General features: G+C 41.2%; 4 protein-coding genes across 8 annotated transcripts in view; 2 read left to right on the top strand and 2 right to left on the bottom strand.

Annotated features, from left to right (window-relative positions):
• rxrgb (retinoid X receptor, gamma b) overlaps nt 1-1481 on the top strand; it is a 49975-nt gene extending 48494 nt beyond the window's left edge. For both annotated transcript variants that reach the window (XM_080431652.1, XM_080431651.1), the window contains exon 10: nt 1174-1481. In XM_080431652.1, coding sequence (XP_080287778.1) covers nt 1174-1321 — 148 coding nt within the window. In that variant the 3' untranslated portion in view covers nt 1322-1481. The remainder of the gene's footprint in view (nt 1-1173) is intronic.
• A 3521-nt stretch (nt 1482-5002) lies between these two features.
• On the top strand, nt 5003-19697 carry lmx1a (LIM homeobox transcription factor 1, alpha; the record flags this gene model as incomplete). The annotated part of the gene is made up of 7 exons (XM_080431961.1): nt 5003-5181; nt 13082-13302; nt 13800-13978; nt 15799-15876; nt 17576-17663; nt 18112-18315; nt 19555-19697. The coding sequence occupies 7 exons, from the start codon at nt 5003-5005 to the stop codon at nt 19695-19697; spliced, it is 1092 nt and encodes a 363-aa protein (XP_080288087.1).
• A 26646-nt stretch (nt 19698-46343) lies between these two features.
• On the bottom strand, nt 46344-63817 carry selp (selectin P). 4 transcript variants are annotated; one of them, XM_080431944.1, is made up of 23 exons: nt 63775-63817; nt 63615-63693; nt 62188-62408; nt 61748-61922; nt 61199-61309; nt 60703-60888; nt 60429-60617; nt 56472-56663; nt 56099-56284; nt 55244-55429; nt 54747-54935; nt 53163-53348; nt 52784-52969; nt 52295-52483; nt 51118-51303; nt 50771-50956; nt 50290-50478; nt 49639-49824; nt 49274-49459; nt 48789-48977; nt 48299-48490; nt 47655-47783; nt 46344-47564 (listed from the first exon to the last, which is right to left on the bottom strand). In XM_080431944.1, exons 1-23 carry the CDS (start codon nt 63775-63777, stop codon nt 47503-47505), a joined length of 3783 nt encoding a protein of 1260 aa, XP_080288070.1. In that variant the 5' UTR covers nt 63778-63817; the 3' UTR covers nt 46344-47502. The 4 variants fall into 4 exon arrangements, with proteins under 4 accessions (XP_080288070.1, XP_080288071.1, XP_080288072.1 ...); XM_080431945.1 differs by lacking the exon at nt 55244-55429; XM_080431946.1 differs by lacking the exons at nt 52784-52969; nt 53163-53348; nt 54747-54935.
• Nucleotides 63818-64123: 306 nt separating this feature from the next.
• Nucleotides 64124-71649, bottom strand: LOC308087791 (L-selectin). The gene is made up of 11 exons (XM_080431957.1): nt 71643-71649; nt 71420-71513; nt 70432-70827; nt 69592-69696; nt 68836-69021; nt 68468-68575; nt 67768-67953; nt 66515-66697; nt 65259-65348; nt 65131-65155; nt 64124-64832 (listed from the first exon to the last, which is right to left on the bottom strand). Exons 1-11 carry the CDS (start codon nt 71643-71645, stop codon nt 64787-64789), a joined length of 1422 nt encoding a protein of 473 aa, XP_080288083.1. The 5' UTR covers nt 71646-71649; the 3' UTR covers nt 64124-64786.
• Between the last annotated feature and the right edge of the window lie 440 nt (nt 71650-72089).

The following is a 72089-nucleotide window of genomic DNA, read 5'->3' as shown; positions in this document are numbered from 1 at the left end:
ATAGCAAAGATTTGAGTAAAATTTTTTTTGCTTTAAAACATATATATATATTCAAAGATTTGCACAAATTCACAATTTTTCAAAAATAGCAGATCTACAAGCTCATAGCGCGGCACTCGGTGCCAAGCTATGAGCTTGTAGATCGCTTATATACCACTTGTAGATTGCTTGTTGAAACTTCAGAGAAAAAAATAACCCTTGGCAAGAAAAAAAATAACTATTGCGGGAATGATCACAAAAGAGAGTAAGCGCCTTCCAGAATGGACTGGCATGTAATACTGTAAGTGCAGAGTGGACAATATCCAAATGCATTGAGCCATTGGTTTTCTGCTTTCAACAAGACTTTTAAGATTAACAGGTTTCCATTTTCTTACGAGCACATGAGTTTAGTTTCCAGGGTGCCCTCAGTGAGTTTTCGATCCCATCTCCTGGAGAGTTTAGATCTTATAGCCCGAGGGGACGAGTGAGAGCCAGTGGATGGATATGCCGTGGTTTTATTGGTTGTTGGCTAATTGTTAGGGTGACACAACCAATTAAGGGACAGGCTCTCTCCCTCCCCATCCCTCCCTGGTACAGAGGATGAAACCGCACACGTAGGGGACACACAGAAGGTGGGCCCCCACTTAGCCCACCAGTTAGGGTCTGAAATAAAATAAAGTACACACGATTTGAACATGCACGGTGCATCATTATGAGACCTAAATTTATCCTTCAGCTTATTGTTTATGCCATAATGAGTGGCTATCCACAGGTTTTGTAGCAATTGGTAGCAAGTGTTGAAATGTTAGGCCTTAAATGTCAAATGTTCAAGCATATTCAAATCATGGGGGGATCTCATGCGATTTTATGTCAATGTAGCACTTTGAGATTTGCTTTGAATGTAAAATGCTTTACTAATAACATGTATATTATTATTATTATTATTATTATTATTATTATTATTATTATTATTATTATTATCATTATTATCATTCTTTACCTTATTTCAGACCAATATCCAAAGCTTAGATTTATTTATTTTTTTTACATTTTGGAAAAGAATAGCCAATTTAACATTGAGGTGCCCTGACTTCTCAGGTGCCCACTCTTCAGGTTACCTTTTGTATTTTATAAGAAGATCCATTTGGATGTATTTTTTGCCCATTCCAATTTTTGCTCATTTTGCCCATGCAGGTTTGCCAAGCTACTGCTGCGTCTGCCCGCCCTGCGCTCCATTGGTCTGAAGTGTCTAGAGCACCTGTTCTTCTTCAAACTGATCGGCGACACGCCCATCGACACCTTCCTCATGGAGATGCTTGAGGCGCCGCATCAGATCACATGACAAAAGTCCCCTCTTCGCTCATGTACATAACAAACTCCCGCAATCTCATTGATATGAAGATGAAAAAGACATAAAAGAGACTTGATTCAAGTTGTAAGACGGCATATTTTGTACCAAGCACAAAATGAATTATAAATGTCTAAAGAATTACAAATTGTATTTTGGGTGGGTGGGTGGGAGGGAGGGGTTCGGGGTGGTGGACCGGGAGAGGCCACTCTTGGGGAGCGGACGGAGGGGATTCCTGGAGGAGAGAGTACACTGTCAACTGTCAAAAAATAAATTCTAATAGAATTGTTAACAGATTTTTTTTTCCTTTTGTAAATAGATAATTTCAGGTATCGGTTTTAAGAGCAACCCAATGCAATATGAAAAGAGAAGAAAAATCATATTTTATTCAAAGAGGATTTGTATAAAAACAAAAACCATCCCTACATTTCTAAAAAATACACTTTAGAATTCTTACAGAATAAAATTATTTAAAATGACTGAAATGTCTTGCTTGTGTAATTTTGTGTCTTTTCTATCTAGTAACTACAATCACATTAAGCCTATCTATTATACCATAACAGGACAGTAAGACTATATGCCGCCATTGATGCATGCACTTTATGTTTTTCATATTTTACAAGGCTCCTCTTTTCTTTTTTTAACTGATTCTGGCTTGAGCGAAATTTTACAGAAATAGCACTTATGCGCCAAAATATTAATTGATGATGGCAACTCCTTCCATCACTTCCACTGACTGTATTGGTGCTTCTTTTCATCAGCCACTAGATGGCGTAAGTAGACTATACACTTGGAAAGATACAGAAGCAGTGCGTTTCACTCGCTGCATGTAGGCGACTGTAGCCCAGTGGTTCTCAACCTTTTCAGGCGGCGACCCCCCAGAATGATCATATTTGAACTGTCTGGGGACCCCCAAAATAATCATATTTGAACTGGGGACCCCCCACCCTGACAAACACTTGGAATTGTAGGCCTTAAGTTACATTTAGTTTGACTCGGTTCCACAGATAAACATTGTGAAAATAGCAGATCTGCAAGCTTGTTGTGCATGAGCTTCATGTAGATGGGCTATTTTCACAATGTTTGCCTCTTTCTTATATTAATTGACAATTTGAGACCAATGTTTGACCAGTTTTTATAGTATGGTTGGTTGATTACTAAGTATTGCATCATTACTAATGATGCAACAATGGTCTTTTTCTTTTTTTTCCTTTTTTTTAAGGTATATTAAAATGGTCTAAAAAGTCCTTAAATGATCACTTCACTGTCATCTGGGGACCCCCCCCCCCCATCATGTGGGGACCCTGAGCCACAGGTTAAGAACCACTGCTGTAACCTACAACTGGCAGTTTTTGTTTGGGAGCTTAGTTCAGATCCTATCTGTGTTTATTGGGTTTCTCCATTGACGCTGGGTTTATTCAAGTGACCCTTCCCCATTCACTAATGCCTGAAGTCTCAGGGGAGGTCTAAATTATTTCATTTGTTGTTTTCTTTTTCTTCTTTTTGTATTGTAGATTACATTACAAATATAAAGAACTGGAAAAAAAAGCACAATAAATATTTTTTGAAATTTACAGACAAACCTTTGATCATTTTCAGTTTTTTTCTGTACAATTTTCTATTTAGCAATAAACTCATCCTATATTGGATACATGTGTATTTTAGTTTGTAGGGTGCATTTACTACGGTATATAAAACAAATAGTGCCATTTAGGACGCATTATTCACAATACTCAGAGACACGCAAATTACATTATAGGATAAATTATTATAGTTAGCTAAATTGGCCTTACATTGTAAACTAAAATATAACATTTTTCATGAACAATTTCCAACTTTTGATTTAAAATAGATTAAAAGCCTAATTAGGCTCTCGACTTCTTCTAGGCCACATTTTGAGATATCCCATTGACTATATTTGTGTAATATATTTTTTTTCCAATAGCCCAATTGGAGTACGTAATGCAAAGTGTTTTTAAATCATTCTTGTCGTGTGTTTCTTTTGGTGACATTCACATGGCTGTTTCATTCGGTGGAGGGCGGGGCGGGGGGACTGGAGGAGACGATGACAGGGAGCGCTCATGCACGTGCAAGGTGCAGGCTCTCTCTCCTTCTGAGACACACACACACACACACACACACACACACACACACACACACACACACGCACGCACGCACGCACGCACGCACGCACACTTTACTTATTCTAATGAGATAATTGATGGATAAATATTGGATCCGGGGAGTGGATGAGAGGAAATGCTCTGCTAGGAAGGAGCGGAGCACCAACTTCATGCAGTCAGTCAGTCAGTCAGGCTGATCAGTGAGACTGAACTAACTTCCACAGCGATGTGCTTCTGTCCACAACGGTCATGTCTGAGGAGATAAGAGTTCATTAAGAAACGCATTACCACGATTAGGACGGGGTTTTTTTTTATTGTTGTTTTTAATTTTAAGGTAAGTTACAGGCATGTTAACCGATTTACACATACTTTTCGTTGCATGACAATTTAGAAACAACATGACAGAAGTATATGTGCAGCCTTGCATATGCTGTGCACTTTTCAGTACATATTTTTTTTTACTGTGTCTTCCTATAATAATTCCTTTCTTTGCCAGTGGTTTGCCATGGTGGAAGGACAAGCATCCTCACATTTTGGTAAGATTGGATGCCTCTGATAATCATATAGCTTAATTACTGCATTGATGTATCAGTATGTAGGCTACATTTTCTTAAATGTTTTTCCCTACGCTATCTAGGCTATTTAGTTATTTTTATTTTTTAATTTGATTTATATGTTAATTTAATATTAGGTGCATTGAATTATAAACAAACATTTTCATTTTTTTTGATTGGTTGATTGATTGATTGATTGATTGAATACTGTATTAACAGTTTGCAAAATAGTACTGTGTTACAATTATACAATGATGCTAAAAGGATAACAAAAAAAGTCTTGTTTCCATTGTGCTCCTGTATTCAATTCATCATTTCAAGTTTGGGAAGTGTCCAATAATCTACAAGCATTTATTGATTGATTGATTGAATACTTCTGTGTCTGGCCAAGACAAGCACAGAGAAGTACAGTTCAATACGAGGTCTGTTAAGAGGATTTTAAAGCCAAGAAAGCCTATGGCTTGTTTCCATTGGGGTCCTTTGTAGGCCTACTCAATTCATCGAAACATTTAATGACAAACGAAAATAAAAATATGTAGCCTACAGTAAACAGTTCGGGGTGTAGGCTTTGACTTTGTACAGGGGCCGGTTCCGAATTGCAGCCAGCTGTAAGTGCTCTTTTAGAGCGGTTTTGAAGGGGAGTAGGGATTCACATGTTTTTATAACGAGGGGTCTTCAACAGGGGGTCCGACTCCGGGACCCTAGGGGATCCTCAGAGTTAGGGTCCGCCACACACATTAGGCCTACATGTTTTCTAAGTAGCCTAACTAACTTATACACAATGACAGTGCTGTCAAACTAGTCTATGAAGCTATCTTTGAAATGTATTCAAAAGTTTAATCTGCAACACAATTTTATACAATATGTAGTGGGGGTCCCTGCTTCATCTCTGGTTCAGCTAAGGGGTCCTTGACCTTGAAGGGGTCCTTGATCTGAAAAACAGGTGAAAAAAATGAATTGTTCAACGTTTTCCTCCTATAAACCCCTCTATAACAGACATGGACCACAGGGCGGTGTGCGCCGGCTGCCATCGTCTCATACGGGATAAGTTCCTGCTCAGACTGAACGGCGGCCTGTGGCACGAGGCGTGCGTGAGATGTGCGGTGTGCGGAGAGCCGCTCAGAGACAGCTGCTTTATGAGGGACCGCAAACTCTACTGCAAACACCACTACTCACAGTAAGTGCTAATTGACGTCGTTGATTGCTGCTGAATGATTTAACCACTATTAGGCCCGACATCATAGCCGATCTGCAAGCTCAGGCTCATGTGTTTTCTTAAATTGTTTGAAATATGAAAAAAGGGAATTTTTACTTTATTTATTCTTGCTTTAATGACATGCCCAAAATAGGAACGCCGGGTTGTAAGTGGTTAATTATTGGGTTTGCATAGCCTACTATAGATGTTCCAGTTCCATGTATACATTCCAGTTCCATGTATACATTCCAGTGCATGCTGGATTAAAAAAAAAACATCATAGTGGAAATTGTAGCTCGCCTTACATTTTGCAATTCAATGGTCATATCAGTATTTCCAATTTAGATTTTTTTTGTGATTATGATCATCCATTTGCGATTTGCCACATAACGGAATGTAGCATGAAAGTGAAGAGGGAGATTTTATTAGCAATGACAACATTATTTTTGCTCTCCTGAATCATTTTGATTCAAGATTAAGTCATTGCCAAATGTATTTCAGTGAAATTTTAAAATTCCTTAAACCTTATTATTTTACGGTTAAGTTATTTATCCTGCTAGCCAATACTGTAATGATCTAAAATAGGATGATGACGATGGTGATGATAATTTAACACATTTTGCTTAAAATGTGCTGTATCCAGTTTGTACATTGGTTTGCAATTCAATTCAAATTAATCAGATATATTACAGGCAGTTGCATGTACTATATGATACAGTATGCAATTTGATAGTATTACAATGTGAGATGTAGGGATAGTGAACATATTGTAGAGACAATCTTCACAAATTAAAGATAGACCACTAACGCCTCCTTAGAGCTTAGTTAATAACATTGGTTTGCCTACGATTGGGTTGACTTGTAGCCTAATTGTCATTTTAGTTTTCACTGCTAGTTTTTATTCTACCCAGCAAAAATGTGCATTCCCATGTCTGGTCTGAACTGTTCTCCTATAACTAGACAGGTAGATCAAAAACCCGCTGTACTCTAGATTCACAGGACTGAACATAAGAAATACTGGTAGTCACCAACTCTCATAACCTCTCATAAGATGTTGCAAAGGTCAGGCTGTGTGGCTCTATTGTAGTTTTTGGTTTAATGTTAAGTCTATTTGCACCAAGGAAATCATGTCCATGTTTGTCCTTGAAAATATAAAAGTGTAGATGACAGACAGACAGACAGACAGACAGACAGACAGACAGACAGACAGACAGACAGACAGACAGACAGACAGACAGACAACGGGGGACAAGCAAAAAGGTAGTGAAATCTTTATACATTTTATTCAACAGTAATTGGATCTAGTATTCTGAATGTGTAATACCCTGTGATTTAAGATAAGGTCTTTGGTTATTTGTGTATTTGTAGCAGTGTATTGTTTGCACGTATGTGTGTGTGTGTGTGTGTGTGTGTGTGTGTGTGTGTGTGTGTGTGTGTGTGTGTGTGTGTGTGTGACTGTGTGTGTGTGTGTGTGTGTGTGTGTGTGTGTGTGTGTGTGTGTGTGTGTGTGTGTGTGTGTGTGTGTGTGTGTGTGTGTGTGTGACTGTGTGTGTGTGTGTGTGTGTGTGTGTGTGTGTGTGTGTGTGTGTGTGAGCGTTGACTTCCATGGAACTTGGCACAGGGCACTGGGAGAACAAGGTGACTGCAGGAGGAAGTGGTGTTGTGGTCCCTGGAATGCAGGAACGCCATGTGCATGCGCACACACACACAAACATGGTCACACCTCCACATACACAATCTTGGGTAGAGTTCAACTGACACATTGTCAAAATGTGTTAAAATTTAGAGGCCCATTCGTGTGGCAACTGCAAGCTGGGGACAGCATATGGTCTCTTCAAAGAGGCAGTGCTACCCCATAGTCCCACCCATAAGCCCCCCCCCCCCCCACGCACACACACACACACTGACACACTCACCTAAATAAGAGCCAAGGCAAAAATGTGCACACCCTAAAAGGCGGCAGCTCACATTATTTCTGAACAATTTAGTGATGGTCATTCTGCCAAGCAGACAGCGAGATGGGAAACATGACACTCCTCCGGGCGGGAAGTGGTGTAGTGCAGGACACAGGCACCTTTACGGGTGCAAAAGTCATTACAAAACCACAAAGCCAGCTTGTTGTGATGAACATTCTGTCTAATAAACGTATCGGTTATCACTTACACGTATGAGTCACTGAGCAAATGGCAAAATGAGATATCTGACATAATCAGCATGGCTCTAGTCTAGAGAGTGGAAAGCCTGATTAATGCCTAATTTATCCTCCTCCTTACGATGGCACGCAACACCCTTGTACGATGGAGCATAAATGAAGCATAACTCTTGTGGCCATTGAACATGATGGCCCACGCACCGACAGAAATTCAGAGCAGTGCAGTAATTAGAAGAATATGGGGGAGTGAGCCATATGTTATTGGGTCAGGGGGATCCCTACCGGAGAGACGATGAGGTGAGTGTGAACTTTTGGGAGAGGCGGTGCACGCCATGATCCTGGCGTTTTGTGCCATGGCATCTGGATATAAGGGCTCGTAGGAGCCCCCGCGTCGAACACTGGGACAACACCCAGCCGACCGTGAGATATCTGACCTGACCAATTAGCAGGAGGCCTGGTGCCAATGCACCACCTCTAAGGTCTCATGTCTCAACCCCACCACCACCACCACCATACCCCATCCTGCTGCCCTGGCCAGGGTTCTGGCACCTTACACCTATACGCTGCTATTGTTCCAGACAGGGTTTTCAAATGAGGTCAGGGTTTCTCTCTCTCTCTCTCTCTCTTTCTCTCTCACTGTCTGTCTGTGTGTCTCTCTCTCTCTCTCTCTCTCCCGCCCTCTCTCTCTCTGACCAAATGTCTTCTCCTTCTGTCTATAACGTCCTTTCTGGCACTTTTGCAAAGCCAGCTACCGGTGTTGATTATTTCATACTGTGGCAGCATTTGTCACCTACCACATATTGTTACTTTGTGTTTGGATCTCACCTATTTTTTCCTCATTGCTCACCTTAGTCAGAATTAGCCAGACGGAGGTCTTGGCCAGCATGCATGGAAAGTGTAATGTAATACTGCCAGAACTGCAATCACTCGAATCAAGTCATATATTCACATATGAAGAGAAATTTTAGATTAATTTCAGAGATGTCGTTATATGTTCCCTATTCAGTAAGAGCATCACTCTTAAAACATTGTATTACCTTTAAAAAAATATGTCTTGTTTTATAGCAAAATCTGCTTAAATGCAGGCTCACTCCCCATTTAAATTAAATTAGGCATTTAACAGATACTCCTATTCCAGATCCCGAGTGACTTAAAAGTGTGAGATCAGATTAAATGGCATGAACCCAAGTCACCAAACGACAGGGTAAATGCACTGTACTGTACGTAGAGTGCAAAAAGAAAATGTAGTGCTTCAAAGAAACTAGAATACCAGGTAAACATCAAACTTGTCTAAATCTAACATGCTTAAACATGTGTGGTCAAGCAAACAGTATGTCTATCTAAATAACATAACATGTGAATAAGTAAGGAACGTAAATCTACATACAGTATAACTAATATACTGTATATCAAAATAGGCGACAAGAACTGATACAAGGAAAGAGGAGTGCTAGGGGTGAGGTGGATTCCGAAGAGGTGAGTTTTCAGACGGAAGTGGAAAATGGGGAGTGAGTCTGCAATCGTGACTGAGGTGGTGGTGGGGGGGGGCAGAATCGAGAAGAGTAGGATGCTTGGAGCATTGGCCAGACGTGATCGACCTAGCCTCATTTGGAACCTCTCCCTCCGCTATATAGCTCCGAGATGAGGTCCCACACAGCTCGGTGCCTGTGGGGGGTGACATCGGCGAATATCTTTCACTATGCATGATTCTTACCCTTTTCCGCACATCGTATCCAAAAAGCAAAGGTATTCTGCCCTGCTCTCAGATGTTTTAACTTTTAGCAGAAAAGATAATCTAAGCGACGGGTTGAAACAAGCGTTTAAATCACTTTAAAATGTCAGCCTGTGGCCAGTCAACCCCTGTCCGCAGGCGCAGTACTGCTCCCGTAAGATTGCATTGGGAAAACATGCCACAGGCTGACTAAATAAGCGATTTAAACGCTTTTTTTCAACCCGTCAGTTAGATTTTATTTTCCGCTAAAAGTTAAAACATCTGAGAGCAGGGCAGAATACCTTTACTTTTTGGATACGATGTGCGGAAAAGGGTAAAAGGGCCCCACAGGCACCGAGCTGTGTGGGACCTCATCTCGGAGCTCTGTAGCGGAGGGAGAGGTTCTGATTGGAGCTAACATCGACCTAGTGTGGACTTCTATTAAGCTGAGGCCAGTACAGCGCATTAGCACACATTCTTTCTGTTTGAAAATCTGGTGTTTTTTGTTGAGTGACACAGCCGTGCGACATTGTATAAATGATAAGCCTGCTGCCTGATCCAGTGCTACTTCCTGATCCAGCTACACTGACAGACTGATGTTTCAATTGTCAGATGGATCAGAGGATACAGATTGGTTGAGCGGTTCAGTGAGCGCGGGTATAGACTGGTGACCTGATTGGTCATCACGTCAGCATTGTGATCAGAGTTCTACTTGACCCCGAGATCCTTATCCGATACATAGCTTAGCTTCTATCAGTGTGTGTATGAGTGTGTATGTGTGCGTGTTCACTAGAGGTTCCAGGTTAACCTGATCCAGAAACAGGATCTGTGTGTCTGCATCGTGTCCACCAGACCAGTGGTGTGTTTGTCTGACGGCTAAAGGTCAGCTTTACAAGTCAGGTCAAGAACAATGGGAAAGAAAGGCTGTGCTGGCGTGTGTGTGTGTGTGTGTGTGTGTGTGTGTGTGTGTGTGTGCGTGTGCGTGTGTGCGTGTGCGTGTGCGTGTGCGTGTGTGTGTGTGTGTGTGTGTGTCTTCATGTATGTGCAGGCAGGTATGTGTCTGCATACGTATGTTCAAGTGTGTCTCTCATCTAGTTTTAAGAAATAATACTTTATTGCGTACTGGTATCGCACACACAACCAAGTATAAATCATTGGATACATTTCCAGGAGACATATCAGACAGTCAGTGTGTCCTCTACTGAGTGATGTCAGTATGGAGGAAGGCAATCTTTTTTGCTGACTTATTTATCTGGAATGTTCTTGTCACTAATTGCCACGTTTAAATCCAGCGTGACCGCGCCTGATCTCCTGGCAGGACTTCTGGACCATGTCAACGGAAACTCTGAAATATTAAACACCTCGAGCAGCCCTAGAGGTGCTTTTACCTTTGCATTAATGGTACTTAAAAGTACTGCGTTAGTACATAATCTAATTAGATACGCACTGGGCAGGGCGTATCACAGGAAAAGCAATCCGCTAAATGTATGTGATCTCCCAAGCGGTAATGCCTACGGTTGTTCCTCGTTGACATCTCATGCATTAGCATCATGTTGTGCCATTGATTCAAGCACTTCTGCGTTATCATAGGAACCCAGAAACATTCAAGGTATTTCCCGGGCTGTACGTCCTTTGAAATACTTCTTTGATGCGTCTACCGTTGCCACAGGAATGTGCATACCACAGACGGTATGTTGGCCATATTAAAGCACATACCACTGGGACTGTGGGGCAGACAGGCTGGGATCGGTCAAGCAGGCCGGCTGACCCTTCTGAGCTTCCTGGAAAGGGCTTTACCGTTTCCCTAGCGACCCCACAGCAACGGTAATAGAGCCCAGCAATGTTTGGTGTCAGGATGCTGCCGTTCCAGACCTTTTAAAGCCTAATTTACGCTCCGTCGCACGACGGTGCCGCACGTCAAAAGTAGACCTACATGCTTTCGAAGTGTCGCATCCCGAAGTGCGACGACGTATGAATCAGGCTCTACATGGTCGCTTCAACACAAGTGTTTGTTTCATCTGGTTTATATGCATTATTTTTCAGATTTAGTAGTAGCCTACAATTTGTTCAGCTGATTCCTGAGTTCCAGTTCATAGTTGAGAGGAAACATAGGCGGGAAATTCTGTGAAATAACCTTTTGACTATCCTACCTGCAATGGTACTTCATGGTTAGATAATTCATTGCAAAGTTTTGCATATTTTCTTCCTCGTTGTCATAAGTGTGCCGTGCTGCACTTAAATAATATGTCCTTTTGTTGTCATCACTGGCAGGATAAATTCAACATACATTATTAACTCATACATTTTCATTATAAATGAATTACTGCAAGATAGTGTAGTGATATAGGTTTAGGAATATGGGTGTGTGTCAATGATATACAGTATGGTATTAGGTGTGGGATATACTGATATAAGGTAGCATACAGATACATGGGTATAAAGATAGATGGGTAGAATAAATTGATACATTCATAGCATATACAAGGTAGGAAACATGGATATATATAGGTAGGATATCCAGATGGTTATATACAGTATATACAGATATATTGGTAGGATACATGGGTAGGTCATTGATATAAATGTAAAATCTCTCTCCTTACTGGCTACATGGTGTATATGTACACGTTAACAAGAAAAGGAGAAAAAGGAGTGCTGTCATGTTCTCATGCCTCCGTGGTGACTGGGGCCAGTTAACCCCAGTCAGTCACGCCTGAGAGACAAACACCAGCTCCAGAATGATGACGCATCATCCTGCGTGACAGACCCCAAATGCCGAGGTGCCAGCCAGCGGACAATAGTCCTGCTGCTTGAGGACTGGCTTGGCCTTTGTCCCGCTCTGGTTAAGCAGACTTAGAGATAATTCTGCGGATAATTCCCGGGACCGGCGGCCCCAGCCTGTCCCACCGGGAGACCTGATTCCCCCCCTCTGCCTGGAGCCATGGCCTGCCGAGAGCCTTTTCTTCCCGCCTCCCCGGGAGCACGGCCTCGGACACGGTAGCCGGAGCCCCGGCAACAGTCTCTGAGGCTTAGCTCACCAGCTCCTGGTTGCCAGGCGCTAAGACGCACACCCGCCACTCTGGGGGTATGTGTCTGAGTGGCTGGGAGGAGGAGTGGGAGGGGACAGGACAGGGGTGAGGGGAAGAGGCCGGTCGGCTCCTTTTGAGTGACAGCTCTACTTCTGCAACATTCCCGAAGGCGACCATAAGCATTTTTCTAGTCACTGGAAAAATGCTTATGATCGCCTTCGACCATAAGCATCATTTTCTTTTCTATTGGGGTGGACTGGGCTCTTGTACCTCAAGGTGCTTAGGATGATCAGGACAAACTTTTACTAAAGCAGCAATCAGCTAAACAAAGACGTGGCTTGTGCTATATCGATATCGGGTTAGGGCTGGGTAATGTCAGATTCAGAATCAGAATCACCTTTATTGTCACATCACAGGTTTACAGGTGCAAAGGGGTGAAGTTCGTTGTTGTGCAAGCTCTATCATTTTTTATGTTTTCTGAAAGAGAAAGGAAAAAAAATAAGATTGGGGGGCAGGGGGAGTCAGGGGAAAAAAAAAAAAATCGATATCATTTCAATATCGTGATATGAGACTTGATCGTTTGGGATTTTGGATGCCATAATATCGTGAGATGGCATAAGTCGTTTTAATCACTTAAGCCCCATTTAATTATTTCAAGGATATTTTGAAAATTGCTAAAATAGCTGATCTACAAGTTGTGAAATTGCTTTGAAATTAAATTTTTGCTATTATATACCGTACATATACAATACATCAAAATGATATTATCATCACAATACGTATATCGTGATGCCCAGCCCTACTCCCAATTGTTCACTGGATTCTTTATTTCTCAGAGTCCTCCCATTCTGTCTTTGTCTCACTCTTTCTTCCTTTGCTTCTGTCTCCTGTCTCCTGTCTCCTGTCTCCTGTCTGTCTGTCTCTCTGTCTGTCTGTCTGTCTGTCTGTCTGTCTGTCTGTCTGTCTGTCTCATCTGTCTCTCTGGTGCAGTCTGTTCGCGGTGCGTTGCGGGGGCTGTGCGGAGGCCATCTCTCCAGCAGAGCTGGTGATGCGCACAGCGGCTGCTGTGTTCCACCTGCGCTGTTTCACCTGCAGCGTGTGTTCCTGTCGCCTGCAGACCGGCGACCGCTGTGTCCTCAGGGACGGACGGCTCCTGTGTGCCAGAGAGGACTATCACCAGTGTCTGGTCAGCCCCACCTCCTCCGACACAGGTACACACTGGCTGTGTGTGTGTGTGTGTGTGTGTGTGTGTGTGTGTGTGTGTGTGTGTGTGTGTGTGTGTGTGTGTGTGTGTGTGTGTGTGTGTGTGAGTGTGAGAGAGAGAGTGCGTGCGTGCGAGTGTGAGAGAGTGTGTGTGTGCGTGCGTGCGTGCTTGTGTGTGTGTGTTTGAGGTTCTCAGTTTCAAATCCTTGGCTTCTATTTTTCAAATTATTTCATTTAGTGTGTATGAGAAGTGACAACTCAAACAACAAAAGAAAGAAAGAAAGAAAAAAGAAAAAGTAACTATTAAAAAATATCAAAATGATCAGTATACAGTAAAGGTATAAAATGTTTGCAGTCTGGGACAAGACCAAAAATGATGTTCTTCTACCTTTCTGCATCCGATCCACCACCATGTGCCCTTCCTTTGTTCCTTTGTCCATGGTCATGGATGAACAAAATAGAAGCTGCATTTCAACCTGGCCTTTTTGTCTTTTCCCTTCACTAGGTAAAAGTGATGACGACGAGGAAGAAGAGGAAGAGGACAGCGAGAAGGCTCCAGGTAGACGTAGCAGCATTGACGACGCAGACAGCAAACGGCCCAAAAGGCCTCGCACCATCCTGACCACACAGCAGAGACGAGCCTTCAAAGCCTCCTTCGAGGTCTCTTCCAAGCCCTGTCGAAAGGTACAGAAGGCTTTGTATTTAAAATGTATCCTCAAATACTGTCTACTGTCTTCGTCTCAGATATTTCATTTTAATTAAATAGGCTGCAATAAGCTGGCTATTGGGCTGGGGTTTTATCTGTCTACTAAAGCTAATGAAATACGCACATCTCTTCTTTGAGGTGCTGGGTTCGAAATGCTCATATAGAAAAAGTATAACAGGGTTTTATTATTTTTCTATCTGTGTACTGTATGCCTTACTGCACTATTCCCAGCATATGAAGTGAGTGTATTAGGGAAAAAGAGAAATGTATCAAAACTCTGTCAGAGTATTTTATGTTCTTGTGAAAGCACTATACACTATATTAGGGAAAGATGTGAAAAATAACTGAATACTGAGATTACAGCTGAACAATGGGCGAATATCTGTAAAACACGGTACACAACAATAAGCTCCATTACCTGGCAGGAACTTTGCTGGAAAAACATAACTCGTTTTTGTATTACTCCCAGGCTTAAATCGGTAAAATTGGGAATACCTCTACATTCTAGAGGAATTGTGATGAAAGAGAGGCAAACCATTACCATGTCTTCGGGGGTTGTTCAAGAACCCAAGCCTTCTGGAATGATGTGTAGGAGAAGATGCAGCAGATTCTTACAGAAGCTTACAAATACCAAGGACCTTCCTTGCTCCATATTTGGGGGATCTCAGATGAAGTGACAAGGAGTGGAAGATACCTTTTGAAAACATTCATTGCAGCATTAAATAAGGCCATTACACACAAATGTGGAGCCCTTGTCTGCAGAAAATTGGAGATTTTTAAATGAAAAATATTCCTTTTAGCCTGTGGCTGGATGGAACGGCCTTTGAGGAAAAAAATGGGGGAAACTGATTGATTATACTGTCCATGTGAGTGATATAAAAGCTAGGGATGTTATGACTCTCCAGGTAATTATTGGCTACTATTTATAGCACATTGCTTTGCCCCATGTCATGTATGCTGAGTACATGTGCAATACATGACTTCTAAAATTACACATGGAAGGAAAGAGAAAGGAAGATCATGGGAAAGAAGAGGAAAACAACACTGGGACGGGTAATGGAAAGCAAGAAAGAAAGACATTCTTCCTTCACCTTTTACTTTTTTACTTTATTTCTTTATTTATTACTTATTTCCATCTCATTTACATGAGTGATATTATCATTGTACCTTTCTGAATGATGGAATTGTCATTTATTTATTTTACACAAGATGACGGATGTTATGTTTGTTTCTCCTTTTTCTGTATTGATATGAAAACCTAATAAAATACAGGTGATTTCAAAAATGGGGAAAAAATAAAACACTAGACAGAAAGGAAATATAACAGTGCTTTCATAGCATATGTAGAACTGCGTTATAAGACATTAAAAGAGCTTATTTACTATACCCAAGTCTTCACTACTGTAAATGTAAATGTAATAGTTAGTCCAAATTCAGAAACACATTCTGAATAGATTGTTTTCCTCATTTAGTTAAAAAAAAAACATCTTCTTTTAATTTGAATTGTCTTTCATTTTGCCGAGGTTGCATCAAGAGGGTCACCTTCCCCTCACCTCTTGTCCCTTGTGTTTTTCACCCTGCCTCACACACTCTCTTTTCCACCCCTCCCTTCCCCTCTCTCTTTTCTTTTCTTACCTTCTCCCCTCTCTTTCTCTCTTTTCCTCCCCTCCCTTCCCCTCTCTCTTTCTCTCTTTTGCTCCCTGCCCGTTTCTCCCTCTTTTCCTCCCTAAACCTCTCCCTCTTTTCCTCGCTGGCCCCCTCTCTTTCTCCCTGTTCCTCCTTTGAATCCTTTTCCAAGGTAAGGGAGACCTTGGCAGCAGAGACTGGTCTGAGTGTTCGCGTTGTCCAGGTCTGGTTCCAGAACCAAAGAGCCAAGGTAACACACACACACACACACACACACACACACACACACACACACACACACACACACACACACACACACACACACACACACACACACACACACACACACACACACACACACACACACACACACACACACACAAAGTCATATGCACCACTAATTAAAGGACTCTTTCGACACTGTGCTCGGCTGCCAGAGTGGAAATCAGTCAGGTTATCTCTTCATACAGGAAACTGATGACATCTTACTGCAAGATCGCTGTAGATTAGGGCCTGTATTTCCTTACAAAGTGGGCACGTGTGTGGCTTTCCCCTTTGCAATGAAATATGCCCTTTTCTTCGCTATTAATGCGTTTCAAATGAGTGGCCACAGTCTTATGAAGAACACGGAGGGCTTGCATGAGCCTGCGTTGCAGAGGGGCTGTCGAGTGAGAGGGGATTTTTAGTTGGACTCAGTGGCCTATATTTCACCTTTAATGTATCATACAGGGTGACCTGTACTGTACTGTAGTACTATATAGACTATCCAGTAAATATTAGGCTTGATTGCCTCAATAGCCAATATGCATCCCTCTACCACACTACAGCCACGTCTTGTCAAAGTGTTACAGTGTATGCATATATATATATATATAATATATTATATATAATAATAATAATATATTTATTTATAAATTTTTAACACAGTTGCAAAGCACTGTACAAAAAATACATAAAACAAGATTGATTGATTGAGAAATAGAATTGGGTGAACATTGTTCAAATTAGAAAAATGTATAAAGAACACAATAGATGCAAAATACTGTAAATTAGTAGAAATAAAAATAAATAATAATTCAATATTACTAAGAATTATAGGTAAATATTAAATTAATTAATTAAATAAATAATACATTAAATTGAGCTTGCTCTTATCCTGCTCTCTCTCTCTCTCTCTCTCTCTCTCTCTCTCTCTCTCTCTCTCTCTCTCTCTCTCTCATTTTTATTGTTCGCCTACCTTACAAAAGTGATGGTGTAATGTACAGTATATGTCATGCTTTTTATTATTATTACCAACTGTGCCAAACACCTCCATAAAATATCTAAAAATAATACAATAATAACACTGAGCTTGCTACTGTAGCCTAATGTCCACAGCTGTCTTTATAACAGGCAGAAAGGTCATGCCAGAGGATCTTATGGAACATTCTTTTGTCACTTTGGTTCTGACCTACTCCTTACTGCTGAGTGTTCCTTCTCAGAGAATATACAAAATAGATAAATCAATAATTTAAATTTTCCCCTATAATGACATTGCCTCTCTATATATATTAAAGTAAAGGGTAAACTGTTGTGCCCTTCTTTGTCCTTTGTTCAGGGTTGACGGTGGTCTCAAAAACATAACTTAGGAAAACTGGCAGAAAAAGACTCGCTCTCTACATAAACTTTTAAGGAAGACTCCTTAGACGGAGACTAGAAAGTATTTATTTCATTTTAACATGCTCATAAAGTGCTCTGTGCTCAACGTGAGGGGTGCAAAAAAGTAGTAACCTTCCTCAGTGCTATATGAGTGGATCACAGACAGACTCTCTCTCTATATATATTGCAATAATAATGGGTGGTTGTCACACAATCCCAGGGCACACCTGGACATGTCTCACGGCACGCCAGTGTGCCTCAGCACACCGTTTCAGAACCACTGTGCTGATTGACCAAAATGACCTTTCCAGATGAAGAAACTTGCCAGGAGACAGCAGCAACAGCAGCAGGAGCAGAGACAACCACATGAGCAGCATGATCACCCATCACATCACACAGGTACTGGGGCCTTCCAAACACCCTTTTCTAAAACACCATTAAAAACACTTAACCCCTATTTTATACTTTGTCGTGCAATGGTGTAATGCGGTAAGAATAGGTGGTCTACAAGTTCACAACAGTGCTTATAGAGCTGCCATTTGGGGAAATGCCCTTTTATTTTATTTTTCTTGTTTTTTTGTTTGTTTTTTTTTTCAGCTAATGGCATGCCCAAAATAGGGGTGTCATGTTGAAAGTTGTTAAATGTTGGCTCCATGCATTTTGTAGATAAGTCACTGTGCTCAGACAAGGTGTTGCCTCAGAATCCCTTTGTACGTTTTCTATGCAAAAGAATGTATTGTGAATAGCCTACTGCCAGTTGCAGGTTGTAGACCATTCAAACATTAGATGTTACATGTAGCTGTCAGACATTATGTGACATGAGTGCTGACACTCTGGTGCTCCACAGCGCCCCCCTGTGGCGGTTTGACCTCTGACCTGGACCCCCTGGGCACCTCATACCCCAGTCTTCAACACCACCACCGCCACCAACAACAGCAGCAGCATCAGCAACTGGGGGTCACCACCCTGGAACAGCAGGATTATGATATGGACCCCTTCAGGCAGGGGCTGACCCCCCCTCAGATGCCTGGAGACCACATGCACCCCTACGGTACGGACCTCATTATTGTCTTTAAACCCATTAAGACCTGAAGCCGATTCTACAAAATGTCTTCTAAATCCCACAGTATTCTGAAAAACGTATGTTTCTAAATCAGTGGTGCTCAAACTTTTTCATGTCAAGGACCCCCAAAATTATATGTATTTGGCCCGCCGACCCCCCATCTAAAAATATTTTGTTCCAGGGACCCCCAGAAGCAAAGATTTGAGTTCAAATGTTCGTTTTAAAAGGATATATATATTCAAAGATTTGCACACATTTTCACGATTTCTCAAAAATAGCAGATATACAAGCTTGCAGCACGGCACTCGGTGCCGCGCTATGAGCTTGTATATCTGCTATTTTTGAATAGCCAAAGTGTAAAATAATGCTTTTTAGCTCAAATCAAAAAATGACACAGATGCGTTCCAGGTTAAAGGGGAATGAGTGCCTAGGCCTACTTTGTGTGTTTGCTGCTCTGTAAGGCTGAAAAATGACAGAAGGGTAAAAGGTCCTCTGTTAGTACACTCTGATGTCAACAATACAGATTAGGTTAGATTTACGTGTGCAAGGCCAAGGCAGCATTGACAAGTAGTCAACGGTATTGTATTGTCAAGTTTAAGGTCGGCCTGGTATGTTTATCCTTCAATAGTTCTTAACCTGTAGAGGGCAGCAAACTCACAGAATTGACCTAGGGTTTTAGATTATCATTCAGTGAAGTATTTCCACTGTGTTCAAGCTCCTTGAGTTTCTGTACCTCGTTTCTGACAATCGCTTTGAGATTTACGGCTAAGACTGACATTTTGCAACAATTCGGCTGAATCACTGCACAATCACCACAATCTCAAAACCCTACCACGGCTGTGTTTTGCACACCGCGTTTGAATAGAACATTGGCCCCGAATGTTTGTAAGCAAGGTCAACAAAAGTAAATACTGTACAAGTCAACTGACGTGAACATGGAAGACTACGTACCCATATCTGTTTATCCATTTTGATTAATCTAGATAGGCTACTATATTTGTTTAACCCTTCTATCACAAGGACTGTCTCTCTCCTGTGCATACTGTGGATTGCCTGCGCATTATGCTAACTTAACCACTTAAGACTATGTTGTCATATGACAAATAGCCAAGATACAAGAATTATTTTTAAATAAATCATTTTTTTGTTGTTGCACAAAATAGGGACGCCAGGGTTAATGTGTTTAAAACAAACATATGAACATTGTACATCTTTCTACTTCTGAAGGTTTTAAGGGCCTATATGGTGAAATAGACGGAGACCCTCTGTGCCACCTGGCTGACAGTGACTGTCTGTCCCTGGGGGACTCCTCTCTGCTCACCCCCATCGACCGCCTCTACTCCATGCAGGACTCCTACTTCACCTCCTGAGAGAGGAGTCCCAGCTCTGAGAGAGACAGAAGGAAGGAGCATCTCCTTGTCTTCCTCACTCTACCCAGCCAGGGCCTCCTTCCTGTTCCTCTGCATCTTTGTTCCTCGTTGTCATGTATCAACCCCCACCTGCGAATACTGCACTGATTGTTAAGGAGGTGAGTGTACTGCTGAGGGGAGATGGATAATATATTGTCACCTGACCATCCTTTATATAGACAGGTTTCTGCGCAACTAGGGAGCAGACCACAGCACTCTTTTAAAGCATATCTGGAATGCATCTTTCCAGTTTGAGACAGACTTGTACCTGAGGTCATAGACATAAATACGTACATGCCTCATTGGCCACTGGGCCGCATGTCAACGCCGCCATAACTCCACTGCAACAAATATAAGTGGTACCTGAGAAAGTACCTGAGACAAAAACATTTTTTCTGTTTTATAACCATTACTGTTACTATCTGTGTATAATAAGATGTTTTGGTATGAAAACCCAATTTCTTCCAAAAATTTTTTTATTTTGCCAAGTATCCTACATCATAAATACATGTCTGACATTTGTAATAAACCAAACCATGGGAAAATCGGTTAAGAATTCAGCGAGTTACGATGAATTTAATTGTGAAGAGACCTCCTGCCTCAATAGACTTACATGAGGCACGGTGATGACACTACATCGCTTCAATGAACAGCAGCGGCCAATGAGGTATCTACATTTATATCTCTATGCATGAGGTCACGTGATCACACGCTGCAGCTCGCTGACTCCAGAGCCGTGAGAGAGAGAGTCGCGTCACGCTTTGATCTCGCCGCAAAGCGGGCTGCTATGGGCTGTAGTTCCAAACATTGGAACTTCCTCATTGAGATAGACAGAGCATTTCCGCATTCCATTCTCACATTGGGAGTCAACGCTATAGTGTCGTCACTCTCATAGTTATACCACGTTGGCTGACTCTAATCACACACGATTAGAGTAATCAGCTGTGCATGTTTCAGTCAAATCGGTTTTGCTCCCTGCATGCCCGCACACCCAGTAATGTCCGTAAACATGATACCTGTCTATAGGTTAGTGATAATTATCCTGAGAAATGCATTGGGGTTACACTACTGCATCCTACAATGGCTCTTCGAGACATTTCAATGTCCAAAAACTGGGATATCCCATCATCAGATTTGATCTCAGAAACGTCTCATGTATACTGCTGACAATTACTACACTGCCCCCCAATGCTTCACAGTTCGCCTGTACAAAAGGCACAGTAAAATCCTTAGTGAACTCTGAAGAGTCCATGTGGTTACATTTTCTCTCTCTTAAGAGTTAAATTATCATTTTATTGTGTTGGTCTCCACGATGTGTTGTGAGCGCATGATGGCTTTGACCCTCCCTCACTCTGTCTGAAATCCAGATCGGTGTGAGAGAAATAACGTATATATTGTATGTATCTGTGTATTTGTATTTATTGACATTATGTGTGTATGCTGTTTGTCCTGTAAGAATCAACACTAAATAAATAACGGCTTTCATACGGTGAAAATTCAGTCTTAAAAGTGTGGAGTGCTGTGCTTGCGCATTGTGTGTACTGCAGAATATGACATACGACTTATAGTCTGATAAATATTAAGGGTGGGTCCGCGGTGATATATTTGGGACCCCAAATGTGCCATAGATACTACAGCTCATTGCTGATCTGTTATGGGAATGATATGAGGGAAACTGGACATATACAGGGCAGGCCATACAAATCATTGCTGATTTATGGGTATAGGGGATTCATGTTGAGGGTTACAGCCAGGTCAGTCTATCCACAGCACTTATCGGTCCGATCTAGGTGACGGCTGAGCGAGGCATCTTCCAGTGGCTGTCAGGTGGATCATCAGACGGTAAAAGCTGAGCTATGACAGCGGCATGGGTCAGCGGCAGGTAAAGCATCACATCCACACGGCCCCAGACATCATCAACGCTCACATTGTGTGCCTTCGCGGTCAAAGGCCCTCGCTGCATTTTTCTGCCTTTTCCTCCCTTCTTCCTCCAGTCAAACGGAGGGGGGGTTTGGGGGACCACCCAGGCACCGTGCCCAGGTGGAATGCACTGATCCTGGGTAGGGAGGTTTCGCTACCCCCGGGGAGGGGATGGGGGTGGGGGGTACAGAAAACAGAGGGGCTGAAAGCTGTGTCAGGTGGAGAATGCCCAGGGTGACATGAAGATATGAAGCTCCCCACTGTATGGAGTGGCTCCTTGCCCCAGCCATGAACCCTCCTCTGGAACCATCTCATGTTTCCCACTATGAAATCAGACCTGGGAGAGCAGAGAGCGCAAGTCAATGGTCAGGAACAATCTAACTGTCTGTCACCGTGGTATGCCACTGCCAGCCGGAGCCAAAGAAGTGTTCTTTCTCTCTGTGTGTGTGTGTGTGTGTGTGTGTGTGTGTGTGTGTGTGTGTGTGTGTGTGTGTGTGTGTGTGTGTGTGTGTGTGTTTCCATATCTGCGTGTTTCCATATCTGTGTCTATCCATCTAATCTATGTTTGTATCTTTATGTGTGTCTGTGTGTGTGTGTGTGTGTGTGTGTGTGTGTGTGTGTGTGTGTGTGTGTGTGTGTGTGTGTGTGTGTGTGTGTGTGTGTGTGTGTGTGTGTGTGTGTGTGTGTGCTTGCCTGCCTGCATGACATGCATACTGACTAGCAGCAAGCAAACGTTGGGGTAAATTGTTGTCCGTTGTTGTTTATTTAACAGAACACTTCCTTGTATATTTTAGGATAGGGGAAGGTAGAGCAGCCAGAAACGTACATTTCAGGGAACCGAGCCAAGATGCTCACCTGCTGGGTCATTCCCCTCCATTCGCCTTCCTGAGTGCGAGTCTGTGCCCTGCTGGCACCATACCTCCATGGCTGGCACGCATATGCAGTTGCCGGCATCATCGGGTGGGATGAGAAAAATAATCAAACTGTGATCATACGGTCACAGCAGGTAGCAATAACCTCATTATTATTCTGACGGTAGCCAAACACTTTCCTGTCAACAGTGCGGTTATTTATTGCACCCACCGTGCCAACGGTGGGCTGCAAACCCTCTGTCTTTTAACCGCTATAATTGGCTTCATGCTGTTTCAGCGCCCAGGCAAGTGCGCACGCTTTGCTGAAGAAATCTTGATTTGGCCGGTGATGTGCATGTTTGGGGCAACGTTGATATACATACATATATAGTATACTTATAGCATAAGGCTTGATTTATTCTTGGTTGCAAGATCACAACGCGTCACAGCGCAATGCGTTGTGAGCTTGTAAATGTGCTATTTTTGGTGTCACCAATACAAGTATAAATCAGGCCTGAGCCATCATGCAACTCCTACTGAGATGCATAATACATCACCTCCTCAACTCTTAGTGATGGGGTGGGGTGGGGGCGGTCATTCTGGCCAGTAGATTGTGTCACATTGACACTTCATGCCATGCTTTGGCAGTTTCCCAGGCTTTGTGGCACTTTCACCAGTTGACCCCCATGATGTGATGCTCATGCAGGGGGTGAGAGGTGGGTGAATTGGGCCACTAGGAAGGTGTTACAGCAAGACAGTGCCAGACCACTTCACATTGCACCCGTGAAAGTGAGCAGTGAGAGAACACCGACGCTGATGGGGACGTTTGATTTGGTTCCTGGTTATGTGTAAGATAGCATATTTATTATTAATATCATAGAATATTTATTTATTTATATGTTGGCCCCGTCTTTATATTCCTCACATTTACCTTTTCTTATGTATTTGCCATTAGATTGCTTGTATACATCGGTAGTTTGGTTTACAACTAAACACTGTATGCACTGGAAAGGGGGGGACGGGGGGGTACTGGGATTGTTTTTGCTATGGATCCCACTGTGACTATTGTGAAATTGCATAAACAGGAAAAAGCGCAATGACGATATTGAAAGCAAGATAGCTGAAACTATGTTGTTTAAGGGGCGCTTGGTATCATAATGAGATGCACAACTCAACTCAATTGTATTGGTACTAGAGGTTTGGTCTTGGGGTTAGGGTTAGTTAGTTAGCTGAGTCGCACAATGAGGGATATCAAATGTACATTCATTGTAAAGTTTGGTGTAATCTGTATTCTTTTTAAATTACAGTCACAGAACAATGTAGGCCTACAGTAAATACAAGCGTCACTCAAACAAACTTTAGAATGCATTCTTGCATACATTATCATCACATAAACAAGACAGGGTCTAATAACGGTGTGACTCCCATGTGGATCTCTCTGACATGCTACTGATGATGAATTAATATGTAGAGATTGCAGTGTCACAGCCCCAATGACAATTACGGAGCATGCACACATATTGCATTATTTATTCTGGCATACCGATGATGTCACATCGATGACGTTAGTCAGCTTCAATCCTGGGCATGTTTCAGCACGATCCAACAAACAGACACACACAAAGACACACACAGAGACCTTCTTATAGAGGGCTAACTCTTGCAGTGCCATGACGTAAAAATAAAAGGCATGCATTTCAAACCAGGCTCAGGTGCCAAACTAATGAGATCATGAAAAAATAACCTCTCTACTTTTTTTTCTAAATTGTTTACTGTAGTATTATCTCCTAATTGCCATGAAAACATTTGTAATGCCTGATGGCCTAAAAACTTTATTTTACAGTTTATGTTATAAACATGTACATAGGCATAGCATACCATACAAAAAGATCACATAAAACACACATAGGCATAGCATACAAAAGACCACATAAAACACACATACAATCCCTCCCCCCTTAGGCTCCAAACAAAAAGCAAAAAACAAAACAAAGCAGTGGGACAAAAATTACAAATCAATACACAATTTTAGACAGAGACCTCTCCTCATCTCTATAACAGGGACTTCCACATCCAAAAACAGGTCTTTTTTTTTTAAGAGCTCAACTCTCAAAAGCCGGATTCACTGTCTCTTCCCACAATAATTGTTCAAAGTCCATGATGCCTATAGAAATTGTTGTTGGTAAAATGCTTCCGTAGTACTGATGCAATCAGTAGACCAAGTCCTATTAGGGCAAGCACAGCAACAGCAGAGCCTGCCCCAATGCCTGTATACCTAGCAGCTCCTAATGGAATACCCTCCTCTGGAACGCAAAACCATCAAATGCATCATCAGCACAAAGTCCTTATACAGTACTCTGATCTCATACAATATAATGCTAATGCTTCATTTGTACGGTGTACGGTGGGGTTGCGCACAGAAAATAGCCATATCAACAAGCTCACAATGTGTTATGATGCAACCGTTGTGAGCTTGTAGATCGGCTATTTTAGCCGTTCGACACAGGTGTGCAAAAAACAAAACGTTTTTTGTTAAAAGATTAAAGCACTATATTCTGGGTGGGAGCAGTTCATGAACAGGGGAGAGGACTGAGTAGGAAGGGCCTCACACAGGACTACTATATTGTGGAGAAATTGTGGAGATCATTAGCAGACCACGTAAAGTACCAGGAATATAACACATTGTCAGAGAAAATGTCAAAGCCAAATAATTATTGCTACAGACCGTACTTATTCACATAGAATTGCATTCAAAATGTAGAATACCTGTGTTGAATGAATTCAGGAATTATGTATGCTATTCTGACTGCATGCAGGCCGAATAGCATGACAGACTTGTGACCAGTGGTGTAAAGTAACTAAGTACATGTACTCAAGTACTGTACGCAATTTACATCTCTCTACATCTCAGAGGAAAATATTGTACTTTTACTCCACTTCAATTATATGAAAGCTTTAGTTACTAGTTACTTTGTAGTTTTGGATTATTATTACAAAACACACTAACCACTTCAGTCATATAATATATCTTGGCCATTTGAAAATAGCAGATCTACAAGATCAACTTGTTGATTGGCTATTTTCAAAATATTTTTTATACACTTTGAACTTGTGAAATGGGACATTCTGCACAATGACTACTTTTACTTTTGGTACTTTAAATATATTTTGATGCCAATACTTTTATACTTTTAGTAAATTTGTAATACTGGTCTCTTACTTGTAACAGTAGTATTTCTACATTGTGGTATTGATACTTTTACTTAAGTAACAAATCTGAGTACTTCTTCCACCACTGCTTGTATAGCAGGTTTGATTTCAAATGGTAGCTAGCTATGTTATGTGTAATTATGCCATGTTTGACTCCAACCTTGGCAGCTGGGAGACTCTTGACTCCAGAGAGCTGAGGCGTTGCAGTGTATTGTTGTTGTTCCTCTCAGCAGGAACCCCTCGATGCATCCAAAGTCACAGTGGGAGCCGTGACTGAAAGGGGAATAAGGATGGCTACAATTCATCCAACCATGATGTGGAGCAATGGCCAGTAGGGGGCATGGACGTGCTTTAGGGAGACAATGAAGAAAGGATGTTGAGATGAACAAGGATAAGGATAATTCCTTTTAACAGGACGTTCATGAAAGTCCTTGCGGGCTTGTTTCCAATGAGGGCCTGTGAGCAATTAGGGGTTAAGAGTCTTGCTCAGGGACAAATTTCATTTCATCGACATATATGCTGGCGTGGCCTGGAATCGTACCTGGGGCAACCAGGGCCTCTGGCTCCCTAGGCGGGCTCACTAACCACTCAGCTATGGCCGCCAACATAATTCACATCAGGCCAAGCCACCAGTCTAGAATATTAAAGCTATGTGTCCATAGGTGTTTCCTACAAGAAAGAATTCTTACCATTGACCTACGTAAACCGAAGTGAATAACCTGAAGTGATAATAACAAAAGTGAATATATGTTACAGAGACGTATTCGACTAAGAAAACAGTATGTCCTGTGAGCAGGGATGATTGTATGCCATGCTTTAATCTCTGTTAATGTGATTTATTACCTAGGCAGGGGGGGACTTCTCTAGTCCAAATGCCCATGGAGCTACACTCTGTCTCAGCCGTCCCATTCACCAGAAAGCCCTCTTCACAGGTCAAATTACACCGAGAACCAAAACTAAACTGACCATGAGGGTCAGAACAAGATAGAGATCCATGAGGGGGAGACATTTGGTGACTGCATCTCTTCACTGGAAGAGAGAGAGAGAGAGAGAGAGAGAGAGAGAGAGAGAGAGAGAGAGAGAGAGAGAGAGAGAGAGAGAGAGAGAGAGAGAGAGAGAGAGAGAATAAGGAGGATATCAGTATTATGGAACTATCCTTCATATAATATGGTATCATTTTTGTGTACTTGGTCTGTGTCTCAGAGGAGGGCTGTGAACAGTTCAGAAACCCGCCTACCAGTGACATCATCGTTGGGGTTTTCAAATTATTATTATTATTATTATTATTTTTTTATTAATGTGAGAACGGCTCCCATTATAGCGTGCTAACTTTACAGGAATAGAAATCCTGCTGTTTCTATTAGCGTGGATACCCCATCAATGATGTCAACTGTCCACAGCCCTCCTCTGAGACACAGTAGACAGAAATGGTTATAATGAGCATTAGTGAGGACCAATTATATGAAGATAGGTTGAAAATGGGTAAAGTGAGGTTTTAAGAGAATGTGTGTTGTGACCTGGCTTCTTGACAATGTTTACTTACCATCCTCACAGCGTGGTGGGCCCTGGAAGCCAGGATGGCACTGACAGGTGAAGCTCCCTATGGTCTCCACACATTCTGCATGGACACTGCAGGACGGCTCTGAACACGAGGCTGCAGACAAACAATGATCTCACTTGATAGGAACAGTTGTGGAAGAAGTAGGCCTAAGATGTTTTTTTAAGTAAAAATAGCAGCAATATGCCTACCACAATGTAGAAAAGTATTATATCAAAATATACTTACATTACCAGATGTAAACGTACATTATGTGATGGCCCATTTCACAATCATTATCGGATTACAATTAGTAGTCCATTAATGTGACACTTTAATGTTTCAACTGGTAAAGGTGGGGATGATGTGCTGATGTGCCGTTCAGAACCAAAGAACCCAACCAAAGATGTCATTTGGTAGTGACGGAAATGGTGGCATCTTATAATGAGCATTAGTGAGAACCAATTGTACAAATATCAGGTTGAAAATGGGTAAAGTTCTAGTTTAATGTGGATGTTTTGTCATAATAGCCGATAATCTAAATCTCAAAAATGAACTAATTTAGTAACTAAAGCCTTCAAATAATTGTAGTAGGCCTATAGAGTAAAAAGTGCAAATTTGCCTCTGAGATGTACAGTAGTGCAGAAGGAATATTAATAATATAAAATTGTACTTAAGTACAATACTTTGGTAATTGTAGTTACTCTCCATCACTGCATAGGAGTCAGTGAACTAGTTACTACAGACTGTTGTACCTGTGTAGCAGATGGTTCCCTTCTTCTTGCTGCATCTCTCATCATTCCATTTAGTTGGTTCTTTATCTCCCTTGGTGTAAATCTCCACACAGTCCTCCTGTTCATTTCCTGCGTTATTAGGCTCCCCTGTTGCCCTCTGGGGTCAGGGTCTTCTTAGTTCCTACCTAGGGGTGCAACAGATAATCGAATAAATTGTGTTTTAAGAAATAATCGATAATTTAATAAAACAATTGATTAATAATCAATGGACATTTAATTATAGGTGAAATTGTTTTACATTTGTTCAAAAATACTGAAAATAGCTGATCTACAAGCTCGTAGATATAGTACATCTGCTATTTTCACTATTTTTGCAGTATAAAATAACACTCAAGTGATTAATCGATTAGTTGAAATAAATAAAAAAGGTGTTTCTCGTGCCTCTCGGTTATTCGATTAATCAGAAAAGTAATCGATAGAATAATCACTAAGAAAATAATTAATAGTTGCAGCCCCCTATTCCTACCCAGATCCAGACATCGTTCACTTTGCGGATGCCGATCCAGTAGTACCCGTTGGGGTTGGGGTTGTCGGGCAGAATGTGGTTGAGGTAGTCGATCTCCCCGCGGTTCCGGATGGCCACCATGTCTGTGAAGTGGTCCTGGCACCACCGGCGCGCCGTGTCCCAGTCGCGGGCCGGGTCGGTGCTGTAGTTGTACATCCACGCCTGAACCCCTCTGCCACCTCCCAAGTCTGAAACCAAGCAGATACGATAAGATAAGATAAGATAAGATTAAAACCGGGAAAGCATCTGTGCCATTTTGTACTTTGGCTATTCAAAAATAGCAGACACACAAGCTCATCAATCTCAGCTTGTAGATCTGCTATTTTTTATAAATTCTGAAAAATTCTGAAAATCGTTGAATATATACATTTTTCAAATCTTTGCTTCTGGGGTTCCTTGAACAACATATTTTAAGATGGGGGTCTGCAGCCAAATACTGTACATATAATTTTGGGGGTCCTTGACATGAAAAAGTTTGAGAACCACTGATATAGCAACATAGATTTTTCAGAAAACTGTTAAGACATTTGTAGAATCGGCCTCAGGTCTTAATGGGTTGAGATACAGTACAGTTACAGGGCAAGAGAAAGTACTGTAGATGCAGCAGGGGTAATTCAAATCATCAGGACCTTCACCAGCTACAACATTAGAGTGAGGAACACATTAATGCATTACTAATTCAAATCCAATTATATGATATAGGATCCAATAGGGATAGGAAGTATTTTTCAGTGCCAATAATTTTGAGCTTTTACTCAAGTAACATTTTGGAAGAATGTGGGATTTTTACTTGTAGTTCTACACTGTGGGATTGCTACTTTTAGATAAAACAAAACAAAATAATCTGTGTACTTCTTCCACACTGTTGGAAGGAATAAGAACACACCTTGGATGATTACAATCACTGCTACAATCAACATCCCATGATACATGCTGGGTCTAAGATGGTTCACTCCTTGAAACATCTGAAAGAAATACAACAAAATAAGAATAAGTATTATCGTTATTGTGCATACATGGATATATGACTGTAGGCTACATGTATACTATATTTAATTGTCTTACCATTTCTTCAGGCTTTCCTCTAACGGTTGTGTGTGTACTCAGATGATGTGGATGATGATGTGGATGAGAGAAGTTCATTAGAGAACACAAGGTGATGTCTCAGTTATAGCAGCATAGAAGAAGAGCGATGGATCGGGAACACACTGAGTCTCAAACAAGCGTCCAAGTCAACGTGTTCTAATTTATTGAAAGACAGACAGTCACATATATACATTGACAGAATTAGTGTTGGACAGCCCACCGAGGCGGTCTCGTATGGGCGTAGCTATTACACAAATAAATTATGCCTATATGAGTAAGTGCAAAAGTTCATCAGATGAGCTAAGCAAAGACATCAGCAGGCCCCTTTGCTACATCCTGGTTTGTCAGACAGATTCACTAGTAAGAGACCACACCTTCTGCTTAAGTTAACGGATTTTATTGAACGAAAATGTTTGGACGTGTGTGGATGTGGAACCCGGGTGGGGTGAGACTCAGGGTGGGGGGCAGAGGTGGACAGTAACGGAGTACAATTACTTGAGTACTGTACTTAAAGGGATACTTCACTTTCGGGCCGGGGAAACATTTTAAAAAAATATTAAAAATAAATGAAAAAAGTTATGGAAAATTCATGGCCCCCTCACGCATTAGAGTGTCCTACTAATGCGTGAGGGGGCCATGAATTTTCCATAACATTTTTCATTTATTTTTAATATATTTTTTAAATGTTTCCCCGGCCCTAAAGTGAAGTATCCCTTTAAGTACATATTCTGAGGATCTGTACTTTACTTGAGTATTAGATTTCTTTGATATTTATTACTCCTACTCGAGTACATTTTCAAGACAAATGTTTTACTTTTACTCAAGTAAATTTCAAGGAAGGCTGAAAAGTACAAGTTACTTTTAAGTTTGCTGGTTGTTGTTTTTTCCCCTAAAATGCAATGGGCCACATGTTGTATTCGTCAAAGAAGGAACCCTATCCAATGCGCCCGTGCGCCCACACACACACGTCCGAACGATGAAAAGAATCCCTGCTGAAATCTGTCGCACACAGAAAAAAACAACCACTCAGTCTGTGTCAGTGCAGCCAGGACGGGGGGGGTGGGTGCATGTGTGTGTGTGTGTGTGTGTGTGTGTGTGTGTGTGTGTGTGTGTGTGTGTGTGTGTGTTAAAAAAAGAGAATCCAGCAAACAGCCCAAACAAAGTAGTCAATTGAAGTAGATAGGGACAACTCTTGTTGTCGAGGTAAGCACAACATTTTAGATCCCTTTAGAGCAGGGGTTTTCAACAGGTGGTCCGTGGACCACTTGTGGTCCCTGAAGGTATTGCATGTGGTCCCTGACCATGTTGCAATATGTTTTTTTCTTCTTGTTCCATGGAACAGTGCATATTATCGACCTGGTGACCTATGATGACATGTCAATGTTGTCAGTTTCTGGGAAGTCGGAGGTCAAGAAATTCCACAGAAAAGGGAGTTAGAGTTTCAAGAAGGGGAAGTGTACCGGATTGCATGATGGAGTCATCATTATTAGGAAATGTGGCAATATAATTGCATGTGTCTGTGTAGTCCATGGACCACTGGTTGAGAAACAGTGGGATGTATCATGGAATGCATGCATACAGCAGCAAGTGTTAGCAAAACACTAATCTTAGCGCTAATCTCACCCAACACAGTGGTCCCCAGGTTGATTCTTAATCAGGGTGGTGGTCCCTGGTTCACAATCAGTTGAAAACCCCTGCTTTAGAGAGTTTAAAACTATAAATCTCACTGGAGTTTGGGCTAGCACTAGTATTTAGCACATAGCAGTGACATATGTACTTTTTTGCCTTGAATATTCTTGAAAGGCAAAGAGTGACATGCTTTGTTTTTTGCCTTGAAAACAATGCATGCGCCTTGAATGGGGAAACGTTTTTATTTTATTAGGACTCACAAAATGTCCCTGGGCTGGGACCCATTCAAATGAAAACTCCTGGGTCCTGACACTGCACTAACTACATTGAAAACCTAACATCACTGCTACTGCTTAGATGAGGAGTTATTTTGTTGCATTGGCATTGCTGAGGGTTTAGACATATTTTAGTTTGTTCAAGACAGTATATTTAAATGTAATATTTTGTGGTTATTTGGTTATTTTGTGCTGCACCACTAGGCTATAAAGATATTAATTTAGATTACTCGTTTGAACCAATGCTGCACTAATTTGACATTTTAAAAAGCCATATAAAAAATTACAGCAATTCATTGATGTGAAAAATAAGAAATGTACTTTTACTTTTACTTGTACTTAAAGTATTTTTAAAAGCATTTACTCTTGAATACTTAAGTACATTTAAAAGCAAGGACTTTTTCACTCTTACTTGAGTAATATTTTGACTGAGCTACTTTTACTCGTAGTGGAGTAAATTTAACCAGGAGTGCTCTGTACTCTTACAGTTTTTCACAATTGTTAACACACAAAAAGCGAAAATTCGGCACAATTTTCACAACCTTAACTTCATGTACTAATCGCTCGACCCAATTTGGCACTACTTCACACTCCCTTATCTGCATTAGACTCTGACTTTCCTTCTTTACACTCATCACTATCATTACATTATCACCTTGTTGTCCAAACACTACACACAATGTTCAGTTGTTGCACACACTTCTCACATAAAATCTCAAAGCATCAATCTACAACACACCTTGTTGTCCAAACACTACACACAATGTTCAGTTGTTGCACACACTTCTCACGTAAAATCTCAAAGCATCAACCTACAACACACAAATAGTCAAATCTCTAAACATTCAGGTCTGGTGAGCAATTTGCACCACCGGGCTGCTCCAGTGCGTGAGTGGTTCCAGGACCACCCACATTTTTCCGTTCTGTACCTTCCACCTTATTCTCCTTTCCTGAATCCCATTGAGGAGTTATTTTGAGCTTGGAGGTGGAAGGTATACAGTATGAACGGAACCCACAGAGCCGGGTCCCACTGCTCCAGGCCATGGAGGAGGCTTGTGGCGACGTCACTGTTAGGGTGTGAATCTTCTGCTATCTCACGATTTGATTATTTTCCGATTTTTTCAAAACAAACGATTCTCGATTAAAATATATATTTTTTTTCAATTCAAAATCGAAAAATGTCATTATACAAAAAGCGTGAAAATCGATCAGCCCTAGTCACTGTTGAGGCCTGTCAGGGCTTCATGCGCCACTCGAGGTGTTTCTTCCAACGCTGCTTGGACAGGGAGAACATTGCCTATGATGTGAATGAAGCCCTCTGGCCAGACATGAACCGGAGGCATGATGCCTAAATGATGTAGAGAAATAAAACATTTTTGGCTGCATATTTGTGTTTTGTTTTATGTTTGACTATGAAAAAAGTAGGCCTACATACACCGAGTCATTTTACAAAAGAAATTGTCAATGTCATTCATATGGTGTGTTCCATTTCTATGATTGTGTTTTCAATTTTGCCCTGCAGTGTGCTGTAAATGTTTGGTAGTGTGCAGCACATGCTTATTGTGTGTACTGTAATGAATGGTATGTGTGTGTCATTTGAAAATATGGCTGTGTGTACCAAATGAAAACACAAGTTCCATTTTGTGAACAGTTAAAAGATTTGATGGCAAAGAGTCTTGCAAAGGCAGTGTGGGGTTTAGCATTTTGTGTGTGAGGTTTTCAGTTTTGTGTGTGCAGTTTTGAGAAAGCCGTTATTGTTTTGAGAAACGTGTGTTAACAATTGTGAAAAACTGTAATCAAGTACTGGGGTCGAGTACTCTGTCCACCTCTGGTGGGGGGAGTATGTCTCGGGAGCGGACGGCCATCGTTGCTCTACTCGGGGAGCGGTCGGTCGTCTAGGCTCCGTCACTGTCCCCCCCCGGATTCCTAGAGAAGTAGAGACAGAAGGGAGAAGAGCGAGAATCGAGGGGGAAGGAGGAGGTTGGGGTGGAGGAGGACGAACTTGAAGGCGATGAAAGGCAGAAAGAGCCGATCTACAAGCGCAGTACTCGCGACCCATGTTTGGTCTGTTGTGGAGCAGAACAAACAAGAGTTGAGAGATCGCAGGTGTATTTATACTGTGGTGATTGCAACAAGGATTGGCTGAGGTGAGTGGAGGCAGGTGTAGTGGATAGGGGTGATTATGAATTGGGAGTGGCTAATGAGTGAAGGTAGTGTGGTAGACAGGGAAGCGATTGAGGACAGGGAGTGGCTGTGATAAGCAGAGGGTGGTCTCCACTCCTGAACCTACATTGTATACAACTACATTAAGAGAACATTTCTAGACTAGCTGTAACCACGAAGCGTTGAGTGAAGTGACAAGGGGACAGGAAATAAGGTTAAGAGGCACTGCACCTCCGCACTTCCATCCAGGACAGGTTGCACCCCTAACATTCATTATGTCAGTGATGTGAAACTGCATACAAGAAGTTAGGTAGAGAAAAGAGCATTATAATATTCACAACAGTACTTGCATTTCATCGACTACTGGGTGATTTTTAATGGTACTTCAGGGGTTGAGGCAACATCCAGTTTGGCAATATCTATTCTAACATATATCATCACCAATATAACCGCACCACATAATTACATAAACAAATTACATATTGCTGATTCAGTGCAATGCTTTATTTTATTTTAATTTACAATGTTATGGATCACTACCACTTTCCAGTTTTTACATTGAAATTGATGACAAAATATGTACAGTAATTCATTCAACCTTTATTTAAGATTCTCTGATCAATCATTGAGGTTGGCCCTCGTTTATAATGATGCTGAGATTAAGCTGTTGAAAATACAAACAAAGATTAAAGGGATAGTTCACCCCCAAAATTACTTTTTTTCTATCGATTAGTCACCCCATGGAGACCTGAATTCAAGGATATATTTTTGTTTTGGTATCATTCCTAAGCCAATAATTTGATGACCAGCGGACCGGTAGCAGCTGTTCCAGTAGGAGACACAAAGGAGACTCTTTGTGTCTCCTATCAGAACCGCTGCCGATCATCAAATTATTGACTTAGGAATGCGACAAAAACCAAAAAATATCCTTGAATTCAAGTCTCCATGGGGTGACTCATAGATAGAAAAAAATCATTTTGGGGTGAACTATCCCTTTAACTAATAAAATCAGTTAAAATGGTTACCATGGGAAATACAACCATAGGAATCATCAGACAGAATCGGTTACAATAGGTATGGACAATAATACATGCCAATGCTGTGAAGTCAATAACAATACACACAAACAAGACAACTGATCACAAACATTTTAGGTAGGCTATACTTTCTGACACAACAGTGTTTCTCAGCTAGTGTAGGCTGGGACCCAAAAGCACAGTATGGTCACAACAAGGTCATAACGCGTTGGGTTGTGAGCTTGTAGATCTGCTATTTCCGCTGAACGTTCACCCCACAATAGGGACGCTAGGGCAGTGGTTCTCCAATTTTTTCTCAAAGAATGTCAAGATATTTTGAAAATAGCTGATGTATATTAGGGCCCTGGGGGTCCCCGGAGCCCGGACCCCACTTTGAGAACCTCTGCATTAGACCACGGACCACCATAACTCTGAGAGTGTACAAATGGAACCAAATGGACCCATAAGGGTCCATTTGTACACTCTCACAGCCACATAAAGGTCCATTTGGTTCCTAACTATCCATTATGCATCTGGGGACCCCCAGATGCATCTGTGCCCAGGACTTGTTCCTCGAACAAGTCCACGAACTGTTATGGCCAACCCAGGTCCAGGTTTCATTTGCGTGGGTTCTGGTGATTCCTATCCAGTAGTAATTAAGGGCTCCCGGTTTTGTTGGGCAGGATGCTGACCAGATAATCATTCTCCTCCTGGCTTTGGATGGCCACCATGTCTGTGTAGGTGGTCTGATACCATTGTCTTGGTGTCAGACCTATATAAAAACCATAAGCTATTTAAGCGTGAGTTTGTAGATCTTCTATTTCATCAAAGGTAAAAGAATGGATTTCACCCCCCCTCCCCCAGCAAATTGAACCCACTGTGTTTGTGTATTTTGCAGTGTCATGTTTAATGTTGCAGTGTCATGTTTAATGATTGGGGCTGGTTAATTATTATATTGTACAAAGGTGAACAAGAATAAATGAAGGTGAAAATAAAATCAGTTTAACCTGTAAAAAAAAATTCTAACTAAGAAAGAAGAGACATACAATAAAGAACAACAATAAAAGAAAAACAAAATAGTTAAGACAAAAGTTGATCTAATTGATATTTTTTTATAAGATGCTTTTTAAGTCCTTTATTAAATGAAATCAGATGTATACATTTTTTTCAGATGTTCTGGCAAGTTGTTCAAAAGGCATGGACCTTGGTATCTAACTGTAAATTGGCCTTGTGCAGTCCTGAAAAAGGCTGAATGAAGATCAGAAGATATTCTTGTAGGATAGTTGTGTACCTGATTATTTGGCAAAAACAGATCACAGAAACCTGTGGGGAGAAGGTTCATTTTGTACAGAAAAACTAATAAACAGATCTGGAATGCATTGATGTCATAGATATTGTGGGGATATTGAGTACAGTAATATATTACTGTAAGGGTAGGTTACGGCCTAAAACTGTCCACTGGTTTTCAACCTTGTCCCAGAGTTCAAGTACCTCGGAGTCATACAGTATTAGACTCAACCCTAACTTTAAAAAAAAAACATGTGAAGAAAGTCACAAATACAATTAAATTAAACCTTCAAAAACAAATTTAGACCCTTCCTGACAGTTGGAGCTGCCAGATCGTATATTCACTGTATGATCCTATCACACATTGAATACTGTAGCACAAACTGGTCCTTCACAGGCGTGACTATTCTCAAACCCATAGAACAGCTCTACAAGAGTGCGCTCAAAATGTTTGACAGGAAGCCTCACTCATATCATCATTGTAACATCCTCCGGAGGCTATTTTTTGTTTTACTTTGATTGATAACTTTAAAAATTTCAAACAGGTTGGGGTCATTTACAAAACCCTACATGGTCTGTGCTAACCTCACTCCGTCAAATGGAAGAAGCTTGCGACACACATTTTGTTTCACAGCGTACTTGCATCTGAGACTCCGGGCGCAGAATCGATGACAGACGGAGTTTCATTTTTTCAAGCTACTAGGCAGGTGATTGGATGATCCCGCCCCTAGCAGCCGCTGATTGGTTCGTATGCGCAGTGGTTCGGGCAGCTTTACTCTGTGAGCAATCCCAGACCCTCCTTCCTGAAACCAAATGCAAATGAGATTTCCGGAGGGAGGGGGGTTTACCAGGCTAGGTCTGTGCCCCCCCAAGTTAATTCATTAAACGGAAGCCTGATAGGGGAATCAGTACCAGGGCAACCACTCGAGGAGATTGCGAAGTGCCGCACCGGCAAACAACATTCGGTCAAAATGTGATGTTTCTTTGTGAGGACTGCGGATGAAAACCAGCATCTTTGCTAAATCCGGTGTATTTATGTCCATGTGACGTCCATTAATATGCATTGTCCTATCCAAATAAACAAATAAAGTAAGTAAATAAAGTAAACCTTTTTCTTTTTTTGCTGAGGTATTTTTCAGTCTTTTAAAAGATGTCATGACCTTAAGTGACATACAACAATAAGTGAATAAATGACAGTGAGCTGTATCCCAGTGCTGGTGGGAACTCTGTCACCCCGAGGAGAAACATGCAATCTTTCTCTGAACCCTCTAAAAACCGCTGACATAAGTAGACTCTGAACTCACTGACACAAACAAAAAGTCAGGTGGGCACTACGGACATCTGGGCACCATATTTTTGAGACATCTGGGCACTAGGGACATGTGGGCACTAGGGACATCTGGGCACCTGGACATCTGGACACTAGGTACATCTGGGCACTAGGGACATATGGGAACCTGGACAACTGGGCACTAGGGACATGTGGGCACTAGGGACAACTGGGCACCTGGACGAGTGGGCACCTGAATTAGGATTCATGTTTTTTAACTTTACATAGCATGCTGCTGTGTTGTTGGTAAGTGATATTTAAGTACAGTACTTGAGTAAATGTACTTAGTTACTTCCCACCACTGATAGGCCTGCACACTCTGACAAGACAACACTGAGGGAGAATATGAATTCTCCAGCAGTATTATGTTTATTTATAATAATTGCTGTTCACCACTTGTAGGCCTACCACAACCTTAAAAATGTAACTCATGGCAAAGGATGTGCTCGGCAAAAGAATAAATAAAAGTGAAGAATGGGATTGCTTTTCTCACTCTCATGCACACGCACATGTGTACGTTAACGTGCATTTTATGGGGGTCTGGGGGTAGCCTGAAGCTGCGTGGAGCTTCAGTCTGACATAAGCTCTAGTGTAGGCGATTACAAGGGGGCGGGACAAATAGAATCTGCACCTGCAGGCTCGCTGATAACAAGCTATCATTACACCTAGGTAAAACGTTCACAGGTCGGCGGCTGTTCAGACCACTTTCCAGAGGCGTTGCACTTCATGGGATCAGAAGTGCTCAGTTTGTATCCATCCTCACAGGAATACTGGCACAGGGAGTCATAGGCATACTGGCCATGCACATGGGAACAACTGACACTCGCTTTTGCATGGACTATCACCTCTTCGTCACACTGAACAACTGGTAAACAAAACAAAAAAATGAAGAACAATTCATATTAGATACTGTATGAATGCTCCTTGGTATAATCTTGACTAAAAGAAATGCACCTCGTTTTAATCTGGACTAAAATAAAAACCACATTGAGGTGTTTTCTTACCATGCTCACACTTATCGCCGTAGAAACCTGGAAAACAACTGCACGTGTGGTTGTTGATGGTCTCCACGCATTCTCCGTGTTGGGGTTGGCATGAATCCTTCTTGCAGGCAGCTGTGGACAGAAATGGACGAAAGACTTTTGCATGACTTTCACACTAACAGACCAGACTCAAATTGTTTTATCCATTTGTGAGAGTATACAAATGTAACCAAATGAACCCTGACGGGTCCATTTGGTTACATTTGTATACTCTCAAGAGTTAAATTAATTAATAATTTGCTTAATTTGCTTACCTGAGAAACACAGAGCTGTCTTCTTATTCCTACACTTCTCATCGTTCCACTTGCCTTGTTCTCTTTCCCTCTTAATATACATCTCCACACAGTCCTCAGCCTGCTGTTTCTTTCCATTCTTCTTGCCCTTGCCATTGTTTGGTTCATTCTTAGCCCAGTTGGTCGCTTCAGGTGTCAGACTCTTGTTGGTCCCCACCCAGGTCCAGATGTCGTTGATCTTGCGGATCCCAATCCAGTAGTATGTTTTCTGCCTGGGAAGCCAGCTGTTGAGATGAGCGATCTCCTCCTGGTTCTGAATGGCCACCATGTGTGAGTTGTTCATCCTCTGGCACCACTCGCTGGCGTCGTTCCAGTTCATTGTGTCGTTGGAGTAGAAGTAAGACCAGCTCTCTACTCTCGTCCATATACACAGCGCTGAAGAAGTTAGGACAGTTTACTCATTCAGATTGTGCAAATTCCGTTCTCATTTTTAACCTTTTAGGAGGTCTCTATCAGATAATAATCATATCATTCTGGGTTAATCTGCAAATGCTCCTGCTGTTAGGCAGAGGAAAGATCCTCTGCATGATCCTCAACCACAGAATTCTAAACTTCCTCACAGAAAGCAATGTCCTGAGCAAATCACAAATTGGCTTTCTACCAAAATATCGCACAACAGACCATATTTACACTCTAAACACCCTAATTGACAACCAATTAAACAAAAGCAAATTATTCTCCTGCTTTGTCGACTTCAAAAAAGCATTCGATTCAATTTGGCATGAGGGTCTGATGTACAAACTGTTGGAGAGTGGCATTGGGGGGAAAACCTATGACATCATAAAATCAATGTACACTAACAACAAATGCGCAGTTAAAATAGACGAAAAGCACACAGACTTTTTCCCCCAAAGCCGAGGAGTTAGACAGGGATGCAGCCTGAGTCCAACACTCTTCAACATATATATCAACGAATTAGCAAAAACGTTAGAACAGTCCACAGCTCCAGGCATCCCCTTGGCAAACACAGAAATCAAATGCTTACTTTTTGCAGATGACCTGCTGCTGCTGTCTCCAACCAAGGAAGGACTAGAGCAGCAACTTGATCTCCTACACAAATTCTCCCAGACATGGGCCCTGACAGTGAACCTAACTAAGACTAAAATCATGATATTTCAAAAAAGATCCAGCCGCCAAAACCATCAATTTTTCCTAAATACAATCCCACTAGAACAAACAAAGAACTATACCTACCTTGGCCTAAACATCAGCAGCACAGGGAACTACAACCAAGCTGTAAAGGACCTGAGAGACAAGGCAAGAAGGGCATTCTATGCTATCAAAAGAAACATCAAAATAGACATCCCAATTAAAACCTGGCTTAAAATACTGGACTCTGTGATAGAACCAATTTCCCTCTATGGTTGTGAGATCTGGGGACCATTAGCAAACCATGACCTTGAAAAATGGGATAAACACCAAACCGAGACCCTACACACAGAATTCTGCAAATCCATTCTCGGTACCCAGCGAAAAACACCAAATAATGCATGCAGGGCAGAATTAGGACGATACCCACTCATTATCAAAATAAAAAAGAGAGCACTTAAGTTCTACAACCACCTAAAAGAAAGCGACCTAGATGCACTCCATAACAAGGCACTCACACACAGCGAAACTCTAGAGAGATGCCCCCTCAGCCAGCTGGCCCTGGAACTCCGGGCACAAACACAAACAGAGCCACGAGATAGAAAACCCATTGGACTAAACCAAATTATAAAACAGCAAAAGGAAAACTACCTGACACACTGGAAAGAAGCAACACAAAAGCAGAGTAAACTAGAATGCTATCTGGCCCTAAACAGAGAATACGCAGTGGCAGAATACCTGAGCACCGTGACTGACCCAAAACAAAGAAAAATCTTAACTAGGTACAGACTCAGTGAGCACAGTCTTGCGATCGAGAAAGGTCGTCACAGGCAGACCTGTATCCCGAGAGAAGACAGACTATGCACCCACTGCACACAAAATGAAGTGGAAACCGAGCTACACTTCCTAACCGTCTGTCCATTGTACCAAGACATCAGAGACACATACTTCCCACAGATTACAACCACACACGGAGATTTTGAAAACATGACCAATGACAAAAAACTCCCATATCTGCTGGGCGAAGTACAACAATGTGCAAACACAGCAGCAAGATTCGTGAGTTGCTGTGATAGGAGAAGGATATCAAACGGAACACAACCACCCTAAAGACTAATCATTGTGTATATTCCGGCACTATACCTGCACCCAGTGATCTTGGTACATAGAAATTGATCTATTGAAGATTCTGACTTTCAAATGTACATATTTTTTATTTTGATTGTATTGCTGTATTGTTGTATTGTGCTTTCTGCTTTGGCAATGTAAACGTATGTTTTCTCATGCCAATAAAGCCCATTGAATTGAATTGTTAGGCCCTGAATGTTTAAGGTTATATATTTTAAATAGATTTACATACTTGAATAAAGACAGATCAGGGTAATCCATGAAGAAATCTGAGATCCACTGGCTCGATGTAATCCAAGACGGTGGTTCTGTAGCAACACACATAACATTAAATGTAAAAATTACAACCTGAACAAGGACTTAATGAATGTGGAGAAACGATGAAAGCACACACACACACACACACACACACACACACACACACACACACACACACACCATGATAAGTTTGTGTGAAAATCTAAAGCAGGTACTCCAACAAGTATGAATGTCTGTAGTCCGAGTCAGACAGAGTACGAGATGATTCTGTTGCTCTCAGTCTCTGCAGGGTTTATAATACTCGAGAAGGCGGGCCCTCAAGGCAGACGCCGCAGACCCTATGGGTCTTTTCCAGGAACCACAGCTTTTCCAGGGGAAATTCTCCCCCCCCCCCCCCCCAAACCCCACACATAACAAACAGTGCAATGTCTAGTAGTCCACAACAACAAACACATACCTTTGTGCATCCACACACACCAAAATAATAATGGGTAGGCCTACTGGCACACAGTAAACTGAAGAGAGCGAGAGAGAGAGAGACAAACTCCCAGCCAGGTCAAACTATAACGGAACCAAACTCTATTAGTAACAGCTGGTATAAATAGATAATTAAATGAGGAGCACGTGTGATCAGAGTGAACTAGTATGAATCAATAATCAATGAGGTAAGGTCAGTGTGGCCTTTCTAACAGTGGGTCTTCCACCTCAGGCAGTGCACATGCAAGTAGTCCATGAGTCAGACAAGATTTCATTATCAAATGAGTGGGCAAAACCCTACCTATATTAAATTGTTTATAGGGTCAATATAAGTAAATAAATATAACCTTTCCACAGGAGTAGCTTTTTCATATTTATCACACATTTTGTTATTTTCACCATACAAACATGATAGGTGAATAGAATGAAAAAAAAAAAGATAAGAAATAGTTATCATTGTAAAGGTTGACCAAGCGGCCAAGGCTCCAAAAATGAACAAGTTCAGAATTTGCAGATCGTTGAGTTTTATTTCTCTCACACCTCCGGAAAACAGTCCAATATGCAGCAGGTAGATAGTGAAAAATAAAAAAAGACATGGAAAAATAGACTTACAAAAATTATAGAGTTACTTAAAGCATAACTAAAGACAACAAACCATACAGTGACTGCACAACAAGGCTATCCCTTAAAGGGGTAGTTCACCCCCCAAATAACTTTTTTTCTATTGATTGCTCACCCCATGGAGCCTTGAATTCATGGATATTTATTTGTTTTTGTCGCATTCCTTCCTTTATTATTTGATTATAATAAATTTAGCCCCATTGATTCCGGTAGGAGACACAAATGCATTTGTGTCTCCTACCGGAATCAATGGGGACACATTTATTATAATCAAATTATTGGCTTAGGAATGTGACAAAAACAAAAAAATATCTATGAATTCAAGTCTCCAGATGGTCATTAATCAACAGAAAAAAAGTTATTTTGGGGGTGAACTACCCCTTTAACTAAGGGCCCTGGCAGCTCTGTCTCACGGCTGTTAACGCTTTGCTTGCCAAGTTCAACTAACTGCTTGTCACTTGCAGCCTCCCATAAATAGGGAGCGGATCCTACCACAAGCACAGAAACAATTAACCTCATAATTAGCTTATCTACAAGCTTACCACTATCTGATGAATAAATAACCTACCACATAAATAGATGTTGTACTATAAACTAAACACCATTTTGGGTTTGCATTTACTTCAAAAAGACATAGAAATACTCTTCTCATTAACATTGTCAAACACCCCTCCTCCTCTACAGTACATGGCACGTTCCACCCCTTCTTATACCCCAAGAGGAAAATAGCAAGAGGCGCATTCTCCGGTTTACTTCCCGTTTCTCCTATTTTCTGCGTGACGTAGGTGGACACCTTTTTAGGAGACAGGAAGCAAGTTGGAGTCTATTTGATTCCAATGGAAGAGTCAACGTGAACACAGCTTCTGAACCATTCTTTAGCTCCATGGTCACTGAACTAAATATTGGACCCGATCGTCACAAGACACAAAATATGCACGATTTTCATACTAAAATGGCTTTTTTTTAAGTGACACAAATTAGGAGAAAATCTACTTTGTTATCCACCTTTCTCTATCCTAGCAACACACTCTCGCGAGATCTGGGAAGATATCTGAAGAGTCCATCTGGTCGGGGGAGAAGACAACCACGCCTACTTAGGAGACCATTTGTAGGATTTGTGTACTACTTCGCCTCTAGTGGCTCCAATGGAGAATGTGTATCTTTCTATATTAACAATCTTTGTTATACCCAATAGACCATATTCACACGGCGGCCATGTTTCTATGAAGTCAATGAAAGTAGCCACCCCGGGTGGCGGCACTTTCAATGTTAAATTCCAACATGGCCGCCGTGTGAATATGGTCTATGGACTAGCCTACTCTGTTTCGGCAGTTACCAGTCAGATTCAGAGGGTGCCAGTACTGCAGAGGAAAGACCAGGTGACAAACAAACATTTCAGATCAGTTCCAATAAACAGTGTTTAAATAAACAAAGTTTGAACCCCTGAAGTCTGTGTCATTTCTACATTGAATACAGGTAAAAATCATATGCTACAAATAGTCCCTTCCCTCTTAGTGTGTCTATGTATAGGGCACGGGCTGCCCCGTGACAATCATAATGAAACTTCCCCAGTTGATTACTTACATGAAGACAATGATTTATCGTATTATAAGTTTTCTGAAATTGTATATTTATATATGCAAATTAGGCATTATATTGGAAAATATGCCCACATTTGCATAACTTTCCAGAATCAACATTGGAACATTGGACAAAGCCATAGTCAACTTTCTTATTTCATTTTGTTAAGATGTTGGAGTCAAAGGTTTGTAACAAGGGAATATTCAATATTTATATGTATCACTCTCCATAAATAAGAAAATACTGTGAGCAGGCATAAAAAAAAAACACGTTTTGGTAGCAAAAGTCTAGTTTTGTTTTTGTTTGTTTTACCTTCTTATACACCAAGTCAAAATTAACTAATGAGTTTGTTTCATATGACACAGAGAGAAGAAATGGTCAGTTTATCAAGTAAGATGAGTTGAGTTGAAATTGGGGACCCAGACGGAGGCTGTTGTATTGGTGAACATTTCAGTTTTACTTTTCAAAAAATATATAGAGACGGATACAAAGGAGGAGTGTATGACAAGGCCAAGGGAGGGATATGGCAGGGAGAAGGTTCAGGGGTTCTGGGACACATGTAACAATTTGCGTGTGATAATACAGGGGTCCACATATTCAATGCATGATAACTACCACAAAGCTACTAGTCTGCAATGGTTATCATGCCAAACTGTGGAGTAGAGATGTACAGCAAGATTAAAAAAAATCACGACTAGCTTTGCCCACCCGTTTGATAACCATGGCTCAATTTTAGGGCCCTGGCTCATGTTATTACATTAACATAATAGTGTTTCTGACTGTATCTCTAGAGTTTCAACCACATGTTACCACTCAAATAAAGCTTAGATTGGTGAGCAGTTTCTATAGCCATTAGGAACATGTTGGTTCTCAGCACACACTTTCAAAATGGGGATATTTACTAGCCTTATTTTAAAAGTATTATATTTGTGTGCGAAATCTTGCATTAAAAGGCCATTTAAGCATACATGGAAGTTTTATGTAGGAATTATGTAGGAAAGTGGGTTCATAGCCTAGGTCTCTACACAAAATAAGGTTCAAAAGTTGTTCATACAATTTGCATGTGACAATATAGGGGTCCACATATTCAGTGCATGATAGCTACCACTAAGCTACTTGTCTGCAATGGTTATGCTAAACTGTAAACTAGAGATGTACAGCTAGTCAAAAAATGAAACCTGGATTTGCCCTCCCATTTGATAATCATAGCTCAATTTTGGTGCTCTGGCTCATGGACTAAAGGAAGCCCTTCCTTTTTTATGCTAAAGAATTGTAAGTGAAATATACAGTATCTTGAAATGTCAAGTTGATCCACTGCAAGTCACAAGTGCACAGTATAATAGGCCTCAGTGATGGAAGAAGTACTCACATTTTGTACTTGTAAAAGTATCAATACACTATTGTAGAAATAGTCTGTTACAAGTTCGGTATTTAAAATGTACTTGATTAAAAGTACAAAAGTATTGGCATCAAAATACTTAAAGTACCAAAAGTGAAAGAAAAACTCATTATTATGCAAGTTTTCAAATGTATAAAAATCCTTTGAAAATAGCAGATCTACAAGCTCACAATGCGTCGCATCACAACGCCTTGTGAGCTTGTAGATCTGTTATTTTCAAATTGACAAAATATATAAATAGGTGGTTTTGCAATAATAATCAAAATCTACAAAATAATTAAACTAAAGTACAATATTCGCCTCTGAGATGTAGTGAAGTAGAAGAAAAAATATTGAAAATTCAAAGTACTCCAGTAAAGTAAAAATACCTCAAAATATTACTTACAGTACTTGAGTAAATGTACTTAGAGCAGAGGTCTTCAACAGGGGGTCCGCGACCCCTAGGGGGTCCGCGAAATTGTTGTTTGATTAAACAATATTTTTGTTTTTAAACTTAAAAAAAAAAAAAAAATGTCAATTTGTCTTTAAACATAACATGACATATTAAAATTTTACATTTACAACCAGCACATCTAAATAAACATTAAGGCCGAAAGATTTCAAATATAAAGTGCTGCCCATGCCCACCCCCCCCCCCCCCCGCGCACTGGTCTAAGTACCCGTATCCTCCGTATTGTTCAATAAAAAGCTTTTTAATCCGATCGCTGACCATTTAAACGGAACAAGTAGCGTCATGACGCTTGTGACAGACGAGAGTCATGTGAACCATGGCTACTACTGGGACAACCTGTATAGGAGCAGGCAACCATTGTTTCATATAAAACACAATTTTATACATAAATATACGATATATGTGGTGGCCCCCCTACCCTAGGGGGTCCCTGCTCCATCACCCCATCACCCCATCAGTTTCAGGTGCCAAACTAATGAGATCATGAAAAAATAACCTCTCTTCTTTTTTTTCTAAATTGTTTACTGTAATATTATTTCCTAATTGCCATGAAAAAAATGTAATGCCTGATGGCCTAAAAACTTTATTTTACAGTTTGTTATAAACATGTACATAGGCATAGCATACCATACAAAAAGATCACATAAAACACACATAGGCATAACATACAAAAGACCACATAAAACACACATACAATCCCTCCCCCCTTAGGCTCCAAACAAAAATCAAAAAACAAAACTAGAAAATGTGCTCCTCGGAGCACAGGTCTCCGCCAGGTCAGGAAGTTGTAATAGAGGTTGTGTTGTCACAGTACGTCCTGCGAAGCTTAGCCAATGGTGAAAAGCCAGTGTGTGATGTTTTTTGCTCTTTCTGTTTTTAAACCACCACGGCCATAAGGGTACTTTGATGGGTTTGCCAACTCTTCAAAGTTGTCGTCTTGGTAGAAAGCGCGTGGTTTTTGGTGTTCTGCAGGGGCACCTGAATATGTAGTGTCTGCATCTAAAAAATGTTCTTCTTGAAGCAAAGTGTCATATGGGAGTCCTCGTAATTGACTGGTTTCTTCAAATGCTTGTCTGTCTTCTTCATCTTCATTGTCTTGAACAGTTTCAACAGTTGATTGGTGTGTTTGATCTATGTCAGTTTTTTCTAGTGCTACATAATGTATTTGATCAAGGTGGACAATTGTTACAGTATTAAGACTTCGGCCTTGTTGTGGGGTCAATTCAACTGTATAGTCCTGTTCTGTGTCACTGTTGTAGATGAGTATGTTGATATTCAGCATGTTTGCCAAAGCATTTACTGCAAGGTTGTCGGCCCAATCGCCTTTGAGTATCTTGTCAATGATCAATTTCATTTGCTGTTGGAATATGAAAGTGAAGCTTGACCAGTGTTAGGTGTTCGCAGACGGACGGACACACACACAGACGGATGGATAATTTGTACTGGAAAGTACTGTTTACTATTTGTACTATTTGTACTATTTATATTACATATTGTGGTGTCACGTGAAGCTTGACCAATGTTAGGTGTTCACAGACGGACACACACACACACGGACGGATATTACACACGGATATTACATATTGTGGTGTCACGTGAAGCTTGACCAATGTTAGGTGTTCACAGACGGACACACACACACACGGACGGACGGAGGGTAAAACATACTCTCCGCCAGGCCTGGCGGAGACGACCAGGCCTGGCGGAGACAACAAAGCAGTGGGACAAAAATTACAAATCAATACACAATTTTAGACAGAGACCTCTCCTCATCTCTATAACAGGGACTTCCACATCCAAAAACAGGTCTTTTTTTTAAGAGCTCAACTCTCAAAAGCCGGATTCACTGTCTCTTCCCACAATGATTGTTCAAAGTCCATGATGCCTATAGAAATGAGAATTAAAGACTTAAAACACATTCAGTAAACCAATGTACAGTATACTTGTGTAAATCTCTCCTCTCAGATGGACTCACCTTTCTTCTTATTGGTAAAACGCTTAGCAATCAGTAGACCAAGTCCTATTAGGGCAAGCACAGCAACAGAAGAGCCTCCCCCAATGCCTGTATACATCAGCATAGCAGCTCCTAATGGAATACCCTCCTCTGGAACGCAAAACCATCAAATGCATCATCAGCACAAAGTCCTTATACAGTACTCTGATCTCATACAATATAATGCTAATGCTTCATTTATACTTTTTGCTTTGGTTGCACAGCAGGGTTGCGCACAGAAAATAGCCATATCAACAAGCTCTCAATGCGCTGCGATGCAACCGTTGTGAGCTTGTAGATCGGCTATTTTAGCTGCACGACAAAGGTGTGCAACGTAAAGGTAGGGTAAGTGATTTTTGTTTGTGATCGCTGCCATTCCACTGCACATAGCTTACCTGTGCTGGTGGGTACTGTGTCATTCCACCGCACATAGCTTACCTGTGCAGGTGGGTACAGTATCATTTCACATAGCTTACCTGTGCAGGTGGGTACAGTATCATTTCACATAGCTTCATGTGTAGGTGGGTACAGTGATATTTCACATAGCTTACCTGTGCAGGTGGGTACAGTATCATTTCACATAGCTTTATGTGTAGGTGGGTACAGTGATATTTCACATAGCTTACCTGTGCAGGTGGGTACGGTGTCAATCCACCGCCCAGTGGAAGAACATGACAGCACGTCAGTTCCATTCATGGCGAAACCGTCATCACATGTGAAGAGACACTGGGAGCCAAAACTGAAGTTGCCCAGGGGGGGATGAGAGCAGTTCATGAACAGGGGAGAGGACTGAGTAGGAAGGGCCTCACACAGGACTACTGTATTGTGGAGAAAACAAGAGTTCGGAGATCATTAGCAGACCACGTAAAGTACCAGTTTAGGGATATAACACATTGTCAGAGAAGATGTCAAAGCCAAAGAATTATTGCTACAGACCGTACTTATTTACATAGAATTGCATTCAACATGTAGAACACCTGTGTTGAATGAATTCAGGAATTATGTATGCTATTCTGATTGCATGCAGGCCGAATAGCATGACAGACTTGTGACATAGCAGGTTTGATTTCAAATGGTAAATATGTTATGTGTAATTATGCCATGTTTGACTCCAACCTTGGCAGCTGGGAGACTCTTGACTCCAGAGAGCTGAGGCGTTGCAGTGTATTGTTGGTGTTCCTCTCAGCAGGAACCCCTCCTTGCATCCAAAGTCACAGTGGGAGCCATGACTGAAAGGGGAATAAGGATGGCTACAATTCATCCAACCATGATGTGGACCAATGGCCAGTAGGGGGCATGGGCGTGCTTTGAAGAAAAGATAAACATCACATCAGGCCAAACCACCAGTCCACTCCAGAGTCCAGACTAATACAGTGGCTACAGGGTTTCCTACAAAATAATTATTCTTACCATTGATCTAACAACTAAATGCAGAGGACAAATTCCAAATGTGAAAACTGTACTGTCGCAAATACCCCAACAATAACTAAAGGGGACACAATGATTATCATTATTATTATTATAGGGGTGCAACAACAAAAGGAGAAGTAGCCTATACACTCTGGGAACACAAGATATTACTCAAACTTCCATGGCTGTACCCTGACAGAGAGGAAGGGCATGGCTCCAGTTGCCCTGTGAGAAACACTGGGTGGAGTTATCGCCAATCAGATCAAATCCCTCTTCACACTGTGTGGTGCATGTTGAACCATGGCTGAACTCTCCCAAAGGGTCCTGGCATTGCATAGAGGCATGAGGGGGAGCTTTTAGGCTGCTGCACCGTATCACTGCATAGGAGTAAAACAGCTTTGATTTGACACATAAACATGACAAATTATATATATTTTAAGAGGTCGTGCAATATTGTTTTTCTCCTGAAGTTATCACTTTGCCACAGTCACCAAGACAAAAGCGAATTCAGATAGATTTTTTGAAATAAAGATAATAAATCCCTCCTGTGACTTACCTGTGCATACAGGAGTTTGTTTACTCCACTGTCCAGATGCCAGACAGTTGAGTGTGCTGTTTCCCATCAGAGAATGTCCCTCCTCACAGGTAAAGTGACAGGAGGAGTTAAACGAAAAAGGTTTCAGGGGGTCCACACATGTCATGTTACCCATAGAAGGTGAGGAGAGACGGGGACATCTTACAGCTGAGAAGAAACACAGATATTGAGAAATAATCTGAGGCACATGGGGATCAATCAATTAGTTTGAATAGTTTCAGATGAACTTTACTAACACAATAGTCGCGATGCATTGTGAGTCGCGATGCATTGAGAGTCGCGACTCGCGATGCGACGCATTGTGAGCTTGTAGATCGGCTATTTTCAAAAGATTTTTTATACGTTTTGAACTTGCGAAATGGGACATTCTGCACAATGACTACAATTACTTTTGGTACTTTAAGAATATTTTGATGCCAAAACGTTTATACTTTTACTCAAGTAAATTTTTCATACTGGTCTCTTACTTGTAAGTATTTCCACATTGTGGTATTGATTTTATTTAAGTAACAAATGTGAGTACTTCTTCCACCACTGCTTGTGATATAGCAGGTTTGATTTCAAATGGTAGCTAGCTATGTTATGTGTAATTATGCCATGTTTGACTCCAACCTTGGCAGCTGGGAGACTCTTGACTCCAGAGAGCTGAGGCGTTGCAGTGTATTGTTGGTGTTCCTCTCAGCAGAAACCCCTCCTTGCATCCAAAGTCACAGTGGGAGCCGTGACTGAAAGGGGAATAGGGATGGCTACAATTCATCCAACCATGAAGTGGACCAATGGCCAGTAGGGGGCATGGACGTGCTATAGAGAGACAATGAACAATGGATAAACATCAGGCCAAACCACCTGTCCACTCCAGACTAATACAGTTTCAACAGGGTTTCCTACAAAACATGTTCTTAATCGATCCAACAACTAAATATAGAGGAGAGATTCTACGTAGCCTATGTGAAAAGTTTACTGTCGCTAATACCCCAACATGAACTGAAGGGGGCACAATTATTATTATAGGGTTACAACGGAAAAAGCAGAAGTATTTACTTTGGGTCTGAGAACACAAGCTAATACTCAAACCTCTGTGGTTATACTGTACCCTGACAGAGAGGAAGGGCATGGCTCCAGTTGCCCTGTGAGAAACACTGGGTGGAGTTAGCGCCAATCAGATCAAATCCCTCTTCACACTGTGTGGTGCATGTTGAACCATAGCTGAACTTTCCCAAAGGACCCTGGCATTGCATAGAGGCATGAGGGGGAGCTTCTAGGCTGCTGCACCGTATCACTGCATAGGAGTAAAACAGCTATGATTTGACTATGTTCACATTTTTAGAGGTCGTGCAATTTATTTTTCTACTGAAGTTATCATTACGCCACAGTCACCAACACAAATGCAATTCAGATTTACTTTTAGAAAGAGGATAATAAAGCCATTCTCTGACTTACCTGTGCATACAGGAGTTTGTTTGCTCCACTGCCCAGAGGACAGACAGTTGAGTGTGCTGTTTCCCATCAGAGAATAGCCCTCCTCACAGGTAAAGTGACAGGAGGAGTTAAACGAAAAAGGTTTCAGGGGGTCCACACATGTCATGTTACCCATAGAATGTGAGGAGAGACGGGGACATCTTACAGCTGAGAAGAAACACAGATATTGAGAAATAATCTATGGCACATGGGGATCAATCAATTAGTTTGAATAGTTTCAGATGAACTTTACTAACACAATAGTCGCGATGCATTGTGAGTCGCGATGCGACGCATCGTGAGCTTGTAGATCGGCTATTTTCCCAAAACAAATACACATTTTGAACTTGTGAAATGGGACATTCTGCACAATGACTACATTTACTTTTGGTACTTTAAAGTAATACTAGGTAACGTTTTCAACAAAACTAAAGTTAAATTGTATATCTTTTGCGAGTGGCAAAAGTTTCACAACACCCACGCCGTGAATTTCACCCCCGGAAGCCTTTTATTTATATATTTTCTATTGAACGTGTACGGGGGGGACTTTCCCGGGAAAATGACGTTCCTGGCCAACGTCATGACGTCGTGGCCGACGTCCTCAGGAACTACCGCAACGGTTTCCTGTTTGGCCAGGAACTACCGCGCTATTAACAAAAAGGAACCTCACGCTGATTTTAAGATAATGTAGGATTGGAAGATCGAAAAAGAACAGAAAAAGAAAGCACAGCTCATGGTAACTAATGCTCCACTGGCTAAGAGAAACGATCCGTAGATAGTATAAAACAATTAAAAGATCGCTTTTTGAAACGCTTCCGGCTTCCGGTGAAAACGAATGGAATTCTGGGTAATCGAGGACTAGGGAAATTGTATGCAGTGACGGTAGTGACCAGCAGAGGTTGCTAAAAATCGTTAGTTGTGATTTTGCATTGTACAACTTTAAGTATATTTTGATGCCAAAACGTTTATACTTTTACTCAAGTAAATTTTTAATACTGGTCTCTTACTTGTAACAGAGTATTTCCACATTGTGGTATTGATACTTTTGTTTAAGTAACAAATGTGAGTACTTCTTCCACCACTGCTTGTGATATAGCAGGTTTGATTTCAAATGATAGCTAGCTATGTTATGTGTAATTATGCCATGTTTGACTCCAACCTTGGCAGCTGGGAGACTCTTGACTCCAGAGAGCTGAGGCGTTGCAGTGTATTGTTGGTGTTCCTCTCAGCAGGAACCCCTCCTTGCATCCAAAGTCACAGTGGGAGCCGTGACTGAAAGGGGAATAAGGATGGCTACAATTCATCCAACCGTGAAGTGGACCAATGGCCAGTAGGGGGCATGGACGTGCTATAGAGAGACAATGAACAATGGATAAACATCAGGCCAAATCACCTGTCCACTCCAGACTAATACAGTTTCAACAGGGTTTCCTACAAAACATATTCTTAATCGATCCAACAACTAAATATAGAGAAATTCTACGTAGCCTATGTGAAAAGTTTACTGTCGCGATAACTCGCGAATGCCCAAACATTAACTGAAGGGTGCACAATTATTATTATAGGGTTACAACGGGAAAAAATAGAAGTATTTACTTTGGGTCTGAGAACACAAGATATTACTCAAACCTCTGTGGTTATACTGTACCCTGACAGAGAGGAAGGGCATGGCTCCAGTTGCCCTGTGAGAAACACTGGGTGGAGTTATCGCCAATCAGATCAAATCCCTCTTCACACTGTGTGGTGCATGTTGAACCATAGCTGAACTCTCCCAAAGGACCCAGGCATTGCATAGAGGCATGAGGGGGAACTTCTAGGCTGCTGCACCGTATCACTGCATAGGAGGGGAAATAGCTATGATTTGACTGTGACACATACATAATTTATACATATTTTTATAAGAAGTGGAATGTTGTTCACTTTGCCACTGTCACAAAGACAGATAACTTACTCACACTCTGAATAAAACTTCTCATTGTGATTCAGATTATTTTTTTTAGAAAGAAAGAGAATAAAGCCCTGCTTACCTGTGCATACAGGAGTTTGTTTACTCCACTGTCCAGAGGCCAGACAGTTGAGTGTGCTGTTTCCCATCAGAGAATAGCCCTCCTCACAGGTAAAGTGACAGGCGGAGTTAAATGAGAAAGGTTTCAGGGGGTCCACACATGTCATGTTACCCATAGAAGGTGAGGAAAGACGGGGACATCTTACAGCTGAGAAGAAACACAAATATTGAGAAGTCACTTATGACACATGGGGATGAATCAAGACAATCATCTATCATTTTAGATTAAATCTACAGTCAAGGGAAATGCTTACTGCTTATTGCTCATTATAATAGTAGTTCAACACAACTGCTCAACTGCTCATTCAACACACATAGCCTGCATGTGTTGAATGAATTCAGAAATTATGTATGCTTCTGTCTGAATAACATGACAGACCTGTGATGCTATGTGAGGGAGCTGAAGAGCACCTCGACACTCACTAAGGTGAAAAACAGACATGTATATTGTCTGTTGTGATTGACAAAACAACGCTAATACATGAAGTTTATTTTGGTTATTGGGTTATACTGTGTTGTCATTGTGGGCATCCTACTAATCATCAGAGGTCTACTTCCCGGAGGCGGGGTTTCAGCAGAGTGCACACATGCAGGAGAAGGCAGCTTCAGGTAAGACTTCAGCTGTTGACCAACATCTTGTTAAACCTAGCTGACAACTACCTTGTCAAGCTGTACCAATGGGCCATGGGAGAGAGAGGGGTGTAGTAGTTGGAGGGCTTTTGTTTGTTTGGGTGTTTGTTTAGTATTTCTGTAATTGATTTGACATTTGTTTTGACCTATTAGCAAAGATGTGTGTTGAGTGTCTGTAGGTGTTGTGGTTGAAACGTGTACATGAGTCTGTTAGAGAGGGGGAATGTCATGGTGCCCTGCATTGTGTAGGTGATGGTAGAGTCGGGGGAGCCCTATATTTACCACCTGGGGTAATCTTTTTTTAAATCTGCCAGCCTGCTTAGGGATGGGACGATAATCGTTATTATCGTTTATCGTGATAAAAAATCTCACAATAATCGTACTGCAGAGATTGTAATTCATTGTGAAATTGTCCTCCGTCATACACTAAGATGAATTAGCTTTAGTTGAGCTGCAAATTCAGTACAGCTTAAAGCCTCTGTATACATCGTATCGCCAAAAATAGCAGATCTACAAGCTCACAACTTGTGAGCTTGTAGATCGGCTATTTTTGGCAAACGTTCCACCCAGAATAGGGATGCTAGGGGTTCAAGTGGTTAACAAAAGTGCCGTTTTAAGCATTTGATTATCGCGATAATATCGTTAATCGCAATAATTTTTGCCACAATAATCGTGACGTGTAATTTCCATATCGTCCCATCCCTAATTTCTATCATGAGAACATTTATGATTATGAATGGTGTTGGTTTATCAGTAAATGGCACAACTCTGCAACCATCTCTGCCTGGCTTATCATTCTACACCTAGCTGTACACCTCATCCCTGCTTTCCATCCTGTTTGTAAGGTCCTCTACCACCACAAAACTTTACAGGCTCTGATCTCAAATGGAAGGTTAAATCCATGTTTGACTCCAACCTTGGCAGCTGGGAGACTCTTGACTCCAGAGAGCCGAGGCGTTGCAGTGTATTGTTGTTGTTCCTCTCAGCAGGAACCCCTCGATGCATCCAAAGTCACAGTGGGAGCCGTGACTGAAAGGGGAATAAGGATGGCTACAATTCATCCAACCATGATGTGGAGCAATGGCCAGTAGGGGGCATGGACGTGCTTTAGGGAGACAATGAAGAAAGGATGTTGAGATGAACATAATTCACATCAGGCCAAACCACCAGTCTAGAATAAAAGCTATGTGTCCATAGGTGTTATCCTACAAGAGAATGTCCTACAAGAAATAATGTCTTACCATTGACCTATAAACCTAAGTGAATAACTCCTGAGGTGATAATAACAAAAGTGAATATATGAGCGAATGTAGAGAGACATGTTACAGAGACGTATTCTACTAGAAACAGTATGTCCTTTGAGCAGGGATGATTATATGCCATGCTTTAATCTCTGTTAACGTAATTTATTACCTAGGCAGGGGGGGACTTCACTCGTCCAAATGCCCATGGAGCTACACTCTGTCTCAGCCGTCCCATTCACCAGAAAGCCCTCTTCACAGGTCAAATTACACCGAGAACCAAAACTAAACTGACCATGAAGGTCAGAGCAAGATAGAGATCCATGAGGGGGAGACATTTGGTGACTGCATCTCTTCACTAGAAGAGAGAGAGAGAGAGAGAGAGAGAGAGAGAGAGAGAGAGAGAGAGAGAGAGAGAGAGAGAGAGAGAGAGAGAGAGAGAGAGAGAGAGAGAGAGAGAGAGAGAGAATAAGGAGGATATCAGTATGCATACAACCTAAACCTGGATGGTTTGGAACATCAAATGTCTTCTTGAAACTTTCTTTAACTCCTACCTGTTAACTTTGTATGGGAGCATCAGCTAAATCCCAGAAGATTGAAGTTGAAAACATAATAAAGTAGCATAACATTATTTAGGGAGTATTATGGAACTATCCTTCCACAAGAAAGGCTGTGTTATTTCTCCCAGCAGGTGGTGGCATAAGTCCATAGTCAAGAATCAAGACCCAGATGTTTTACCCAGGCAGACAGGGACTTCCTTGGTCCATTTGGCCACATAGGTGCATTCTGTTTCAGCATTCTGTCTCAGGTTGACACACACTATAACACTAACTTTAACCACACAGGATAAAATAGAAGATTAAGCAGTTTGGGGCCCAAGGACTGGAGACCAAATCAAACTCCTATGTTGATTATGACATGTCATTATACTTTCAAGCAGTAGGGGTAAAACAGCAAAAGGAGAAGTTGCCAGCAAAATTTTAGCTGGCAACACAATATTACTCAAACCTCTGTGGTTATACAGTACCCTGACAGAGAGGAAGGGCATGGCTCCAGTTGCCCTGTGAGAAACACTGGGTGGAGTTATCGCCAATCAGATCAAATCCCTCTTCACACTGTGTGGTGCATGTTGAACCATAGCTGAACTCTCCCAAAGGGTACTGGCATTGCATGGAGGCATGAGGGGGAGCTTTGAGGCTGCTGCACCGTATCACTGCATAGGATTGGGAACAGCTATGATTTGACTGTGACACATACATAATTTATACATATTTTTATAAGATGTGGAATGTTGTTCACTTTGCCACTGTCACAAAGACCTATAACAATAACAAAAACTTACTCACACTCTGAATATTATTAATATTATGATTTTCTTTTGAGAATAAAGCCCTTCTTACCTGTGCATACAGGAGTTTGTTTACTCCACTGTCCAGAGGCCAGACAGTTGAGTGTGCTGTTTCCCATCAGAGAATAGCCCTCCTCACAGGTAAAGTTACAGGACGAGCTAAATGAGAAAGGTTTCCATCCAAGGGGATCCACACATGTCATGTTACCCATAGAAGGTGGGGAGAGACGGGGACATCTTACAGCTGAGAAGAAACACAAATATTGAGATATCACTTATTATGACACATAGGGATCAATCAATTAATTGTAATAGTTTCAGATGAATTTCACTAACATAATATGGGTTAATATCATGTTAGTCAAGACAATCAAGACAATCATTTAGATCAGGGGTCTTCAACAGGTTTCTTTCTTTTTACATTAACCACTTGAACCCTAGCGTCCCTATTCTGAGGAGAACTTTAGCCAAAAATAGCCGATCTTTGTGAGCTTGTAGATCGGCTTTTTCAAAGAGGTTTGGTGAGGGGAAAAAAAGAAAACCAAGTACAGAGCTAAAGGTCAAGTTTACTAAGTATTGAGGGTGTAAGTGGTTAAATGTCTGAAATAAACAAAACAAACATGAATTTACACACCACTGTTGATAGTCTGAAGCTACCTATGAAATCGATGAAAACGTTTAATCCGCAACAACATTTTACACAAGCAGTGGGGGTCCCTGCTTCATCTCTCTCTCAGCAAAGACATCCTTGGCCTGAAACGTTGAAGATCCCTGATCTAGATGTAATACAGTCAAGGGAAATGCCACCTACTTATTCACATAGAATTGCATTCAACATTATGTTGTTTGCCAAATCCAAACACAAATGGTGTGACCTGAACTGATGACAAGTGTCGCCAGAGTCTATTATCTGAGCAGGATGTGGAAAGACGGGCCAGATAAACATTAGGATTTACAGTAGGTCACTACGGTAGTGGTTTTGCAAAAGAGGACTGTCACGGGGCAACCTGTGCCCTATAGACACTAGGACTCCACAGTGTAAAACTGGACATAACAAGCACACACTGCACAGCTGCTTCTAATAATTGACTGTCATCAAGCTGTCTGGGAGGTGTGTCTGTTCAGCACCCAGTGTTGCAGGCTATTCTATATTTTCTGTATTGTCTAATTCCATGGTCATTGTTTTGTGAATTATTTGATGCCTATAAATGCATTTCAAGTTTTCTCAGAACATCTGTAATTGCGTAGTCTAACTCATGGGCCATGGTTTGCTTTGTTTGAGTTGATGATAATGCCAGTTACTAATTGTGGGTGGGTCTTACCTGGTATATAAGGGAGGCTGGAATTGTAGAGTGGGAAAAATGCTCAGAGTGAAATGCTCAGTTTACTTGTAGCTGTTAAGGAGACAACACCAGGGAAGAGCTGCCAGGGCCTTCAGTCAAAAGGCATTGCCTGTTTCAGTATCTTTAGTTAATGGTTTGTTTGTTTTTTCTTAGTTTAGTTATCAAGTGTTTATTTCTTACTTTCTGTTTTTGAAAGTGTAATTGTGGCCAGTATTTATTTTTGAAGTAGTATTATTTGCCTCAGACCTTGACTGTTACACTCCTACATGGGGCTGATTATTAGTTTTGGAGGTAAATAAAATACAAAAAATCTACGTTCTTGGACTTTGTTGATTCTTGGAGCCTTGACCATCCGGCCAACTTTACATGGACGAAACAGGAAACGTGAAAGTTGCAGTTGAGTATTTAAAAAAAAAAATTACAGTTTCACAGGAAAATAATAATTTCACAATGAAACCAATATCATTGATAAATGATTTACCAATGACTTATTTCACTCATGTCGAGATGAAAACCATTATGTTGCAATGGTATTACATTCATGCATTGTGTTTGGCGGTGTGGCTCTGCTCCTGTAATACTACAGAATAATCGATGCAAGCATGGCACCAGATCTCTGACATCACAAACCCCCCTGAAGTAAAGCCTAATACAAAGTTACTACATGACATAATAGACATATTATCTCCTCATAAGGCAGAATCTGAATTTCAGCCTTACATATTCATAGGAGGCAAATGTTCCATGCGATATGCGGTAAACCATTGGGAGCATGTGCTGGGCTTGTCTGCTGGGAGGACAGAGTGTGACTTCGATGGCATCGTGGAGGAGGGGTGGGTATAACTGTGGCGTTTTCTGGGGCAAATTTGGTAATGGCGGAGCTGGGCGTCTGATCCGGGGGGTGAGTTTTGTTCCAGCGCTTATCCTTGTCTTTCATGTTGTTACTGAATTCAAGGAGAGGGATAGGGGATATGAAAAAGAGGAGGAGGAGGGTGATGGGGTTTCTGAACTTCTTCCTCTTGACTGTCATTGATAAACTCTCTCTCTATAAGGTCTGTTGTAATCTCCTCCTGGGGGTCGGCGTGACATTCCTCCAGATTTTCACACACAGCACTATCTGTGAGTTCGGTTGTTTTTATTTCTTGTCCACCAGCCTCGGCGGGGGGGGGGGGGGCAGATGGGAGTTGCTCAGCGCTATCTGCGGGGAGTCTTGTTTTTGATTCTTGTGTTCCGGCCTGCAGGAGGGACACCCACCCAGCGAGTAGAACACATTTGAGATAAACAATCTTACACCTAACTTATTAAGGTGGATTCCGTCTGCAAAAAGATGTCTGTGGTCCTAGATTTTTTTTTATTGTCAATAAAGTGCACAAATTTGGTTCACGCAGTTGAAAGCCATTTGCTCAGTGCAGACAGAATGCTGAATCTCTTCGCCTCTTCACCTCTCGTGGGTGGTAGGGGGCCACTGATGCATACACCAACATTCAGGGAGCTGAGTGTGCTAAATAAAGCAGTGAAGTGTTGTTATAGGATTTCTAACCTTTTTCCTTCTATGTCACATATACCAATGTGCAAGATCAGGGTTTTCACCGTAGGGTGTGCAGCGACGAGATCCGAGATTCTCTCATTCATGTCAGAGACCATGTGGCTTTGGGAAAGCATAGCACTTTTGCTTTTCTCTTTCGTATGCTTTTTACATCTTTCACAGCACCTTTCACCCACAATCAGAAATTCAGGCACAATCTTCATGTAGCTTTTTACTGTCTGAGTTACTCTTGGTTCTTATACCCTGCTGGGTGAAGATGAGAAGTTATCTCTGTCAACCGACGGACATCTAGGGTCCTGGAGCAATGGAGTAAATCTGTTTTCCAGCTGTACACTCGGTTTTTGGTGTGTAGATTGAACCATTGGGATTGTGACCATAATGTGATTGTAGGGTGTATGGGCAGCAGCTTTTTCCTTGCGCTTGCCCGAACTACTGTGATGCTCCATCCAATTAAATTTCCTGCTTCTGTTTTATGATGTTATAGTTCATGATATTTTATGATTGCAATGTAAGGTTTGGATGATATTTTGTGATTGATGTAAGCAGGTTTGACATAACCTGACTCCACCAGATGGAAGAAGCTTGCTTCACACTTGTTTCACAGCCAAACTTGTGAACTCAATACCGCCCCATCTGGCGGAGTCAGGTTAGGTTTGACATAGTCTGGGAGACTTCGCCTCAGAGCCTGGACAGCAGGGGCGCGGCCACTGCGTTCTGATTCAAATCAACAGCCAATGAAGAAAAGGGGGCGGGATCCACATGCAGTGGGTGTTGCATGTAAATAGGAGCGACGGGAAGCAATTTCTCCTTGAGAAATTGCCACCGCCATTGTTGTGTACTGCTGTTTGCCGTCCACAAATACCAGGGCTCTGGCCCAGAAGTTTCCTCGCCCCTCCCGTTTGTATGCGAGAGCTCGCGAAAACTTCTGGGAACTCAGATTAGGTTTGACACACTTCAGCATTCAACATTTTTGTTTGTATACAGTGTGTCCTACCGTGTCAAATTTTATTAAATGAACCCTGAAACCTTGGACACAATAGTAGGCCTAAAGTGGAATGTTCAATTAGCTAAAGTATAACTCAGGCTTAAATGAAACATAAATTAAGTTATGACACATTACCTGTACATGTGGGTACACTGGCGGTCCATTGACCAGTAGAGTCACAACTTATCTGGTTCTGTCCATTGAGTTCATAGCCATCATCACATCCAAACTCACAAGTGGAGTTGTAACTGTTAGGTGCAATGGGATGGCTGCAGTTCATAATCCCTCCAATGGGGGCAGTGATTTGATCTGCGCACTGAGCAACTGAAAAAAAAGGCAGCATTGTAAAGATGTATTTATTTTTTATGTATTTATTTTTGGTTCAAACCTACTCTTTTTATGCCCATACCTTGGCACAGAGGAGCAGGATGGTCCCACTGGTCGGTAGCTTGGCATGAGAGAATGGGTAACCCGGCCAGCCGGTATCCAAGGTCACAATAGAATTGGCAGGAAGAGTTGAAGCGATGAGGTCCGTAGGGGTGGACGCAGTCAACAGAGCCCTGCTCCGGAGCCAACAGGGCTTTGCATGCAATGGCTGACATCAGATAATGACAAAGAAATATAATTAATACTGTATACATGAAAATAACATGAGGTTTTGGTCTTACTTAAAGGCCCACTTCATATATAAATATGGTATCATTTTTGTGTACTTGGTCTGTGTCTCAGAGGAGGGCTGTTAACAGTTCAGAAACCCACCTATCAGTCACAACATCGTTTTTTTCTTTTTTTTTCAAACGAGACTTCTAATAGGACCAATTATATGAAGATAGGTTGAAAATGGGTAAAGTTAGGTTTTAAGAGAATGTGTGTTGTGACCTGGCTTCTTGACAATGTTTACTTACCATCCTCACAGCGTGGTGGGCCCTGGAAGCCAGGATGGCACTGACAGGTGAAGCTCCCTATGGTCTCCATACATTCTGCATGGACACCGCAGGACGGCTCTGAACACGAGGCTGCAGACAAACAATGATCTCACTAGGAACAGTTGTGGAAGAAGTAGGCCTAAGATGTTTGTTTTTTTAAGTAAAAGTAGCAGCAATATGCCTACCACAATGTAGAAAAACTCTGTTACAAAAGTATAACGTACAAAAGTATTATTATCAAAATATACTTAGAGTACCAAATGTAAACGTATATTATGTGATGGCCCATTTCACAATCATTATCGGATTGAAATTAGTGTCCATTAATGTGACACTTCAATGTTTCAACTGGTAAAGGTGGGGATGATGTGCTGATGTGCCGTTCACAATCCTGCCTACAAATGACATGTGCTTTCAAAGAACATATACATTTTTTATAATTTTTTGGGGTTGCAAGAGCAACCCAAGAGAGCAGCTTGGAATTCCAACCAAAGATGTCAGTGAACTAGTTACTACAGACTGTTGTACCTGTGTAGCAGATAGTTCCCTTCTTCTTGCTGCATCTCTCATCATTCCATTTAGTTGGTTCTTTATCTCTCTTGATGTAAATCTCCACACAGTCCTGTGCATTCTTTCCTAAGTTATTAGGCTCCCTTTTTGCCCAATTCTCAGCCTCTGGGGTCAGGGCCTTCTTAGTTCCTACCTAGGGGTGCAACATTTAATGGGAAAAAAATATTTTAAGAAATAATCGATAATTTAATAAAACAATTGATTAATAATCGATTCCTATTTTGGACATGTATGTTTATAGGTGAAATTGTTTAAAACAATAATAATACTGAAAATAGCTGATCTACAAGCTCGTAGATAGTACATCTGCTATTTTCACAATTTTTGCAGTATAAAATAATACTTACTACTAGTGAATAGTGATTACTAATCGATTATTTGAAATATAACAAATTTACCCAGGTCCAGACTTCGTTCACTTTGCGGATGCCGATCCAGTAATAACCGGATCTGTAGGGCAGCATGTTGTTGAGGTAGTCGATCTCCCCGCGGTTCTGGATGGCCACCATGTCTGTGAAGTGGTCCTGGCACCACCGGCGCGCCGTGTCCCAGTCACGGCCCGGTTGCTCGGTGCTGTAGTTGTACATCCACGCCTGAACCCCTCTGCCACCTCCCAAGTCTGAAACCAAGCAGATAAGATAAGATAAGATGAGACCTTTATTGATCCTGCGGGGGAATTCAGTCGCCAGAAGCAGCACAGCAGTTAACCCATTAAAACCGGGAAAGCATCTGTGTCATTTTATACTTTGGCTATTCAAAAATAGCAGACACTAGGGGTGTGCCGATACACTAATTTCACCAAACGATACGATACGATATTTGGCTCACAACTTCGATACGATTTCGATACGATACGCACTTTTTTTATTACGAAAAATATATGGGGGAGAAAAAAAGCAAATGCAAACAAATAATTCTGTTTTTGCATTATTCAGATATGCGAACTTGTAGCTTTTCAGCTACAATAGCCGTTTTGAATCCAAATAGGGCAATAGTATGACACCTGACCCGAAAAAAAAACAACATATTGTCACCCTTTTCACCTCGGGGCTGTTTGCATGCCTGATTATTATTATTGTTAAAAAAAAAAAAACGATACATATCGTCACGAAAACGTATCGCGATATATCGCGGGACGATATATCGGCACACCCCTAGCAGACACACAAGCTCATCAAGCTTGTAGATCTGCTATTTTTGAAACATTTAGAAATGTTGTGCAAATCTTTGAATATATATATTTTTAAAGCAATTTTTTTTTCAAATTTTTGCTTCTGGGGTTCCTTGAACAACATATTTTAAGATGGGGGTCTGCAGCCAAATACTATACATATCATTTTGGGGGAAATGTTTGAGAACATGAAAAAGTTTGAGAACCACTGATATAGCAACATAGATTTTTCAGAAAACTGTTAGACATTTGTAGAATCGACCTCAGGTCTTAATGGGTTGAGATACAGTACAGTTACAGGGCAAGAGAAAGTACTGTAGATGCAGCAGGGGTAATTCAAATCATCAGGACCTTCACCAGCTACAACATTAGAGTGAGGAACACATTAATGCATTACTAATTCAAATCCAATTATATGATATAGGATCATATAGGAATAGGAAGTATTTTTCAGTGCCAATAATTTTGAGCTTTTACTCAAGTAACATTTTGGAATGTGGGATTTTTACTTCTTCTACATTGTGGTATTGATGTATTTACTTTTAAATAAAACAAAACAAAACAAAACAAAACAACAACAACATCTGTGTACTTCTTCCATACTGGATCTTGTTAATAAGTGTGGAGTGATGGTTGGAAGGAATAAGAACACACCTTGGATGATTACAATCACTGCTACAATCAACATCCCATGATACATGCTGGGTCTAAGATGGTTCACTCCTTGAAACATCTGAAAAACAAAATAAGAATAAGTAAGATGATAATAATATTATCATTATTGTGAATGCATGCATGTATTTCGTTGTCTTACCATTTCGTCAGGCTTTCCTCTAACGGTTGTGTGTGTACTGGCATTTCATTGACTACTGGTAGATTTGTAATGGTACTCAAGGGGTTGAGGCAACATCCCGTTTGGCAATATCTATTCTAACATGACTTCCTGTGTTATTATCACCAACTCCTAATGCCTCCACCATTGCATGTACACACATACATATGCACACACACACACACACACACACACACACACACACACACACACACACACACACACGTGTGCATGCACGCACGCACATGTGTGCATGCACGCACGCACGCACACACGCACGCACGCACACACAAATTGCATAAACAAATTACGTATTGCTGATTCAGTGCAATGCTTTATTTTATTTTCATTTACAATGTTATGGATCACTACCATTTTCCAGTTTTTACATGGAAATTTATGACAAAATATATGTACAGTAATTCAGTCATTCAACCTTTATTTAAGATTCTCTGATAAATCATTGAGGTTGGCCCTCGTTTATAATGATGCTGAGATTACACTGTTGAAAATACAAACAAAGATGAACTAATAAAATCAGTTAAAATGGTTACCATGGGAAATACAACCGTACGAATTAACAGACAAAATCAGTTACAATAGCTACAGGTATGGACAACAATACATTCTTAAAATTGCCAAGAGGTATAAGGGTATTCAGTTTTTAAGTCTTGTTGCACAATCCATGAGTCTGCTACACAAATACTAAAAGCAGTCTTTCCAAGGTCAGACCTGGTATGAGGTACCTGAAGAACCAGCCAGTTGCTGGAGCAAGTACAAAAAAAAGGACCACGGTTCCAATGCAAAGTAAATGTGATTGATGGTGCCAAACATCATGAGTCAGGGTATGCAGAACTATCTAAATACATTAAGTGCCATACATGATGAGCCAGGATATGCAGAAATAGTATCTAAACACATTTAAAATCGATTTTCCTTATATATAATAGCACTAACATAACACTGCAAGGCTTCGTAAAAATGTAGTTGTCCTTCAATCGTATGTCTCATTAGCTGGAATTGTTGCTTCTTCAGGCTCCCTATGCAGTAGACACAGTGAAAGAAGTGAGTTTTTTTTATTAAATGAGATTAACAGAAAGTTTGCATGAAATTAGCAATCCGATGTTTTTAAATGATTTGAATTTTGGATTATAAATTGCGTCCCTGGTTGACACATATATTTTAGATTGATTAATGAAATATTAATATGTATGACAGCAGATAGATATTTAGATTATTGTAAATTAACTGCAATGATTAGACAAAACATGCAAAAAAGTCATGGCATGGGTGGAACTGATTTACAATAAATCTGTAGTGTATAATTTCAACACTGACCGTGGCTGTGTACGTTTCTTCTTTCCTGTTCGAAACAAAGAAGAACAGGTCATAGAGACATGAGGATTGCATCATATTTTAGATTTTGAAATAATGTTGTTGAAATAATAAGGTTGACGCAAACTTACTCTTTCTGTACTTTGAGCAACAAAAGCAGAGGCAGCATACAGCTGAGCAGGCCACACAACTAGCAAGAGCCATTAGAGCATGTTTATAGCCTGGGGAAATAGAAAAAGGAAGATTAATAATGCAGTAATGCTGTATTTACCAGTTTGATGTTTCTTCTATGTCACCTCCTTGTCAATCAATCAATCAAACTTGATTTATAGCACATTATATACAGCAAGTGAAACTCAATGCGCTTCACTCAAAATTAAAAGAGAGGGGGAAAAAATAAATTAAGATAAATAAAATAAAATACAAGCAATGCAAATAACCTAGGTAGAAGCAATGCTAAAATGGTGTGTCTTTTTTTTTTTAAATGTCCACAAATTCACAGACCCTGTTCACAGAGGCTGTTCCAAAGGTTAGAACTATAACAGCTGCTTCTCCGTGCCTTTTTCTTGGGACTAGTGTCAGAAGATCTAGGATCTTGCTGCCAGGCACATATTTAAGAAGCATCTCAGATAAATAGGCAGGTGCAATTGCGATTTAATGATTTACAAACTAACAGTCAACCAACGCAGGGACTTCAAGTTGCAACTGACCAAGTTTTTGGCAGACAGGAGAGAACTACAGCAACAAGCCTGCTTACCTGCTAGTAATAAAACAATGCATTACTTTTCCAGTATCAACCTGGGAGAGAAACGGTCAAACTCTGGTAATGAGTTTCTTTTACATTTCTGATGTGAGCCTCCAAATTTAAGTCAGAGTTAATAATGACACCAAGGTTTTTGACTGGGTCAATTTCCCTCTCTAGGCCTCTACCCCATGGTGACTAAAATGCAGCCAACTAAAAGCTTAGTAGGTAGATAGAAAATAGAGACAACTTACTATTATACTATATTTTATATAATATGTAATGCATCTTGACTAATTAGACATAATTGAGCATAGGAATGGTCATTATAGGCAAATGACAATATCTGTCTGTTACATTAATACTGTAATAATGATTAGAAAATGTTGACATTCAGTGTCGAGCTGTATCTTAAATGATTCCTTGGTGGTCACAGCTTTCTGATAACGAGTACATATACCTTTTATATCCCTTTACTTCCCATATATTCCCATTAATTTCCATGGACAGTTTGAATATCCCCAAAACGCTTTCACCCCGCTCACACTTTCACCTCCAAAAACAAAGCAAAGGTTCAGGCCTGTTTTGGTGTACTGCACCCTAATGATAGTGACTGAAGAGGGTTCATAATGAAACTTTAATTACTTGCACAAAAAGGTCGTGGCCCTCTCCACCTGCCATCACTACCGCAGGTGACCTCTGTTGACCCCAGCAGCAGGAAGCCCACGGAGCAGCCAAATCGACAGGTCGAGTTGAACGTCTGGTTCGACCCCGAGCAGTTGATGATGTACCCATCGTCAGGTCCAGACAGTGCAGAACACTCCACAACTAGAGAAACATAGGGGTTAAAGTTTATCTGCAATGCTTTGTCACAATGCCATCTTACGGCGTGAAGATGGATTTCTGCTGTCACACACAAACACACATGTTAGCATTTTGAGTGTGTTTTGCGCTTCAGCACAGGAAACAGAGGAAACAGATGTCAAGTTGGATGTGACCATAAGCATCAGAGGTTAATTGGGGAAGCTCAGTTGCCTTGTGGTTAGAGTGTCCGCCCTGAGACTGGGCGATCGGGGTTCAATCCCTGGCCAAGTCATACCAAAGACCATTGAAATGGTACCCAATGCCTCCCTGCTTGGCACTCAGCATCAAAGGTTGGATTGGGGGGGGGGGGGGTAAGGCCCTGTGACATGCTATAATGTCCAGGGGGGGTACTTGTACATCGAGCTGCCTCACGCTAAGGAAACAGGAGATAAGCTACTGACCTAGGGGCCACATAGCACAGGAACCGTTGTTTCCCGAGGTTACTTACTACATAATTAGGGAAACAAGGTGAGTTAGATAATATGCAAACATACGTAATCAGCAAGCAATCCTTCAAGCTGTAGGCAGAGAGGGCTGAGGTGTACATATGGAGCTGTTATGACAGTGATTCAAACTTAAGGGTCAAAATGAGATGAATGCTTTTTGAGTCAGTAGTATGAATCAGTGTGCTATACTGAGAATATCCTGTGGAAGTGCATTAAGAAATGTTCAACTGAAGATTTTTTTTGTTGCATTTCTGCTTTGTTTCAATGCTGACCGTGAGAGAGAGAGACAGGAAAGACAGACAGAGAGCAGGGTAATGCCAGTAAACAGTCGAACTGGGGACATGCTGAACAAGGCATTTTGTGCCCATGTGTGGTATGTGCCCCAACCATTCGGCTATCGGGTCGGCCAGAAATGTTTATCTTAGCATGTCACTATGTGCGCAATAAACTTCCTCCATGTTAATTTAGGTTGAAACTAGTGTGGTTCTGAGAGTGTACGTACTGTAGGGTCCATTTGTGCTCTTTCAAAGTTAAAATAAACACAGAAAATTTGACATTGCGTATTTGGGAAGGTTAAAGTGCACATACCTGTACACTGCGGCTCTTTGTCGTCCCACAGTCCAGAATAGTTACAGCTGACCACTGATGGTCCGGACAACACAAAGCCTTCCTCACACAGGAAGCTGCAGGTGGACTCAACTCTGTGGTTTCCATGGGGACCAGAGCATCTCATGCTACCATGGTGAGGTTTGATAGGCTCCTTACATGCCACGGCTGTGAAGTCAATAAAACAATACACACACACAAGAAAACTGATCACAAATGTTTGAGGAAGGCTATTATATTTTATTTTTCTCAGCTAGTGTAGCCTGGGACCCAAAAGGACATGTACAGTAGGTCACAACAAGCTCATAACGCTCACGGTTGTGAGCTTGTAGATCTGCTATCCGCTATCCGCTGAATGTTCACCCCAGAATAGGGACGCTATAGGGCAGTGGACCACCATAACTCTGAGAGTGTACAAATGGAACCAAGGGTCCATTTGGTTCCATTTGTACACTCTCAGAGTTACAGCAACACAAGGGTCTATTTAGTTCCTATTACTATCCATCATGCATCTGGGGACCCCTGGAACTCCCACAAGGACCCCTGGGGGTCCACTTTGAGAACCACTGCGCTATAACCCCGACCCCCCCCCCCCCCCCCCACCACTCCCATGTGATTTGAAGTTAAATGTCTTAAATGTGAAGCAAAGGCGGATATTTAAACAACTCTCTACAGTACGTACCTGCTTGACACCTGTCTCCCTCAAAGCCAGGTTCACAGATGCAGCTTGTCTTGTTGATGGTCTCTGAACATCTCCCCCTTTCACATGAAGCGTTGGTGCATTTTGAAACTATAGAGGGTGAAAAATGTCTAGATCCATTATTTTCTGTTGTTTCGTGTATGTGTTTTATGTTAGTTTTTTTTTTTTTTACCGTTTATGTTATCACAATTATGTTTGTATTGTAACTTGTTTTGTCTGAGTCTGCTGTACTTTTTGCATAAATGTTTGTTCGAAAAATCTCAAAATAGATGATAGATGAAAACATTTCTATAATCTATCATCAAAAATAATTTGACATGGTGTATTTGGGAAGGTTAAAGTGCACATACCTGCACACTGCGGCTCTTTGTCGTCCCACAGTCCAGAATAGTTACAGCTGACCACTGATGGTCCGGACAACACAAAGCCTTCCTCACACAGGAAGCTGCAGGTGGACTCAAAGCTGTGGTTTCCATGGGGACCAGTACATCTCATTCCACCATTGTGAGGTTTGATAGGCTCCTTACATGCCACTGCTGTGAAGTCAATAAAACAATACACACACACACACACACACACACACACACACACACACACACACACACACACACACACACACACACACACACACACACACACAGACAACTGATCACAGACGTTTGAGGAAGGTTATTTTATGATACAATAATCCAAAAGTACAGTAGGTCACAAAACAGAATAAGTCAAAACTAAAAAAACTAATCTAAACAGACAAATATTGTGTTATTTAATACATCAGGTTCTAATGTCATGTCATCAATTCCCACTCAGAGAAAAACCAACTGAGAACAGTTGTGATACTTGTACTATACAGAACTAATGGATAAGGATGATATAATATAATTGTGTTCTTCATGGGCGGCCGTAGCTGAGTGGGTAGAGAGGCTTTCAGGGAATCGGAAGATCACTGTTTCAACCCTTGGTTTAAAGGTTTAAAGGTTGCCTGGTTTAATCTCCGATCATTGTGATGTGACGTATTGTCAGCTTGTGGTTTCAATCCCCCAACCCTCCTTATTCCCTCATGTGATTTGGACTTTTAAGTGTTAAGTAAAGCTCTCTATATGTACCTGTTTGGCACCTGTCTCCCTCAAAGCCAGGTTCACAGATGCAGATTGTGTTGTTGATGGTCTCTGAACATGTCCCCCTTTCACATGAAGCATTGGTGCATTGAGCTGTCAGGGAAAAGTGCATTAAGAAAATCATCTGCCATCGTCCCTTTTGAAAGGAAAGGGTAAAAAAAGGATCAAACCCACCAATGTTCTTTCAATTCACTCCAAAAAGCTGCAATCCATAACTTTTATACCCGGGATTTGAACCCAGGTCTCCCACCGCCCGCATAAGAGACCAAACATAGCTTATCCAAGATACTGCTCTTATTTCTCAATGGAAGAGAGTAGTGAGTAGTTACACCACCTCCAATGTTGTATTGTGTTCTAAAAGAGACAAAAGTAGCCAAAGTGCCAATATTTTGTGCCGGTGCCTTGGGCCGGCACCGCTACAAGGACTTTGGTGTGCGTAGCATTCCTGTGCATAATATTGTGTTAATCTACCAAACAGATTGGTTAAAATAACAATGTATTCATTACAATAAGTTCCAGATTGTAGCTTTAAATACTTCATTTTGTTATGAGCGCTGGAACAGCTTATTGTCCATTAGAAAAGAAAAATAATTGCAGTAAAAGAGTGTTCATTTAAGGTAACTATGAGAGTGTACATATGTAACCAAATGGACATTATGGGCCATAATGTCCATTTGGTTACATTTTGTGTACTCTCAGAGTTAAATTATCACTGAGGATTTGACTGTGTAGTACTATGCATTACAATTGTATTATGTTGTGCTTTTATATCATATTTTTACATATTTGTCTCACTTTTGTTCATTTAAAACTTGCATCACTGCTCACCTTGATAACAAACAGGGTCTTTCTTATTAGCACATTTCTCATCATTCCACCTCCCTCTGTTGGCCTGATTGTTGACATAGATCTCTACACAGAACTCTGTGGCGTGGTTATTGTTGGGTTCGTTCTGTGCCCAGGACTTGTTCCCAATCCACGAGCTGTTATGGCCAACCCAGGTCCAGGTTTCATTTGCGTGGGCTCTGGTGATTCCTATCCAGTAGTAAGGGCTCCCGGTTTTGTTGGGCAGTATGCTGACCAGGTAATCATTCTCCTCCTGGCTTTGGATGGCCACCATGTCTGTGTATGTGGTCTGACACCATTGTCTTGCCTCAGCCCAGTTCATTTTGACTTTCGAGTAGTGATACGTCCAGCCCCTGGTTACACCTATTAGAGAACTACCTGTTATATGAGGAGAAAATCAATTTGACAGATTGTTACTGTAACGTTAATAGATTCTTTATTATCATTTAAGTTTAAACTTCAATCAAAAACACAAGAAAGCAAACCTTGTGAATATAATGTATGTGTAGGCAGGGTATGATTTGTAAAAAATATTTTAATAATAAAAACAAACAAACATTTAAGCTCTATACTTCTTCGCAAAATGAAAATTGATGATCTAAAAACTCATATTGTGAGCTTGTAAATGTTCTATGTCTATGTCATCAAAGGCAAAGGTGGAGCCAAAAAATTACCCAGTGTGTATTTTGCATGTCATGTTAGACTGTTTAATGATTGGGGCTGGTGAGAGTTATCTCTGCTGCATACAGTACAGTATGTAGACATACTTATAATTATATTGTGCAAAGGAAAACAAAAATTGTACTAGGTAGACAGACAATCTCAGTCAATCGTAATAAAAAATATAACTCATCAGTGCAAGACTTATTGGGATGCATAATGATGAGGTAGTATCGTTAACCAAGGTGCAAACATTAAAGATGGAAGATGCTCATAGAGCGGTGCAGCATTTAATAAATCTGATACTTACCAGTGAAAATGATCATCAATGCCCAAGTCAAAGAAGCAGTCCCTCTGGAGAGGGACACGCGGATACTTTTTACTTGTCCAACATACATCTCCTGCTACAAAAACAGGAAGGAATAAAAAAATCTGTATTTTTTCTAGTTCTGTATTCCAACTAAATATTTTCTCTTTTTGTTTGAAGTTTGAACAAGTGTGTGTAACCTAAAAAGAATCATTTTAATACTTACCATAGCAGTTAGTGGTATAATGTACCGCATCAGTGTGTGGCTTGGGTTTTTATAGCCTACCTCCCTTGTGTGATATTCATTCTAAAATTATCACAGAATACCTGGATGCATCATAGTTTACTGTAAAGAAATGTGAATGGGTGTGATGAATGATTGAATGACTGACTGAGCCCCTTTCCGGCGCCTAGTCACATAGGCGCCGGAAAGCGGACAGGCCTTCTGGTAAAATGCAATGTATTCAATAAAAACAACATATGCATCAGATGATAAGTTGTTACCGGAACAGATGAAAATGACAAGTTAGATTTTTTTTAGGCAGTTTTCTGAGCACAGAGAGAAAGAAAGCTGAGGGCTGAGAAGGGGAAGCTGACATGCAACACAGGTGTCTAGACGGAATCAAACCGGGAACGTTGCAATGAAACGGTCGACGCACTTTCTGGTCCCCAG

The sequence above is a fragment of the Gymnoscopelus braueri genome (assembly GCF_963280865.1).
Source record: "Gymnoscopelus braueri genome assembly, chromosome: 6".
NCBI classification, from domain to species: Eukaryota; Metazoa; Chordata; class Actinopteri; order Myctophiformes; family Myctophidae; genus Gymnoscopelus; species Gymnoscopelus braueri.
The sequence above is the reverse complement of the archived record's forward strand: the minus strand, read 5'-3'. Positions and strand labels throughout refer to the sequence as shown.

Excerpts from the sequence above, each read along its gene's own strand:
- selp (XM_080431944.1), bottom strand. Across the intron at positions 60,889-61,198 it reads CCCACCACGCTGTGAGGATG|CCATTGCATGCAAAGCCCTG; the intron begins GTAAGTAAACAT and ends ATCTGATGTCAG. Across the intron at positions 48,491-48,788 it reads AGAGTCTCCCAGCTGCCAAG|TAGTCCTGTGTGAGGCCCTT; the intron begins GTTGGAGTCAAA and ends TCCACAATACAG.
- LOC308087791 (XM_080431957.1), bottom strand. Across the intron at positions 69,022-69,591 it reads GGGAGACAGGTGCCAAACAG|CAGTGGCATGTAAGGAGCCT; the intron begins GTACATATAGAG and ends TTGACTTCACAG. Across the intron at positions 68,576-68,835 it reads CAAAGAGCCGCAGTGTGCAG|TTTCAAAATGCACCAACGCT; the intron begins GTATGTGCACTT and ends CACCCTCTATAG.